At 40.7% G+C, this 71,301-nt stretch overlaps 3 protein-coding genes across 4 annotated transcripts in view; all 3 read right to left on the reverse strand.

Moving 5' to 3' along the window:
- Positions 1 to 360: 360 nt before the first annotated feature.
- On the reverse strand, positions 361 to 12,292 carry cep63 (centrosomal protein 63). Of its 2 annotated transcripts, XM_074667454.1 has the most exons (14): positions 11,978 to 12,292; positions 10,428 to 10,605; positions 8,927 to 9,022; positions 8,544 to 8,666; positions 8,319 to 8,432; positions 8,048 to 8,233; positions 7,183 to 7,328; positions 5,366 to 5,509; positions 5,147 to 5,246; positions 4,864 to 5,061; positions 2,296 to 2,382; positions 2,021 to 2,208; positions 1,642 to 1,939; positions 362 to 1,557 (listed from the first exon to the last, which is right to left on the reverse strand). In XM_074667454.1, exons 1-14 carry the CDS (start codon positions 12,031 to 12,033, stop codon positions 1,369 to 1,371), a joined length of 2,103 nt encoding a protein of 700 aa, XP_074523555.1. In that variant the 5' UTR covers positions 12,034 to 12,292; the 3' UTR covers positions 362 to 1,368. The 2 variants fall into 2 exon arrangements, with proteins under 2 accessions (XP_074523556.1, XP_074523555.1); XM_074667455.1 differs by lacking the exon at positions 2,296 to 2,382 and having other exon boundaries at positions 361 to 1,557.
- Positions 12,293 to 13,760: 1,468 nt separating this feature from the next.
- ube3a (ubiquitin protein ligase E3A) lies at positions 13,761 to 28,736 on the reverse strand. Its single transcript, XM_074668722.1, has 11 exons — positions 28,491 to 28,736; positions 26,625 to 26,671; positions 25,626 to 25,903; positions 21,962 to 23,154; positions 20,190 to 20,334; positions 19,434 to 19,639; positions 19,065 to 19,229; positions 17,280 to 17,435; positions 17,119 to 17,192; positions 16,871 to 17,014; positions 13,761 to 16,583 (listed from the first exon to the last, which is right to left on the reverse strand). Coding segments are annotated over exons 2-11 (2,484 nt in total). The 5' UTR covers positions 26,627 to 26,671; positions 28,491 to 28,736; the 3' UTR covers positions 13,761 to 16,462.
- A 17,537-nt stretch (positions 28,737 to 46,273) lies between these two features.
- atp10a (ATPase phospholipid transporting 10A) overlaps positions 46,274 to 71,301 on the reverse strand; it is a 74,899-nt gene continuing 49,871 nt past the window's right edge. The window contains exons 11-21 of the mRNA XM_074667758.1: positions 67,952 to 68,055; positions 67,409 to 67,535; positions 65,415 to 65,599; positions 64,655 to 65,015; positions 59,732 to 59,808; positions 56,732 to 56,857; positions 56,419 to 56,619; positions 54,155 to 54,235; positions 53,926 to 54,030; positions 47,471 to 47,658; positions 46,274 to 47,289 (exon numbers count right to left, since the gene is read on the reverse strand). Coding sequence (XP_074523859.1) covers positions 46,671 to 47,289; positions 47,471 to 47,658; positions 53,926 to 54,030; positions 54,155 to 54,235; positions 56,419 to 56,619; positions 56,732 to 56,857; positions 59,732 to 59,808; positions 64,655 to 65,015; positions 65,415 to 65,599; positions 67,409 to 67,535; positions 67,952 to 68,055 — 2,174 coding nt within the window. The 3' untranslated portion in view covers positions 46,274 to 46,670. The remainder of the gene's footprint in view (positions 47,290 to 47,470; positions 47,659 to 53,925; positions 54,031 to 54,154; positions 54,236 to 56,418; positions 56,620 to 56,731; positions 56,858 to 59,731; positions 59,809 to 64,654; positions 65,016 to 65,414; positions 65,600 to 67,408; positions 67,536 to 67,951; positions 68,056 to 71,301) is intronic.

Genomic DNA, 71,301 nt, shown 5'->3' on the forward strand with positions numbered 1-71,301 from the left:
TCTGCATTGTACCAAAGTAAGCCCTTTTCAGTATGATATTTGCTCCACTTTAACCAGGATTACAGGAGTAAGTGTTCCACTGAACTGTGTTTATTTGGAACTTTATATATGTTCCTGGTAGGGATGGGTACCGAGTTGGGCACTTTTATAGGTATCTACCGAATTCTATCAAAAGTTCCGGGTGTCGATTCATGTACAACCAAAAGGTACCATGTTTGGGTACCTGAATGCATCCTTGTGACTCTGAGGGAGTGGAAGAGTAGATGATTTTCCATGCTGGACATGAACACAGCATTGCAAGGTTAATATTGAAGAATAAAAAAGTTAAATTGGAAAAAAAAAAGATACTTTTTACTGCATAACCACAAAAAAGGACTGAAAAATTAGTACTGTTGAGTACCGATACCGATTGCCAGGTACTGGGCATCGATACCGTACCGTTTAAATGTGAAGGTACCCATCCCTTGTTCCTGGTTCTTTTAAACAGTGCACAACTCAAGTTCATGAAAGTTACTCCATGCATGCCCAAGAAGTGAACTGTAGTATCATGAAAATCTGATTCTCCTCTATTTATTGACAGGTGGTCTTTTGAGATGAATAGTTGTATCCCCCTGGAAAAATGTACATACTGTCTCACAAAACATGATGACACTTTCTTGAAAATGTGGCAGCCATATTTAAACCAAGTATGTAAAACAGTTGTTTGTACTGATTTTGCACACTGACCAACTTTTCTCCCCTTTGTTTTTCATCTTTTGAAAGGACACAGAGGTTTATCCTTTACACCATCCTTATGTTTTGTCTATATTATGTCCCTATACTGTGGTATTTTGATATTGTTTGTTTATAATGCAAAACTGAAAATAAAATTGGTAGTTTTTGAGTCCCTTCCAGGTTGGAAAAAGTTGTTTCAAGCTAAATTTCTTGAATGAACCTTTAGAAACATGATGCAGACATTGCAATGAGAGTTTATTCACTTCTGAAAGTTAACGCCTGTCTTTGAAACAAATTGGAGAATTAAAAAGTAGCTCCTCTGAAAACAAATTCTTCCTGATTGAACAGATTTCAAAGAAACTGTCAAAGCAGCTATTTAAAACTCACTCTGTGTGATACATGTGACCTATAAAACCTGCATTCAGTGTGTGAACAGAGTAGGTTTGGTTTGGTGTGACGTGACAGCACTTGTTGAAAGCTTACTGGAATTCTTGCACCATAACGTTGCGGTTTCATAAAACACTTTGGTTAAAGCAGAGCTCTGTGCTGCCATGATGCGCTTGAACTACGAGTCTTTGACGTTAAGCAACATAATGCAATCGCCTTTCGCCATCTGAGGCGCCTTTATTCCACCTTACTGGATCACCAACCCGTCTAAGCCGAAGTCTGTGCATCCTCCACCTCTGCGTCACCTGTCAGGTACTTTGAGATCGTCTTCCTGTTGTTTTCAGCCATCACCTGGATGTGGGTGTTTATCTGTTGCATCAGCCCCTCACAACGCAAGTTCTCCTCCTTCATGAAACGCGACACCATGTGGTCCGTGGGGGACACCGACATCGACTCCTGGGAGGGAGAAATACATACAGCCCTGGGTTATTTGCTAAATATGAAAGACAGAGACTCCCTAACTCTCGTGAAAATTCTTACCCTGGAAGTGGGGCTGATTTTTTCTCCAGACACTGCTGAGAGAGAGTCCTCAGAGCTGAAGATTTGTCTCTCAGCAGCAGACTCCTTTAAGCAGGGTGCTGAGTGTCTTCTGTAGGGTTCAGGGCTTCGTAAGGAGGAGGATGATGAAGAGGAGGATGCCGAAGATTGAGGCCTGCTGTCTTGATTCTGTCTGGAGGACTGGGACATGGTGTTCAGCTGCTTGCAGAGCCTCTTGATCTCCACCTCAGACTGTGTCGGGTTTTCCTCTTGGTGTTTCTGATGTCTGACATCTCCACAGCTTTGGATAAAATAAGAAGTTGAATCAGTTTCTTGACTTTAGTCAGAGAGATGCATGTCTGTATCTGTCCTGGGCAGGTACCTGTCCTGAGCTGGATGTGGTTGGTTGGTCGCAGCTTGGCTTTGCAGAGCTTGATGACTCTGGCTGGAGACCTCATGTCGGGCATGCTTTTCGACCAGTGCCTGCCTGAGCTGACGGTTCTCCTGCTCCAGGCTGCTCAGAGAGGACACGTAGCTCTCCCTCAGGGATGCAAGAGAGGAACCCCCCCTCTGAGCAGAGACAAATAGAAGACACAAGTTTTTGCTGCTGAAGACTTTAACGCAGCATGTTAAAGAAGACTGTCAAAGCAAACCAACCATTGGTGACTGGGACTCAAGTCTCTGCAGCTGTTCCTTCAGGCGCTGGTTCTCTGATTGAAGCGTCTCCAGCTGCACCTGGGTCATCTAAGTCAGAGAAAAGACAAGTGTGACGTATTTACTGAAACTCTGAACACATCAGTATGTTCTTGTTCTCAAGCCCTTAGAAGCTGAAGAGTTAGAGCTAAGACCGTACAGGTGTTCTCAGGAGCTTCATCTTGTCTGAGAAGAAAAACTGTGGTTCCTTACAGACGTGGGTCTTATTCAGTAAAAGCAATGTTCACCTTCAGCTTTCACCAATCAGTTTGATGTCTGAGGCAGATTCTTTCACAGGGAAGTTAGTCTTTCTAACACAGAACAGCTCCTATGATAGGAGTGACAGTTTTGCAGGTCTATGGTAAAAAATGTCTTTTGACTTTTTGAGGCCTTGAGCCAATATCCACAGTTCATTCTAAACCTCAGCAGTACCAAAGTAGTGACAGGAGTACAAGATGAGATCTTTGACAGAATCATACCATTTTCTGACCCATTGGTGGCGCTAGAGGAAAGTTCAAGGATTCATATTATTTATAGACCCTTCCCTTTGTGTAAACAGCAATGGCTTCACCTCCATTTTGGCAACAGAAGTACTGCAGAGTGCAATGGTTTGTCAAGCTACACAATAAGGGTACCCACCAAAATAACACAATTTTTACCTAAATAACACACTGACATATAAAGACATAAACTTGTGTCAATAAACACAAAACCTCCTGAACTAGACAAGCCCAGAGACCACAGAGTCTGAGACCTGGGTCATAATGAAGGATCCAGAAAACTACATCTAGACCAGGGGTGTGCAACCTACGGCTCCGGAGCCTCACGCAGCTCTTTGATTCCTTTGCTGTGGCTCCTTGTAGCTTTGAGAATATATTACTGAAATCATGTTTTTTTTTTACAGAGGGTATTGATGGATGAAGACATTGGTAGTGAATAAAATCATATTTTTTCAATTTTTTGCAAATTTTTGATATTCAAAACAGTTTTTTTTTTTGTTTGTTTTTTTAATGCATTTTCTTTATTTATTTTTTTAATTTTGGCAAATTTTTTTGCTTTTATTGGGAAATTTTTGCAACTTTTTGAAATTCCAAAAATTTAGCACATTTACTACATTTCAATTCCTTTGAAATAATTGTAAAAAATTTTTTGCACCGCTCACAATTTTCTGGCCGATCAGATCAGGGATCTTAAAAAAAACCTGATCTGCTGATACCGATTTTTATTTTTTATTTATAATTGACAGCATATACCTTCAATGTTCCAATATCATTTTATTGACAACCAACAATACCTGCGAAACAATAAAATCTTATGTTTTAATTTAAACAACTAATAAAGTGCCCTGAGTCTTAAGCCACAGAGCAAAAAGGAACAATGGCTGTCAGACCTTCCTGGAGGTTTATAAGATCAGTTTCATATGCAAGGACGGGCCGATCACTGATCCCCCAAAATTAGGGAAATCTGCACTAATCCATTGATCGTTTGGTGCTTGTCTAGAAAAAATAAAAAAACTGACACATCACAAGCACAATTTTATACATTCAAAAAACGTCTCATTTAGACGACTATTTACTAGAATTAACTATTTATATAATTTTATACACTTCATTGACTATTAGGCAGATAAAGTAGATTTTTGTGGCTCTGGAATGACTTTAATCCAGGTGAGCTCAGGCAGAATGGCTCCTATGACAGTAAAGGTTGCAGACCCCTGTAGACAGAGAACTGCTCAAAATATTGAAGTATAATAATGATTTTGTATCTTAGGGCTGACAATTACAACAGTTGATGGTATGAAATTATCCTATTTGGTTTCATCCTCTTGAAGCATAAAAATGGAAACACTGTTTCAAAGTAATCCATCCCATGAGTTTCTCCTTCAGTGATCTGACAAGAAGTCTGGACAAAAACTTCTACTTGACTTTTTCTGGTTGATTTTTTCATTGATTACTTTTCGATCCAGGGTTTTAATCACTTTTAAAACAAACTAAGATAAAAAATCTTTATCCATTTATGTCGAGGAAAAAAAACACAAATAACAGACGTTCACCATCTAATTTAAAAAACTGAATGATAATAATGCTGAAACACCCTGTTTGCATTCAGAATTAATCTTGAAACACTACAGAGTTAAACATCTGTGCTGAGCTGGATCATTGGACTGAAACACTTACTCTACTTTCTGTCTGATGCTGTAAGTCCTGGGGGTTTTACTCTGAACTTGGAAACTCTGCCTCTAGTTTCTGTGCTCCAAACATGTGGAAATATTTACAACACACTGAGGTGATGCTCTCGTTTATATTGGAAATTAGAGACCATCAACTCAAACATTCTCACTCCAATGTGCAATCCTTTCCATTGAGTTTCCTCCTTTTGGTGAGTTTTGTGTCCAGTCGTATTTTGAAAACACTGTAACTGAGGGAAACTTAAAGATCTCTAACAAAAAAGTTGCTGAGGATGATGATGATGATACATTTCCATCAGAGGAGCATCACCTGACATCAGCATCACTCTTGTCTCTGTTCTCACCCTGAGCTCAGTCGACCTCTGCTCGGCCCACTCCACCTCTCCATGGAGCTGCTGCCTGACGCTGGATGATGAGCTGTTGAGCGTGTTGATGGTGACGTCACGCTGGTGCAGCTCGGAGGTCAGCTTCGACACCTCCTTCCTCATCCCCTCCACCTCGCTGCTGTGCATCTGCTGCGCCCTGTGAAGCTCCTCTCTGAGCTGCAGAAGGAGAACGCAGGATGTTATCAGGAGTGACCTGCACCGGTGCAACATGTCTGCAAAAAGATCAGAGAAGTTTTCTGACCTTTTTCAGCTCAGAGACAGAAGAGTCGTACTCTGCTTTAATGCTCCTCAGTTCTTCAATCTGTGACTGGTCTGCTCTCTGTTGGCTCGTCCTCTCTAGTCTGAGCAAATCAAAATAATGTCACATCTTATTTCACAGTTTCAAGGCAAACAGAAGAAATGGTGCTGAAGCCAAAGAACCAGCATAATAAATAAAGGTTTTACAAAAAGAAGAGTTTACCTCTCCCTAAGACAGGCCAATTCAGCATTGAGATGAGCCTCACACGTCTGAGCGCTGTGAAGTTTAATTACAGTCTTCTCCAGATCTTTCCTGAGAGTTTCTAAACCAGTAGAGCCCTGAGCAGCCAAACAGTCCTCCAGAGAGCTGGAGAGAAGAGACAGATGCAGCTCAAACTCTATCATCTGCAGACCTGGTCAAAATCTTAAGACCAGTTGAGACATTACTAGAATATGCATTTTGCACATTTCAACCTTAATGAGGTTTTAAGTAGAGCTACCATATGCAAAAGCAAGAAGGGGGAGTGTGACAAAAAAACATTTGGAACTTGTAATTTAAAAAAAACAAAAAACTGAAATAGGGTGTTTATCACCGGATCAAAAGTTTAAGACCACAGGCTATTAAAGCTAAAATCTGCTCAAAATATTCATTTTCTGTCGGGCGTTCACACAGTTATGCCCTCCTAATGGCTAAAGCTAAGAAGCTGTTTCTTCTTGGACGTGGTCAGATCGTGGAGCTGCATGAGCAAGGCCTCTCGCAACGTGCCATTGCTGCTGAGGTTGAGACAGTAAGACGGTCATTCTACATTTCCTGAAAGATCCTGAGCATCAAGGAACTAAAAAGTCAAGTGGTAGACCCAAAAAAATTACACCTGCACTGAGCTGGAGGATCCGATTGGCTGTTTGTCAAGACACAGGGTGGTCCTCGACCCAAATTAAGACCCTTACTGGAGCCAACTGCAGCGCAATAACCATCAGACGACATCTGCAGGAAAAGGGTTTCAAAAACAAAAAGGGAATACAAAGACCTCGTCTTCTTCAACGCCACAAAACTGCCCGTTTGGACTTTGCCAGTGAGCATCATGGGACATTGAAAGGTGGAAAAAAGTTTTATTCTCTGATGAGAAAAATTAACCTTGATGGTCCAGATGGCTTCAACGCTACTGGCATGACGAGGAGATCCCACCTGAGATGTTTTCTACCCGGCACAGTGGAGGGGGTCCATCATGATCTGGGGCTTTTTCATTCAGTGAACACTGGAGCTTCAGGTGGTGCAGGGTGGTCAAACGGCAGCTGGTTACGTGCAGATGTTGCAGCAGGCATCCTTCATGACTGAGGGCCCTGGTCTGTGTGGTAACAGCTGGTTTTTCAACAGGACAATGCTGCAGGTCACAATGCTGGCTTGATGAAGGACTTCTTCAGGGAGAATAACATCACTCTTTGGACCATCCTGCATGTTCCTCTGATTTAAATCCAATAGAGAACATTTGAGGATGGATGGCAAGGGAAGTCTATAAAAATGGTTGTCAGTTCCAGACAGTTGATGCTCTTCGTGAAGCCATCTTCACCACTTGGAGAAATGTTCCCAAAAGCTTCCTGGAAACACTCGCATCAAGGATGCCTAAACCAATTTTTGGAGTGATTAACAAGAACGGGGGAGCTACTCATTACTGAGTCCTACTGGGAAAAAATTTTGTTCTGGTTTGGAGAGTTTTTTGTAATTTTTTGAGCGATGGTCTTAAACTTTTGATCAGCTGATAAAGAGGCTATTTTCAGTTTAGTTTACTTTTTCAAAGTGCTTTTTGTCACACTCCCCCTTCTTGCTTTTGCATATTGTGGCTCTACTGAAAACCTCATTAAGATCCAAATGTGCAAAAGGTAAATTCTAGCAATTTTTAAACTGGTCTTAAAATTTTGATAAGGTCTGTATACATCAGTGTCTTAGTATTAGTCATCATGCAGCACAAGAGCGCCCTCTTGTGTACCATTGATGTACTACATGATCTTGGAAACATTTATCACTGGTAAAAATCTACCAACCGGATGACATGATCTTTGGCTTGCAGCACTTTTTTGAGTCGAGCAGTTTCGTTACAAAGTCTTTGGCGCCCCAGGCTGGCTCTTTTCATAGAAGCGTCCTGGCAGCTGAGAGTGGCGTGGAGTTCCCCCCGTTCCTCAGAAAAAACCTGGGGACATCAAGGACATTTGCTGATACACTGCAGCACAAATCTAATGCTCCAAGTTCAATTTCTGCTGTTCCAAAGTATTATGGAATCAACAGCGGTTTTGAAAAAGGTGAATTTTGTGGTCTCATCAGGTAAGACCATTACAGGTGTTGTGTTTAAAAATGTTTCATGCGCAAAGTCTTTGCTCTGATCATTGCTTGTGTTTTCTACTTCATAGGTTGATCTTTAAAAGAATTTAGCTTAAAAAGTGTTTCGTGATTGTTACGTTGCATGATGCTTCTGAGATTTAAAAAGATGTAGCAGATCTGGAGAAACAGTTTTTTCCTTTTGTCTGTGTAAAAATATACTACAAAGACATTCACTGTGTTAATTGTCTGTTAGTGAGGTGAACACTAATCAGGAAAAACTTGGGAAAGCTCAAGAGTTGTGTGAAAAGGCATCCACCTCACTGTAATACTTGTTCTTTTTTGAGTTATTATTCTATTTTTCTTCAACAAATGTAGGGAGGCACATAGTTTAAAACTTAATAACACTCCTTTACTTCTTGTCTCCAACAACCAAGAGCAACAGAAGTGAGTTAAGGTCTGTGGTGCTGAGAGAAAGTCACTTTTTATGGTGACATCATACTTTTGTAAAAACTATTTTGGCCCAAACAACCACCATGCTGTTTGTCCGGTGTCAGGATGTATCTCACCAGGTTTTCAGGTATATGCTCTTACCATTCTCCTAACCTCCTGGTCCCTGTGGTACTCCCCCTGCTGTGTCTCCAGGGGTCTGAGGTGTTCCAGTTCAAGCTCTTGTAGGTGCAGACTGTCCTGAGCCTTCTCCAGCTGGGTGCGTAGGTGCTTCACCTGTGAGCAGCACTCCCTGTGGTCTGTCTGCATTTCCAGTAGTGCTGACTGGGACTAAAGCCAAAGACAGAAAACACATGAAAAAATGATTTAACCCCCTGATTTCAGATCATATGGAATTACATCAACCAGTTTTTACCTTGAGTTGTGTGAGCTCATCAGTCAGGCTCTTATTGTGGACCTCCAGAGCTCTGAGCTGTTTCTGGTGCTGGACACTCTGCTGCTCCCACTGAACAGAGCGCTGCTGATACTCCTACAGGACAGGTAAGGGTACCTTATGGAACCAGTAGTAGGCAGTAGATGGTAGTAGATATGCTTTATCAATAACAGATAAGGGTCAAACTGGACTTGTGTTTTTTTCTACCTTAATCTTTTCACTGAGTTGAGTCACCTCTGAACCAACACTGTCTTTAGATTTTGTTCCTGCGTTGGTCTCCTTGAGCTGCTTCTGTTGTAGCTTCTGATAACTTCTCTTCAACTTCTTCTGCTGCAGGAAAAATATAAAAATTTATATCAGAAAAGATTCTCAAGTATTATAAGAGGATAATTATGATTTGACACACAAAAAGATAATTTAAAACACGTCACAGTTATCCAACTTAGACAGTGACATCCTTAGATCGCGTGTTGGGTTGATAAAACATAAAAATGTGTTCACTTTAACTCACCCCTGATTTTCAAACAGTCGACATTAATCTGCGGGACAGTAAGAAATGGATAAAACAGCTAAAGTGACGTGTTTCTTACCTCTTCCTGGACTTTCTGCAGCTGCTGTTCGTATTTGTTAACCAGCTCTAGTCGTTTAGCCTGGACTTCTTCCAGCTGCTTGTGGAGTATTTGGATCTACGATCAGGAGTTGTGAAGACAACATATTCAGTAACAGTGCTGAGACAGAAGAAAATAATCATATTTAACAAATGATGGTGAATCACAGCCACTCCATGATCCAAATAGCGGCTTTGTGGAAAAGTTCAGATGCTGAGCTCAAGCAAATCCAGAGTTCACTACTCTTCAAGAGTGTGTGTGGAGCAAAGGTTTTATACCATACAGTGAAGAAGAAAGCGTAGTATAGTTTGATTTATGCACAGATTTATGTTTATTTTTCTTTTAATATTAACTCTGTGACTATAAAATTTGTGTTTCTGAACTTTTTTAATGTTCTAATCTTTACAAGCATGTTAGAATAAAGAGTCAAATAATCAAATCAAATCCAATCAGAGATTGTTTTGTTTACTCTCAGTGTTACTAAAGAGTAGAGGGTGAATATTGGCAAGAACTTCATGATATGATATACATCACGACAAAACAATATTACAAAATCACAAAATTGTGATATACTGCAATATCCTACACAGTTAACTATTTGATTGAAAACAACTATTCTGTTTTATTGCGGTTAAAATAAAAAAAGTCAGATGCAGTGTTTCACACAAACACTTAACTTAAAAACATAAAGTGGAAAAAGTTTGTCACTTAAACTACTGTGACATTAAACTAATTTTCCAAAAAAAGTTATGGGTTGAAAGACTTGGTCAGCTGATGAAACTGATAAATGTCACTTGGTGTAACCAGTGTTACTCATAAAAAATCTAATATTTACAGCATCAACCCACATTATCAAGTTTAGCAATTAAATATTTTGAATATACTTAAAAATTACAGCTATTATACAGTTTATGGGCAAAATACAGTGAAGTAGCTCTTTGGCGCCATCTACTGCAGTGGAGGTGCGCAAGACATATTGTTCTTCCAACTCATCTAAAATATGAATTTTCGTTTTAATAAAAGTATCCATATTAAGAGTTGAAATATTGACATTTTAATACAGTTCAAAGTGTCCGGATATATTGCTATATAAATATATTTTCACACCTCTACTGAAAAGTCTGATTAGTTGCTCTCCATTGAAACTCAAAATACAGCTGCCAAATGAGACTGCAGATTTACCAGCTCAGTATCAGTCTCAGCAGCTTTCAGCCCTTTTGAAGGCTGTAAAATAATATCCCTCACAGATTGCTGAAGGTGATAACCAATGACAGATGAAGTAAAAAGCAGATTATCTTTTTATTAAGGCACCTGTCAGAGGGTGGGATATGACAAGCAAAGAGAGCAAGTGTCCTGAAAGCTGATGGGTTGATAGGAAGCTCGTATTTTTGCAATGATCGCATCCCAACCCTTAATTCATCTCTGTAGAGACAATATCAACAAAACAGTGAAATATCGCTTTAGTAAGACTGAGCTTCTGCACCTCTAGGCTCTGCCGTTCAACTAGATCCCTGGAGGTAGACAGCTCCTCTTCCCCACTTCTCAGCTTCAGCTCCATGGCCTGCACCTCGGCCTCCCACTCCCCCCTCTGGTTACTGATCATGATGTCAATCTGTCTCATCAGCTCCTGAAGCTCGGGCTGACATGACGACAATACAGAGCTGGAACACAGACACAGATATCATTTCAATAGAGGACACAGATCCAAATATTACACATTAGCTCAATGTTAATCAATGCCTCTCATGGATATCCCTTTGAAAGAAGCAGGTGTGGATGAATGGATAAGATTTATACTAAAAATCTGGGAAAAATAAAAACTTTCTTTGGGCTACCAAAAATAATCTCAGCGCTTACTTACATTTGATTTATGAAGGATTTCATACACTACAATTTAGATAGGGGTTAACTAATCTACACTATCCACAAGGATGGCAGCCTTAAGTCATTCAGGCAGTTTAAAGAGAAATTAATGATCCTGAACACCAACTTGTTCTGATATTTACATCTAAGGAACTTTTCAACTCAAAAATGATTGAGAGGTAGTTATTAATCTATTCCCAGTTGAAGCATTCTTCATTAAAATACAATCGGAGAATAGGGGAAAAAAAGCTGGATTGTAACTTTTTATCAGATATTTATAAGAAATGATTTCTGTTGGTTAAAACGAGCTTATTCAGGCCCACAGAAACAGCTGACAAAATGAGCTCCCCCCTCTTAAAAAGGGTGCTGGAGAAATCATGGTGCACAGTTGGGCAACCAAACACACACACAAATTTTCACTTTCCCCAACCTGGGACACCGGTATCTTTGAGACTATTACAGAATCGCTTTGACAAAGACACCCCAAAGGATCTGAAGTGGCATTGTTGGGTGTAACACCAAAGGAAACTGATGGAAGAGGAAAAAAACTACATTTGACAAATATTTCTGACATCAGCGGTTATACATCACTATTATGAGGTTAAAACTGGAACCCCTGAATCACAAGGACTCTGGCCTAAGGAGGTCTCTGAAATCTATTAAACCAAAAAATAACTTGCTATCTGAGGCTGCAGAGAGAATATTTATAGAGATTTTTAGTTTATAGTGGTGGCCAAAACTATGAGAACACTTGGCATATATGTTGAAGTTGTTTTGTTGAATTAATCATTAAAATGCCTATGAAAAAAATAAGATACAATACATTTGGGGGAGTTGTAAACTTAACTTGACAAATCTGTTGTACACTCAAAAGAAAGCTTTCGTCTTGACTTGCAGAAGACATAGGATAACATTAGTGTTGAAGTTTACAGGTCATTGACAATATACCAGGGACATGTGCAGCTATAACTGCTGCAGTAGGTGAATAAACCAAATATTAAAGTTAGGAGCAGATTAAAACAGAAGGACTCACTTCATCTGTTATGTGCTCAAAGCAGACATCTATATGCGTAATGCTTCGGAGGCAAAAAAAAAAGGTTAATACTTTCAGATCTGTCAGGTGTTAAAATACCACTGTAGTCAACCTGCTTTGGTCTTAGAAAACCTTACCTTAAATCTGGATTTTGTAAAGATCCCAAAGAAGCCTGCGTCTGGGTGAAACTCATGATGTCAGTTTTTCCAAAGCCGGTTCAGACACTTCCAGTTTTTTTTATCAGCTAAACTGTCCAAGCCAGCAGCCTCCGTGAGAGCATGGACGTTACTGAACTGTCGGCGCCAGTTAGGTTGAAACTAAGCAACCAACGTCATATCCACCTAGCTAGGCTCGAAGCAAACGCAGAGAGAAAATATAGATCGTTTAATTTATCAAAATTAAGAGAAAAAGTTAACAGTCAAAGATATCCTGTGTCGCTGTGTCAGCTCACTTTTGTTTTCTCTGCTATCTTAACTTTTAACACAACTTCCCACTGTTGCGGTAGACTTCCTGTTGGAAGGCGGTAACCCCACCTCCTACCATGACGTGACTATCTGATTGGTCCCGTATTTAAGGCCTCAAATTTAATTGGCTCTCGAAGCTAAAAGTCCGCCTACTACATACTGCATGTGAATGTAAATTGTGGCCACCGTAGACATAATAAAGATTTTTATTATTATTATTATTACTTAATTATGTATATGATAGCCACAGCTTTGCTTTTGAATGTATCATGTGGTGTTTTCAGTGGTGGAGAAAGTACTCAACTCCAGTCTTGAGTCAAAGTACTGATACTCGTGGTCAGATCTTACTCCACTACAAGTAAAAAGTGCTCAGTCAAAATTTTACTCAAGTTAAAGCACTTAACTACTCACTTTAAAAATACTTAATTTTTCAAAAGTACTTGCATTTTGAAATATAAAAATATTCAAAAGTAAAAATTACATTTCTAATGTCAGTAGTACATATTGTTTTCTCAGTGCTTTTGCAGAGCCTTGCAGTACCTTGCAACTCTCTGAAACCACACTGACTCACTTATCTGCAAACTGTGATTCAGCCTTCAAGTAATCATTATCCTGTTGAACCATTTGGCTACATGTAAACATAAAACCTGCCCAAATAAAATCTCTACACCATGTACAATATCCACCCTGTGCCGCAGAATTAGAACCTAGGTTTGCACCAATCTTACTGAAAATTTAAGGGAAAGTGTCTGTTTTCCATGTTAAAAAAAATTGAGCTGAAAAACGTCATTGTTATAAATATTTTTTTCTTAAATTGTCTTTGCAGTGGGTGTTTGTTATGATGGATTTGTCTGTTTTGTAGTACGCTACTCTGGTTTCAGTTTTGTAAAATGGGATTTATTATGGATATATTATTTGTGGATTCAATTTGCAAAGAGGTTGGTACCACAATCTGACTTCCTGTGCTGTGGCATGTGGCTCTTACATACATGACCTCGTACAAGTGCAGACTAACAAAATCACATCTTGCGATGTATGAATATTATTGTTAATTATTATTATTACTCTTAGCATTTTGTCTGCAGCAAAGGGAAACCTCCATTCTCACCAACAGCACCACCTAGTGGACAGAAGAAGCTACTGACTATAGCTGTCCAGCAACACATCATATGACTATGTGTATTTGTTATATTTATAAATGTAAGCTTGAAAATATTTCTGACCAGGATTTTATTAAAGATCATGTTGGAGAAATGATTACAAATGTTGTACCATAGGAGGCATAGCATAGGCTACGTTATGGTGGGCTTCAGGTGGTGAAATTCAAGACAGTCTAAAACAAGTAGTCCAAAACAAAGCAAAACAAAACCTATAGTAAACATTACCTGTGATCAGTGTTAATACACTCATTGCTTAAATTAATCACTTTTGGTTTTTGTTAGTTTGTTTTTAAATAAAGAGTAAAAGTTATTTCTCAGTTATATCCACCATCTTTTCCAAACATGTTTGTGTTTGTGGATATTTTAGCAATCCAAAACGACAAGTTGTTATATTTTTTCCTTTATTTTCTTTGCATAATAGTTTCTTTACATCAGAGTTTCACATTATCTGCACATTCTTTATATACCTGAGATATGTGGCCAAACCAAACACGTCATGTGACTCTTTCCCTTATGCAGATATTGCACATTTGGCAACTTCACTTACAAATGTGCGATCAGAAATCACTCAACAGCAAACGAACCAAAGGATGAGAAAGGTTTCTTTCAGGATGTGAAAGTCTGAACCGACCAGTCAGTTAAGATCAGTACATCCTGAAAACCTGAAGGAAATTAAAACCACTCTATGTAGTCAGGTTCACTTCTTCATGTCACACAGTATTCAGTTCATATCACTTTAAATACTACAGTTAGTTAAAACAAGAGGCACAACACAGAAATACTTCAAATCAAGCCTCGTTCGTCATGAGTTCTCTTTGTTCTGACACTGACATTAAATAGTTTTAAATGTTGGCTTGTCAGTGTAGCTATTTGGACTAGCAGTAATATAAAATGCTTTATTTCCTAAAATGGCAATCATAACCAGAGCACCATGTGTCAGTTCACTCGGCTACGACTGAGTACTGCGGCACCAAGAAGAAAAAAACAAAACAGTGGAAAAGTCAATAAATGTGCTGAATGTGCTAAAAACTGCTAAATTCATGTGTGTAAGTGCACTTTCACAGTTTCACAAATCAAATATTGTTCTTCAAATGAAAAAAAAAAAACACCAAACGACTCAGAAGGGAACCTGGTATTTTTAAACTGGGACCTATTTTACCTGTTTGTTTTTCTGAGTGTAAACTCCAAACAGTTTCTCTGATTCAGGCTAAGGTTTTTAGTCTAAGTGACAAAAAAACTTTTTTGGAAGAGATAAATCACCGCCAAATTTCTCTTATTGGAAGTTTTCCCTTTGTAGCTACCTGCTGACTCGCTCTATAGGTTTCTTTGTGCTGTTATTACCCAGCAGCGTTACCAGCCACAACAATGGTGACTGATTCTTAAAAGCAAAGAGACGCAAGGGACAACCTGACCACACGTCATATAAAATCCATGAGAAGAAACCCAAATCCCTTCTCTGCCTGCTGACACTGAGGAAAGGGGCTAGTGTCCATCTCAGGTTTGCCTCAAAGTGGAGACATAATGACAGTTAGCTGTCTCAGAGTGAGAGCAGTCTGAGGAGCTACAGGACTCCAAAGAAAAAGGGAGCAACATCCTGTCCTGCAATCCAGACACCAACAGCAGAGCTGATGGGAGCATCTCTAAGCTGCTGATCTCTAAAAAGTCACAAAGCTGAGACATCTGACTGTTATATTTCTGCTCAAGCTAAGTGAGCAGTAATATTACATTTTCTTTTAGACAACATTTGTGGTAGTTGGGGAATAAGTGGAAAAATGTAAAATGAACAGATGGTTATGTCTGTGTCCTTTGAGTCATTCATTAATTTTCCAAACCACTTACCCTGTTCAGGGTCACCGTTGGCTGGAGCCTATCCCAGCTGTCATTGGGCGAGAGGCAGTGTACACCCTGGACTGGTTGCCAGCCAATCACAGGGCACAGAGACAGACAGACTCACATCTACGGACAATTTAAAGTGACCAATCAACCTGATGAGCATGTTTTTGGACTGTGGGAGGAAGCCGGAGGACCCAGAAAGAACCCACACATGCACGGGGAGAACATGCAAACTCCACACAAAAAGGCCCCCCCGACCAAGCTGGGAATCGAACTGGTAACCTTCTCTCTTTGAGGCTGCAGCGCTAACGGTTGTGCCACCATGCAGCCTCTTTTGATTCTTTATATCCTCAAATGTCTATAACTTTAGCTCTCGATTAAAAATACCAGGTTTTCCCTTTCCGCACAGTACTGAACCCCCTGGAAAATTTGTTTCATATCTAAAACCAGTGATTCAAGCTGTGTGGGCTTTTTCAAAGTACGGCAACTACTCATTTCAAACACAGGACTTCTTACCAGCTCCCAGCCCTCTTCCTGTCCTCTACATATTAAACTTTTGCTCAACAAATTAAAAATAGCACTTGAAGTACATTATCCTTGTTGCACTGTGTGATGCTTCTAACCGTTTGCAGTTGTCACATGATTCCCACTTGTCTATTTTTCCCTGGAGAGTAATGCCAAAATAAAAAAACAAACGCACAAATTTCTACAGTGTTGGACAAAACAGAGAAAATATGAGAAAAAGGAAGACGACAGCGGTGTTGGCCTCACTCTACAAAATAAAACAGTCTAGGAGTGTGGTGATGCAGAGGTTCTTTGATTGTGTGATGCTCTGAAGTAGATTTCTAATAAACTTGTTTTGTTCTGAGAAATATCTTCAGGCATCTTTTGTTATTTGTGGAAATTTAGATACAGATAGCATGAATCACATGCTTACAGGTGAATGAGGGGAGCACCAGCACTCGTTTTTTCTACTTCAAGCACTTTTTAAAACTGCCTCTGAAAGGGCTTAAGGCCTTGGAGTGAGAGGCTGACAGCAGGGCATGAGGTTGGTTAGGCACGGGGTTATTGCAGCATTTGTTTTTTTGTCGTTTCCCTTCACTGTTTGTGTGTAATCTCCCTTTGTTTGAACTAAAGTCAGAAAACTTTTCTGTCTGTGGAACTGTCACAGCATCCCAAATCCTTTGGCATAAGTGATGGCCTTGAGGAGTCTTTCTCTCAGTTTTTCCTTGGAGGAGTATTCTGGGAGCAGCAGAGCGTTAAAGCAGGTGTGAGATGTTGGCAGCCTGAAAGAAAGCAGAGGAAGTGAAAGAACTGCAGGGCCTGGCATCAGAAACAGGACAAATGTGAACAGACACAGGCTTATCATGTGTGTGTGTGAGCAGGAACAGGAGGCTCTGAAACTGTTTGTTTGGCTGGAATAAGGACAAAATAAGAGCGAAACATCACAGTGTTGGTAACTGGATTATGTTCAGATACCTTTGGATCATCAAGAGGAGAAATAATGATGTGTTTTAAAAGAGGCCAAGGCCAAAATGTGAGTAAAGCCTCTTCAAAGCTGACTGTTATCTACCTGTCAGTGTCAGAGCCGTTCTTGGCGATGATCATTTTTAATTTCCCAAGTCCACCGACGGGTGCTCTGTCTGTGCCGGTGGTAAACTGAAGAAACAACCTCTTCTGCTCCTCTCCAAACGAGTGAATCGTCTCCCAGAAATCTCTGTTAGCAGGGAAAAAGGATTTCTTTACACAGCAGTGATCTGTCTGCAGAAATCTTTTACCTCAGATTTCGACCAAAAGACACTAAACATGAATCTGACTCACTTGATTATTTGACTGTCTTTGCTGTAACCCCCGTCGTACTCTGTCGTCTTCTCAAGAGCTTCAAAATCAAGTTTCTGTGAAATCCAGAGAGATCAGTCAGTGAATCATAAAACTCACACCTCGATAAAAGAGAAAGTTAAAGTGAAGCCCAGTTTCCTCACCCTGCTTCCACAGATCAGCAGCTCCACTTCTTCAGGTCTGAACAGATACTTCAGCGGGGACTCGTTGGTGACCATGAGGAAACCTTTCTTGAAGGCTTTGAATTGTCGCTCCACACTCTTGTTCAGGATGTACTCAGCATACAGGTCGACAAACTCCTGTGATTCACATGCAAAACAAGCAAAACAACATGATTAATGAACAAAAAGACCTGGCTTCAAGGAAAGTGATAATCTGGTAAATTATGAAAATCTTTGTCTGTTACTTGAGTCCAGCTAAATCTAGCAAGTCAGTCCTTCTTTTATGGCTAAACTTGAGCTGCTTTAGCCATTTTGACTTTAGCCTTGTAGAATGGCTACAGATTGAAGTGACATTTGAAGGAAAACCCTCCCTTCTGGCAAAATTTCTCTTTCTGAGCCCTTGCACAGAGAGTAATTTGCCCAAAATCAGCTTTGAATTAACACACAAATTATTTTCAGTTCATGTACAAGCAAGAGCCTGCCACAAACCACTTTTATGAACAGTTAGTGGATCAGAGTTTTCGCTGTAAAACAAGTCGTTGAAAAACAGCAGGTCCCTGTATTCTGCAATGTTTAGGATTTGATTCTGAACACTTGATTTAGGTGAAAGGGGAATGTAAAGTCTACTGTCAGGGTAAATTACATCATTTCTACTTGTTCTGTTTACACCCAGTACTAGGGCTGCCTCGATTTGTTGACGTAACCGACTATTTCGACTATAAAAATTTGTTGAAGTGTCGTATTGTTGTTTTATTGGTGTTGTCATATGTTGAAATGAAATACCAGGCAGTTAATGCTCATCTGTAACTGCAGCTCACTGCATGGGGCTCCATGTTATTGGATACTTTTATGGGGAAAGATAACTAAGTTCACACACGAGGAATATTGATGACGCCCCAACACTATGTGCGCTGACGGTGGCTCAGCATCTCTGGTTAGGACAGCCTGACAGCTCCCGGAGTTTAGCGCCTGATAACGTGATTTAGAGAGTCTTCTTTACTCTCGGTTTTTAACAGTTTTTCAGGATTTGAGCCACAAACTAGAGTCAAAACTTCCCAAACTTTTTAAAAAAGAGAACATTTATCCGATGGAGCTCACTCTAGCTCACACTAATACTCAGCAGGGAGGAGGAGAAGAGGTGGAGTGGAGCAAAAAAGCACATGTAGAAAAACTTAACTAAACATGTAAGCAACTAAACATTAGAAAACAAACTCAAAGTCACTATTAAGCGGTCTTGTCAACACTATGAACAACAACTTCATTTCCCTGTTACCTGCTCACATGACACAGGGCTGACCAGTCAGAGGCGAGAACCTAACTCTGGGTAAATGCAGTGAAAACTTGGATTGCACATTCAACAGATGTTGATCACAGATATGACTGCTGTACGTAAAATATTTAAACCCCCTTATTTACAAATACTTGCACTGGGAACATACTTTAACTAAAGTGTCTGATTTTATTCTTTTTTTACACTGACTTCACTGTTAAAGATTTTAAATAGAATGAGAACATATATATATATAGTTTTTTGTTGTTGTTGTCAATATTCCGTTATTTACCAACTCGTATTTTAAACAACCACCAATAACACAATGAAGGTCGTATTTCTTGAATTTGTTTTTGAGTGATTTTATGATCTGCCTGATTTTATTTTGCTGCTCATGTGAAACAGTTTGTTCCCTTGTTTTTGAAAGAAAGCCTCTAGATAAAAGATATAATTTTTATTTTTTTACTCAGTGTTGAAATGATTTTCAGACACAGTACCTGTCTGTTTTCTTTAGTTACAGGGATCTGGTCTCCTTGCTCCTTTAAGTCATATAAGACAGGGTTCCCGAACAGGTCTGTGTGTGAGATCTGGAAGGTCAGCATCATGTCTTCTTTTACATCCCCGCAGTATTCAAGTAGATTCTTCAAACTTTGGTAAAGGCTCTGAGAGAAGAAGGAGAAGAAACATTTTCTGCTTCAGAAACAACTCAAAGAAACCTCACAAACTCATGTTTCATACATCAGAGAAATCTGTGTATTTTTGGAGTTAAACACATCACACACATCCTCCACGTGCATTAAATATGAGAGTAAAGTACAGATACACTCTCTGTGAGCGTGTAATAATCTTAGAAGAAGTTACTGTACTGGATGTGAGTCTGAGAGATCTGAGGCGGTCCCCTTCTTGCCCATGAGTTTCCTGTAGACCACCATGGGGAAATGAACGTCCAGGATGCAGTTGTTGTAAATGGCCAATCCCAGAACGAGTCCGACCAGAGTGTACTGAGCCTCGTTTTCCAGAGAGGATGAATTAAACCAAAACAGCTTTGTGTCGTCATCATAGGTGAACATTCCTGTTCACAAAGTGAAAAAAAAAAGGCAGAAAGAAACAAAACTGAATTAAAATAAAACATTTACAACACAGTACAGTGCAGTAAATCAAGTAAGTAAGACTGCACTGCAAAAAGTGAAATCTGAACAAGTGTTTTCATCTTAATCATACAAGAAATTCAGGCCTCATTTTTCTGGACTTGTAAGGTGAATGTGGCTCATGTTTAATCCAATCATGCAAATCTAAAAAATAAAACAAATTTAACACTTGCTTCGATTTAATTTCTTTCAGTGTTTCACAGGGAAACAGAAGTCCTAAGATAAAAATGTGCCTCTACAGATGACAGACATTTGTTTTTATCTTTATGACTTTGACTGTCACCATGTAACTTGTTGAAAAGAAAGAAGTGATGATATTGTCAGCCGTTTTTCTTTTATCTTTATAGCTTTGTGATCAAACTTCTTATTTAACTCTTTGCTAGAACAATCACATCCCTGACATGTCATGTTGTTTTGTCAATGTCGTATAAAATCAGGTTAAATGGGAAAAAAATGAAGATGTTATTGTCTCACCTATGTCTGGATTGAAGATTTCCTCCAGCACCAGCTGAAAGAACTCCTTTGACACGCCTCCCTCATCCACACCTTGCTCTCCTTCAAACTCAACAAACAGCTGCTTCTTCAGGTCAGACGGGTTCTCCATGGAGATCATCTCCAGCTGCAACACAAGACAGGGTTCCAGTTTTCTCAAACACACAGCAAGAAAAAGCCTTTACAGGTACAGCCAGAAAGAAACAGAGAATTAAACAAGACTGATTAACTTGTTTCCAGCCCAGCAGCTTGCTGTCTCTGAAAAACACATGCGCACACCATATTGTACATAAAGATGGGATGATGAAATTTTTTCTGCCCCTACTGACTGTCTGCAGTACAGGTCATGAAGCCTCCTTCAAATCTAAATATCAGTGAAGTGAAGATTAAGATGCACATCAACTAAACATTTGTTTTTTTGTTGTTGTTGTTGTTTTTTTGTTATTTATTTTATTCATATTTATATAAATATTATTTTTTCTGTCAGTTCTTTTAATTCTGATTGAAGTCTATAAATTATATTTTTCTGTGACGTTCCGTTTAATTGGTGGGTGTAAAATACATGGTTTAACGCCATGATTGACAGCTCTGTTTAAATATTTGCATAATGTTTGAGTCTGGAAATCTTCAATCACACTAACACGGGTTACTATGCTCTGACAAACTGCCATTTCAGTGCAGGATGACAAAAAAAAATTACATATACCTGTCGCGTCAATTCTGGGCCTCCCTGAACAGTGGTGATAGTGGGAAGGTGGTGTCAAAAAAACTAAGCCTTTGCTGAATGCTAAAAGTTGCAGTTCATTGACAGTCTGCTCAAGGCTGGCTGCAGAAAGACTAGAAACAACATACACACCAAGCCAAAATTTTTTTTTTACAGCATTAAAAAACTATTTACAGCCAAATTTTGGCAAATAATACAAAATAAACATATCGAATTCAGTGTGCAAGGTGTCTGTGCCTGATAATTATTTTCGGGTTACGGATCCGAAAAACACATCAGGAAAAAACTGACTAAGTGTGCAAAGAACTTGACTTAAATCCAAACCCTTCTTTGAACCAGGCTGTAAACAAGTTTATATTTGCTGTAAAAATAGTTTTTGGTCTTGGTTTGCGCGCGCGTGTGTGTGTGTGTGTGGCTTGTAGTGTTTCTGCAGCCAGTCTCAAGTGGGAACCCTGAAGATCTAAAGTTTTTAACACTTCTGCATCTTCTTCATACTTAAAGACCAGAAATAGCTGCTTGGTGTGTTCATATGTACAGTTCCCACTGTGTGTTTACAGTTGTGCCTCTCATGATCCCACAGATCCCACAACTCCCACAACTCCCACAACTCCCACAACTGTGTGATGTGAAATCACACACACAGGGACACCAGTATTGCACCACTGCCAAGGGTTGATGTGTAAGTAGAAAGGTATATTGATGGGTAACTTTGTTGCAGCGTTGCAGAATAAAAATGTGAAAGAAGATACAGGAACTTATATAACCCTGAGTGTCTGCTTCTGATGAATTGACTGGAGGGCTTTTATGTTTTTCTGTGAGTTTAAGGAGAGTTTTGGTACCAGTTTTGATACCTGACCACAGGAGCTGATCGCTACAGCACAGACAACGAACCAAAAAATACTTGGCTTCACTTTTGTACAATGTGGGGTGGGGTGACCTCAAAAAGGCCCATATTCTGTGACTGAAATGATCGCTAACCAGTTTGACATCCTGTGCTCACACAGCAGACACACATCAACCTGTGACTCACCCTGACCAGGGCATCATCGATGATGTGATCTCTGCGGACTTTGAGTTTCAGATACGGGTTGGGCTGCTGACCCTGGACCATGCTGTAGAGGGCGGTGAGGCGTCTCTCGCTGTACATCCTGATCCTATTGTCGTAGTAAAGTCCTTGGCTCTTTGTGATGACGCTGAGGATGAAGGGGCAGGTCTGGAAGGAAAACTTGGTTTCTGCGTTGACCTTAAAGAAGGTGAAGTCCTTGTCCATCTCCACCACCTCGTTCAGAGACTCGTTGACGAAATCCTCAAACGGGATGAGGGGGTTTATGCTATCTAAAGGTCTGATGCTCAGTTCTTTCTCCAGAGGATCCACCCGGGGACCCTTCTTATAGAGCCGCTCCTCACCCAGCAGCTCATGCAAGGTAAGTTCATCGGACTCCTCCTCGTCCTCGTCCTCCTCGTTGTGATCCACGTCCACATCTCCACCCTGGAGACTCGAGTAGAAGACGACTTTTAAACACTGCGTGGCAGCGACCACCGTCTCGTCATCGTTCACCAGGTTGTCACTGTCGTATTCGTTGCTGACCACTGTGAACGTGATGAGCTGCTGGAAGGTCTCCATCATACGGCGGATGTGCGGGAGTTCGTACGTGGACCAGAGCTTTGACAACCTCGCAAGAGCTCTCACTGGTAGTTTGCTCATTGCTTTGCAGAACTGTGGCAACGCAACTTCCAGGTACTCTGGGCTGTGGAGGTTACTATTCTCCATCACGATGATGAAGATATTCAGGTAATCTGGGTTCGTTTCGTACACATCAAGGTATTCCAGGTCCAGTTCCATGTTTGGAGTGAGGTAAATGATTGCATTCACGAGAGCTGCCTCCACCTGGTCGATGGTGAGGAGTTTGTCGTAGACTCTCCGAATGGCTTCAATGTCCACGGTAACTTCAACAGGGTCGTCCAAATCTCGAGGACTCGCCTCTGGTGGAGCGGCAGCACCCAGAGTCTCAGAGGTTTGTTCACTTTGGCTCTCATTGTCTAAATCTGTTTTCTCCAATGAGTTCTCAGCAGCGTTGGCTTCATCCTTCCTGAAACTCTTCATCAGCGACTCTGCACTGGAGAAAACTCTGCCGATGACTCGTACCAGAGCAGAGAAGTCTCCGTTTTCCTCGCAGGAGCTCAGGAGCATACATATCGTGTTCTCTGTGAGGTGGTGAACTTCTAAACCAAAACAAGAGAAGAAGAACACTCAGAAGAACTACTGACCAGGAGTCTGATGCAACTCAACATACTCAGAGAAGGGCTTTCTTTCATTAGTGGGATTCACAGGATTTTAAGGGCTGATTTCTTTTCTTTGTCTGGAAATCAAAGAGAAAATTTCAAGAAAGATCAGGAGATCTATTAGGTTGGAACCTTCACATGAAAGATCATCTTTCCTTATTTTGACTGAAATGCTCTACAAAAGAGGTCACAGGGGAAATTTTTTGCACTTTTTTACTACGTACTCTGATCAGGTACCACAATATGACCGCCTGCAGGATAATGTCAAGGTGTGCTCTGTAGTTAGTAGATTCAATGAGGCCCAGTAAGTTTTAGGTGAAGCCACCATGAGAAGTATTTGGTTGTCAAGCACATCACACAGATGCTTGACTGGATTGAGGTTTGGGATGATTACAGACAAATTCAACCCTTTAAACTCATCGTGGTGCTCAAACCACCTTCCTCAATCACTCAGTGGTCTTGCTCTATAACCACACATACACTCACCGGCCACTTTATTAGGCACACCTGTCCAACTGTTCGTTAATGTAAATTTCTAATCAGCCAATCACATCGCAGCAACTCAATGCATTTAGTAATATACACATGGTCAAGAGGATCTGCTGCAGTTCAAACCGAGCATCAGAATGGGGAAGAAAGGTGATTTAAGAGACTTTGAACGTGGCATGGTTGTTGGTCTGAGTATTTCAGAAACTGCTGATCTACTGGGATTTTAACCCACAACCATCTCTAGGGTTTACAGAGAATGGTCCCAAAAAGAGAAAATATCCAGTGAGCAGCAGCTCTGTGGGACAAAATGCCTTGTTGATGCCAGAGGTCAGAGGAGAATGGACAGACTGGTTGGAGCTGATAGAAAGGCAACAGTAACTCAAATAACCACTGGTTACAACAGAGGTCTGCAGAAGAGCATCTCTGAACACACAACACGTCCAACCTTTAGGCAGATGGGCTACAGCAGCAGAAGACCACACCGGGTGACCCTCCTGTCAGCTAAGAACAGGAAACTGAGGCTACAATTCACACAGTAACACCAAAACTGGACAATAGAAGATTGGAAAAACGTTGCCTGGTCTGATGAGTCTGGATTTCTGCTCCACATTCAGATGGTAGGGTCAGAATTAGGCGTCAACAACATGAAAGCATGGATCCATCCTGCCTTGTATCAACGGTTCAGGCTGCTGCTGCTGGTGTAATGGTGTGGGGGATATTTTCTTGGCTCACTTTGGTCCCCTTAGTACCAACTGAGCATGGTTTAAAGTCCACAGCCTACCTGAGCATTGTTGCTGACCATGTCCATCCCTTTCTGAGCACAGTGTACCCATCTTCTGATGGCTACTTCCAGCAGGATAACGCTCCATGTCATAAAGCTGGAATCATCTCAGACTGGTTTCTTCAACATGACAATGAGTTCCCTGTACTCAAATGTCCTCCACAGTCCCAGATCTCAGTCCAATAGAGCACCTTTGGGATGTGGTGGAACGGGAGATTCTCATCATGGATGTTCAGCCGACAAATCTGCAGCAACTGTGTGATGCTATCATGTCAATATGGACCAAACTCTCTGAGGAATGTTTCCAGTACCTTGTTGAATCTATGCCACCAAGGATTAAGGCAGTTCCGAAGGCAAAAGGGGGTCCAACCCGGTACTAGCAAGGTGTATCTAGTAAAGTGGCTGGTAAGTGTACATTGTAGGAGTTTTAGCATTTAAACCTGGGCTCATTGCTGGAAGACTCACTTCCCAAAATACCAAGAGCCTCAACTTTATCTACAGTTTAAGCTCCAGGAGCTCTTCTGTTGGATTGGACCCCACAGGCCAGCCTCAAGCAGCTCAGGGAGCCTAAACTGTTAATGACTCTGTGGGGTGTTCCCTGGTTTTCCTTCCTATGACCACTTTTGGAAGGTACTGAGCCCCACAGACCAGGAACACCCACATGACCTGCAGTTTTAAAGATTCTCTGATCCAACTCTTAAAGTCTTAATACCAACACTGGTACTGATACCTGTGCTTTGGTGTATCTGATTCGATACCAGTATTGATTTAAAACTCTCTACTCCCAAATATGAGGGTGAGGCTGAGCCTGTTTTGGCAACTCCAGGCTTTTCTAACTTTGTAAACCAAAATGAAACAAACTGTTTTATTATTTAATGGTATTATCGATGTATAAATGCCTGGTGCGTAAATCTCCTGCACATTAACTTTGAGGTCATAATGTTCTCTTGCTGTCAAACATATCCCTCCTAGCTCACACCAGGGTTGTGTGATTTGAAGAACAGTGTTTCTTGTTATTAGGGTTGGTGCTGGAGATGATGACTCACAGAAAAAGTTCAATTACATACATTATCAACAATGTTCTGTTTTTCAAATGGGCATAGTGTACCAATTATCAGAGCCTGAGACAGAGTCAGGGTACCTGAGAAGTCCTCTTTGGAGTCACAGGGGTCCGGATCACTCATCCTACAGCTGCTGTCGTCTTTGCTGGCAACGGCGTCTTTCTTGGAGGGGTGAGGATTGCAGAGTTTGGCATTAATCTTAAACAGCTCGAGCGCTTTGGCAGCTGCTGAATTGTTATCCAAAGGTTGAAAATCACGACATGATGCGCAAAACTCATTCGTGCAGGCGCCATTTCCACAGCCTTCGGTTAACTGCCGAAAGTAGCGCTCGATTAGATGCTTTGCAGCCGCTCTGTTCCTGTGTAGGATATTTAAACAGGGGGTCAGACTGATGGTTAAGAGTCAACAACATTCAAAAGGAAAGCCAGACACAGTCTTGCAGTGCACGCATCAATACCGACAACACCTCACTACAAAATACAGCTAAATAATCCACAAGAACGTCACAGTCTTTCAGGTCTCTGAAAGCTAGAGCTGTTTCCACCAAAGAGATTTTCCAAAACACTTTGGACACGTGAAGGTTCTTGGACCAGGGTCTAACTGGAGTTCTGGGTAATTAATGAAAGACCAGAGACGGTCTCTGCTCAAGAGGAAACACTTAGTGAAGTACAGGGGCAAAGAAAATTTTTAGGATTGTTCGAACACTCACAACATTTAGAAAACATGCAGAGCAGGAAGTGGTCTGAGCTGTGCCTACATTTCTAAAGAATTAACCCATGAGTAATAAGTGAGAAACTAGAGGATGCATGGAATAAAAAAGCACTGATCTTTACCATAAAATGCAGGTATCTGTTAAAATAAGACAGACATGCAGCTCTGACCCTTCTATGTGCTGGAGGAACCTTTTAGCACCTCAAAACCAGCCTGTGGTACTACCAGGTCCTGGTACTTATGGTGGAAACACAGTTTGAATGACGCAACAGAGGTGACATCCACATGGAAAAACATCTACGGGTGCAACTCTCCAACATAGATATTAGTTTTTAATAGTTGAGTGCTGGGTCTGTTAAGTGACTCACATTCGGCTGGATTCAGATTTCCCCCTTTAGGTCCAGGTCACAGTCCCCTAAAAAAAATGTTTGACACTTAATTTTTTTAACTTCTGGAAACCAAAAGAAACACAGACATGGACACAAATTTAGAGAACAAACTGACAAATTGACAAATGATTTCACCAAATGTTGAAAGGACTGTTGTAGGTAAAGGTTCCTACAATTTTGTATGAATTTTACTTTCTCAGCATTTTACATTATTCTGAAATGAAGAATGAATTGATAAAGTAAAATATAATGAAAATACTCAGCCAGTGGTTAATCATTTTTAGGGTGGATGTGTAGACATTGGCACCCCCTGTGGACAAAGTGGTACCTCTTATCACTTTGCTGAGTTTGTACTGTAAATAAGGGAGCAGTTTTACTAGACAGAAATCTGCCTTGTCTGTCTTTTTTCGGTCAAATGTACCACCTTCTGTGGATCAAATATGAAAAAAAGGTAGTCTCTGCAGGATGCTGCTCATTACTTTGTCCAACACTGATGTGATGCCAGCTGTCTCAGGTCAGTTTAGGTCATTTTTTTCTATTTGAAAAAAAAAAAGATGGACTGGCCCCCTCAAGTTCAAACCTTAACCTCGTCCTACTCTTTTGAGCAGGTTGGAAAATTAAGACATCCTGCTTAGTGGAGGTTTACTTTCCACAGTTCAAAAATGAAGCCAGCACACTAAATGTCCTTTAACTTGACAGATCTATTGTACGTTCAAATTAAAGTCTGTGGCTCGAGTTGCAGGAGGGTCGGGATAACATTAGTGTTAAAAATGCCGCTGAGAAAGGTGTACAAACCAAATATCAAAGTTACAAGTGAATAAAAACAGGAGGACTCACTTCATCTGATATTTGTTGTGCTCAGTCATCTGCATGTGTTTTGTTTAGGATTTGGAGACGAAAACTAGGTCAATACTTTCAGATCTGTCAGGTGTTCTAATATTTTTGACCACCACTGTAGATTCTGCTTTTACCAGTAAGGTTTGGATGTAACCCACTTTTTATTTCTTTTAGAATTTTGCAGCAGAAGTCTGTTTTTTTTTTTAACAGTGTTGCAAATGTTTTACTAACAACTGAAACTTATGCTTTTCAAAAATCATACTATGGATTATTTTTGTTATTAAACAGCAGAATTAAACAGCTTCCAGATGCTCCACAACAATACTCATGGTTGTTTCACATTATAACCAGGAGCCTTAAATTCAATTGGAATAATACATTTTTAAGAATCGATAATAGTCGCATGAACTATCCATTTTTATATTATTATTATCATTAAAGGATTATTTGAAAAAAAAAAATAGAAAATTAGAAAACAAATTTTCTGAAACCGATTTTTTTTTTTGATGATGACGGTTTTTTATCTTAACAGTTCACTGTTCTGGACTCCATTATATTGAAAATTTCAATAATAAAGAGTCTCCTAATTGCAAGTTTTCCTCCTTTTCTCCCTGAGGCTTCAGTGAATCTGAACAGGTGCTGTGCTCTCAGCAGTGACTGAAAGGAGCTGTTTTATGGCTTTGTTTAGGGATTGGCAGAAATTGACAACAATATGAAAATGTATAGCAGAGAGCTACTTTCATAACACCTGTAAGAGAAGATGTAATCCACATGTAAAGATTAGTGTTTGTACCATGGTTAGTTCACAGGTATAAGTCAACAAACACGTTTCACCATCAGCGTGATTTCGCAGAAACTTGGCAGCAGTCTGTTAATCTGACTCTCTGCTTTGATTTCTCTGCTGCTTCGCTTCTTTCCGCTGACTCTCTAATAAATAAACCCGCTAAAGAGGTTATAAACACAGCAGTGAATGTCAGAGTCATGTGCCGGGCTGCTTTATTTACTGACCTGTGATTTTTACAGTCCTGTCTGTCAGTCAGTCAGTGACAGTGCAAAAAATCTCTCCAGTCAGAGACACAGGCTGTGTGTTTTAATCCACATTCAGTCCTCTTCAGTCCGCTCGGAGTCTCTCTGAGTGATCTACAGACTCTCTGTTTTCATCCCGCTGAAGTGGGACAGCGTTACCAAGTCTAAATACTTTACACTTTAATAAGTCAGAGACAAATATCATCCTCTACCATCTTGTAAACAAGAGCGCCAAATAACCCAGCATGCACCGCGCGAGGCTGTCAGCCATCACGCCCCCTCCCACCCGCACGAGACAGAAATATAATCATAAACAAGCCGACTCAGGTCATACAGTTATATGTTATTGTTTAGATTATATCTAAAGTAATATTACTTTTATAAGTTTTCTGTTAATTTTTAAACTGTATCGTCAAACCGTGTTTCGAAGTTTTTCGCCGTTTTTTCATCAGTTTGTCTTGCGTTTTTCTTAATTGTCATAAAATAGAGAGAGAGAGAGAGAGAGAGAGAGAGAGAGAGAGAGAGAGAGAGAAAGAAAGTCCAAAAAAATGTCCAAGAAAAAAATTGGAGGTGCATCACCTTGAAAAACTATAATATACAATGGTGGTACGCATTAAAAAAATAATAATAATATGAGTTATTGTTTTACATTTTAACACATTTTATTTTCCTGGCCCTTTTGGGTGTTTCTGGAAGAGAAACTCGAAAACAAACAAATGTCCAAAGAATGCTATGAAAATATGAAGTAATTACACAAATTGATTATCTTTTTCTGAGACCCTATCTGATACTGGTTATACCTGTCACTGCACTTTCACCTTCACTGTCCTCATCTTCCTCTTCATCCTCATCCTGAACCTCATTCTCACATTCAGACACTCTCACTTTCTTCTTGTTAGTTTGCCTGTGGTTCATTGCTTTCATCACTCCTCAGTTCTACTTCATCCTTTGTCACATTAACCTGAAGTGCAATTTCTACCTTCTTCTTCCTTGAAGAACCATACAGTGGTTTGTTCTGTAAATGAAGGCGAAATGTGTGCTAAAAGCCTGTGTTCTGTGAAGAAGTCTAATAAAGTTCACTGTGATAGTCAACTAGAGCCTACAGAGCTATATGATGGGCTTTGATGCTTAATCATATGGTGTTGCATCAAGGCAACCATTGCAATTTTGCATATTTACTTTATTAACAAATAAAGTACATTAAACAATAAGAAATTAAGAGCTACCTACCTGTTAGTGTAGTTATTTGTTTTCCAGATTCAGAAAGTTCAGGTGAAAAAGTTTTCTGATAATTTTGAGAGAGAAATAGCTGAGCTGGTCCATGCAAGAAAGTCTGCATTAGGGCTTCAGCATGACCTCCAGAGAGTCATGTGATTAATATAAACCCTGCTATTGGTCACTGAAGGTCTTGCCTCTTTTTTTTGTAAAGAATTGCATGACACCCGGGATGTATTGTGTGAGTGTAAAAGGCCAAAAATGGGTGTGGCAACATGAAACCTTAGAGGGTTAAGGACACTGACTTCACCTATAGCATGTATGGTTATACATAGAAAATAAAATCAATTACTCCTCTTTGTTTGTACTCTGTTTATTGCATTGATAAGTCTCTGAACAGAAATTTCACATCTAGACTTTTTCATTGATTTATTAACAGAACCTAAACATGGACCCAGTGATGCCTGAAGTGAGAGAGCAACGCCCTTGAAAAGTGAAAGTCCTGATTGCTCTCTGTGTCGACAGAGGCCAACGCAGACTCAGAGCAATCTCTGAATCATATTCATAATCCATAAATCAAAGCTGGCGTATATAGCAGGTAGTCAAACCCCTGCAGTCCCATTCTGCTTCAGGGCGTTGTAAATTATGCATTATCAAATCTATGGACTGGGCTCTCACAGTGCTGAGGAGATGTTTGTTATTCAGTCAGCGTCACAACCTTGTGTGGAGTTATACTCTCAGTGTGACGTTTGGTTTCTGCTCCCATCACACCTTTCTGGATGCTGAAGGGCTTCACCTTAAATAAAAGAGATCATCAGAGGAGGAAAAAGATGAGTAAACACAGCAGAGAGAAGAAAGACTTCATCTGTCTTTACAATACAAGAGTGTACACCTTAGCCAATAGGATTTTTTCCCCCAGGGTCTGCAAATGTATTTCTCTTTTTTATCTATTTTCATTCATTTATTTTATGTTTAATTTTTTTAAATAAAATGAATAACAAATAAAGCTATGAAGCTGATACTATACACAGGTTTGATTAACATCCTTCTGCCTCCATTTAAAAGTTTATACATTGGGTGTGTTGTTGCTGCAGTACTGCACATGTCCACTAGGAGTCACTGTACACATACAGTGAGAGCTGTAGAAATGAAGCTCATCCTCACTTTTCTGAAAAGAACAATTTAGATAAATTATTCACATTACATTCAATGCTACAATAACAATGATAATAATAATAATAATAATAATAATAATAATAATAATAATAATAATAATAATAATAATAATAATTTTGAAATAAATATCTAAAAAAAAGGGGTGTTGGAAGCACTGGGCTGAACCTGGGAGCATCTGTTGTCGAACGGAGTTCAAACATTGATTGTTGTTGTTAGACACAAGACAGCAAAGGGAAGAAGGAAGCTGGGGAAAAACACGTGTATAAAAAAATTAAAGCACGTACCTAGATTAGCGCCTTTCATAACAAAAGAAACACATTCAGATTTAAAAAAAAACACAGAATGCTCAAAAGTAGGATAAAGAAGGCTGAAGATGTCTTTGCATGCTCAGCAAAATGTGAAGTAACACTAAAAGTCTCAGCTTGCAGCAGGTGAACAAAACATCAACAAACAGGCTGTAAAACCTCATTAACACCTGCCTCAGGAGAATCATATAGACATCTGGTGAAGGTACAGAGGAGATAATAAGGACCTGAACAAAGACAAGTCTTGATCCAGCTGACTTCCAAACAAGTAGGAAAGAGAAAAGAAAGTCACACCTGCAGAAACCTGACACTGACATCACCTCCTGGGTTACAACTAGGCCTCGAGTGTGGGGCCCAGAGTCAAAACCAGCCTAAGGCACCTCTCATGTATGTCACTCCCCACTCTCACCCTCTTTCCCCTGTCCAGTCCTCTCTGAGTGAAGTTTGGCAGAAAACCTGAAAACAACTTCCAAACAAAACACAAAGAGCTGCTAACTGACCAAGTGATAAAAATAAATAAAATGCTCAAAAAATGTTTCTGCTGCTACAAGCTGAAGCTGAGTCACTCTGCAGAGTGTAATTATAGTACTGTGCATCACTAATATGATTAACGGCCCCCTCTGAACCCCTTTATACAGTACGGTCATCCTCAGGGCCCGTTTGTTGTACAGAATCAGATTAGAGCTCTCCTGTGGATTAAAATCTTTGGAAGATGTTATTTAAAAGCATAAAATGACCTCTGAACAGGATTAAATCAGGTAATCCATCCTTGTTTTTTTATCAGCTCAACCCTTCAGCAAGTGTTCAAAACTTCTGAAATGGATTGGGAATACCAAGGTAAACCCTTAAAAGGATTTTTTTTATCCCATATCTTAAATATAGTTGTAAAGTAACAGTACTTAATGTTCATACCAAACGTTTGCAGATTTCCAAACCTCTGTTTATTCATATATTGTAGAAATCCCTGAATCTGTCTGTAAACTGTAAACTGTTGAGATCTTAACGAGAACTGCAGACTTGCTGAAATAATGAGGTCATCACAAAGGGATCTCTTACCCCTAAATTCCACGGCAAGCGCCGCGCACTTGAAACGTACTGCGGAGCACTTTAGCTTCCATTGTAATCTATCAGGCAAATTCCACTGCCCGCGCCAGGGCCCGCGCCCTGGCGCAAGAAATACGCTTCAGGTCTATTTTCGGCGCGGCCGCTTCCAAACCTCGTAAATTCACTGTCCATAAGAAAGCACTAGACAGGAAGTCACTGTGTAAAGTACCCGGAAGATTCCAAATAAAACACAATGCACGGACTCTCAAACGTAACTTTCCCCCATTTGTTATAACATATGCCACATCTGAAGGCACGTGCATTAGGTAAACAGTCGGTCGAAGGGTCCTAGATGCAACACAAAGGCATGGATGAAGAGAAGCCGATCTTGGAAGTGGATAAGTTCAACATTCTGTATGATCCCAAACATCCTTTTTATAAGGATACAGGCAGAGAGGACAAGGTGTGGACTGACATATCAAAAGTTATGGGAGTGGATGGTGATCATGTGATATCGCTATTCATACGAGAGCCTGTGATTCTTCGAGGACCAGCCCTCCCCCTCCAGATTGAGCAGAGCAGCGCTGCGCAGCGCGCTGCTTCCAGTGAGGTTTGACAATCGGAGCAAGACCACGGCGCTCCGCTGCTCCGGCGCTTGCGGTGGAATTTAGGGGTTAGTTGGTTTGTTACATGTTGTAAGGGTGGGCCTCAAATGCAGAGTCCTGCCCAAAGCTCTGCCTACAGAGGGCTGGCCAATCAGAGCATGGGGGTTTATGGAGCAGGGAGCCTTAAAGAGACAGCAGCTAAATAATAGGTTTCAGACACAGGTTTTTAAAAAAAGGTTTTCTTAAAAACCAGTAATACACACAAAAAAAGGCTTTTTTGTGTGCTTGCTCATGTTTTTACCTGTCAATCAAGTAAAGCTGAAAGCAGAAGACAGAATCAAGCTTAAAAGAAGCCCCTCTATAAAAAACACAACCGTCCTTAAAAACCAGGTTTATGGGATCCAAGCAGAAGGCTGGTTTAGGATAGATTATAGAAGTGTACAGCGGCTAAAATCCTCACTGGTCTGGTCCAAAGACAAACTCTTGGTCTTGACTGAGTGTGGAAGATGGCATATCCACATATAACCAGTTGTTTCAATAGAATAGAATAGAATAGAATAGAATAGAATAGAATAGAATAGAATAGAATAGAATAGAATAGAAAATACTTTATTTAGCCCCAAGGGGAAATTCAGGAGACACAGTCAAGAAAAACAAAAGTAAGAAAGTGTATAGAAAGTGCAAAAAGGTCCATATAAAAATAGATGATGACAGCTTGTCCATCATTCTCCAGTTCAGCCAGCCTCCACCTCCACAGGGTCCAGGACTGAGCTTCTTCAGCAGTCTGTTCAGTCTCTGTCTCCTGGATCCTGTCTGCTCACAGCAGGTGAAGCTCTTCCAATGTGGCGTTGGTGTCTGATGTTAGCTCTGTTAGCCATGTCTGTGAATAGCACGATGCTACTCTGCCTTCTGGTATTCCCTCTGTTGCTGGGTTAGCACAGCTAGCTCGTCCATCTTATTGGAGATAGATCCCACGTTCCCAATAACGATGAATGGAAGGACAGGTCCATGTCGTCACTTCTTAGCTCACACCTGAGAACCAGCATGTCGTCCTCACCTCCTTCTCCTCACCTTGTGGGAAACATCTGGCCTTGCACCAGTTAGCATTGACATGCTACAGGCTGCTAACGGCTGATTTCACATGTAAACAATGCAGCCATGGTTACATGTAGGATCTCCAGACAAACACAGGAGAAAAGCCGTAAAAATATCACTGAAGCCACAAAAAGTTTGGTGTCCATGACCAACAATGAGCCATACAAAGTAATGATCCACTCCAAATACAAAGATTACTAAAAAAAGATGAAAAAATTACAAGGAACAGCAAAGAAGACAGAGCTGTTGCAACGGGCAGCCACAACCAACAGGGCGGCGCCTAGCTACGAAAAAAAAAAAAAAACTATCTTACCCCCCAAAAAATATGTCAAACAAAAGGAAATTTTTACACAGATGTTGTTTCTCTCCCCAAAAAGTAAAAGAAAGAAAAAACTAAAACAGTCAGGATCTTCCAGTTTGTTGATTTTGATGCCCTCTATGGACAAAGTATACAGTGTGTTGTCCCGATTAGAGCACAGGTTGAGTCTGTTTTTCAACATTTTTTTATGCCAGACCTGCAGAAAGATGGTTAAGAAAGCAGTGACTTTTTTCCAGAGTGTCTGAATCTTCCAGCTTTACCCTGCAGCACACAGAAACCAGTTTTATCATTTTAAGTCGATCTCTCTGCTCAGATTGTGTTTGTTGAATGTTTTGAATAAATGTTTTAAGCAGCCTTGAATTCCTGTGAGGCTCCAACACTACACATAAGCTGATAGTGAGGGATATATGTGTCTCCTCTGTGTGAGATAATCCTGTTTATATCATTCCTCTCCTGTCATTCACTGTGGATTAAGAGTGTCAAAAATGAACCTCATCACGGCTGTGGATCAAATTCATTAACCTGGACTGCTGTGCAGCGGTTCAGGAGCGTGTGTGCAGGCTGCTGCAGGGTTCAGCAGAGGACGCTGAAGGTTGCGTGCAGGACGGCCCACAGGATTATTTGATCACGGCTATAAAGTGATTCCTGGAAGTGAGCCGCTCTCAGAGATGAGAGGTCAGCGAGGTGATCAAGACAGAGACAATGTCTTCTCTAAGGAGGATTCATGATCCAGAGACACAAAGAAGATTACAACTCTGATCAGCTTTTTCACCTCTGGATCATAATCCCAGATCAGCTCAGGGGATTTTCAACACTCCAGCAGAAAACCACAACGGACAGAAAAACTGTTGACAAGAATCTTTACGAGGCAAAGCCTGGGAAATTAACTTCTGTCTCTTTTTATGTCTCTCTATTTTCACAGCTCGGTTTGACACAAGTAACTGCTGGGTTTTTCATATCATGTTGACTTTGTTTGTTGGCTTGGTGTCTGTAGCATGACTCAAGAACTCCCAAACTGTAATGGGTTGTGTAACAACTTGTTCAAAAGGTTAAATCTGAATAGGGCTGATCAGGACTTTATAATATGCCTATTTTTTCATTGAGGATCAGGAAACCAGGCGCTGTTTTCTCCCCGGGCTGAAACAACTTTATTTAAAATCAGACTCTTCAAAATCCCTAAAACCATATAAACAATGATTCAAATAGTAAAACATGTTATTTACTCTGCCTGCAGAGGGCACTAAGCTCCAAATTAACAAAATGAATCTGATATCTGATTTTAATATTTTATGTTTGCACTGAGCTCTGAAATTCAAAAGTTTGATAATTTTTGTTTGAGGTGCACAACCCAGAACGCTGGGCTGCACCAGTGTCCCTACATGCAAATTATTATCTTGTGTGCACCTGTAAATGAAACCAGACTTATTATCCTGTAAACAAGTCATTATTTATTGCACACAAGTTTTTGTCTTATAGACACCAAAAATAACATTCTGAGGAAGAAATTTATTCAGAATTGTACTTTTTTTCTTCTTGTGCACAAGTTAGGCATTATTGTCAGTAGGGCTGGGATCGCTATTCTCGCGAGTCGATTCTATCATGAGTTTTGGGGTGCTGATTTGATTTAAACTGCTTCATTAGTTACGTTTTCTGCAATTTTAAGTTTGCTCTTTTTTTTACACCAGACCATGGAAAAAGTTCAATGACAATGATGATGTCTACAAACTATTCAAGGAGCCATATTTTCCCATGAAATGCACATCGCATGAGTCAGGGAGAAGCATTTCACCCTCTACTGGAGAAAAGTGGAAACTTTTTTTCCAATCCAGTTAATAAAGGCTGAAAAGAAGAATCTAAATTTGGAGGGAAAAATGACAAAGAATACCAATTTTGATATTGTCAAACAAAAAAAAAAAAAAAATTTATTGTATAACATTTTTTTTTTCTCCAACCTCTAATTTTCAGGGACACAAATAATTGTCATCCAGGAGCATGTTCAGTGCATAAACCATGGTTTTTAGAATAGAATAGAATAGAATAGAATAGAATAGAATAGAATAGAATAGAATAGAATAGAATATGCCATTGATCACTGTAGGACCAAACTGAATTAGGGGACTATTCAGAGAGACAAAATAAAAAATAAATCAAAGTTCCAAGTTTATAACAGGCCCTGGCTGCTCTGCAGCTGTGTGATGTGCAGCTGTATCTTCCTGTACTTAGATGAGCCCAGGCCCCAACATCCAGCTAAAAAGTTATTTTAAATCGCCGCAGACACTGCAGTACCGCTTTTAGAAACAGTTCGAATAACATTTTGAAGGTCTAGTCATGATACATTAGTTCAGAGTAGCATATCTTTCTATGTTCAACAGGCTACAAGGGCTGAATTTAGGAACATTTTAAAAAATTTGAGGTGGGGCTTAGTCAGCAGTCAGGCCACGCCCACTGACCAAACATTTTAAAAACATTTTATGTTTGCCCTGTTGTGCTTTTAGTGACTCTATATCTTTGGTATTTTAAGCCCTTCCAACAGGAACCGTTAGTTCCATGGCGTTCAAAAATCACCATAACGACAGAGTTTGGTGTTTACCCTTTACAGTAAGGTTGTGGGAAAGGTCTTCGGATGTACCAAAACCCTTTTTTTTTAACTTATTTTAAACTTTTTATTTTATGCATATTTTTTTTCTTTTTTTGAACTGACTCATGTACATACCAACATACACATCCATACATGAAAAATGCCAGAACAGGAGGTCATGGGTTACCCAGTACAAGGAAGTACCTCCAAAAAAGATCATACACAAAATGCATACCCAGTTAAGCAGTCACAGATAACATATTTTTTTTTACCTGGCTAAATAAATATCCCATTTCTCTCCTTGTCTTTTTCTCCCAGTTCTTTTTATAGTCTTACAGAAAAAGTCATATGCCCTAATAGATGTAACTTTTTAACAAAATTAATAAAAGTACCAACAGTTAGGATATTCTTGTGTAGCCAAAATTTGGTTATGGCCTTTTTACTTGATGCCAGCAAAATCTTGAGGAGATAGGTGTCATTTTTTTCCGGTCTATCCAGTATATATCTGAAGAAAGGAGTTATGAATGTTGTGCTTATCGTGACGCAAAGGTTTTTTTTTTTTTTTTTTTTTTTTTTTTTTAATTGTTCCCGCCTCCTTCCAAAAAAGTTTGATGAGGGGACAAGTCCAGCAAATACGGGCGTGGTCAACCGTCTTACCAAAACTTTTTTGAGAGGAACTGGGCATACATGGTAAGATGTGACAGGGGTTTTGTGGGAGTATTTACTTCCTGTCACCAGTAGTTGGCACATTAGATTTATAATTGTTTAGTTTTTAATGCGGTTAGCATGTTACCAGCTACAGAGGGTTGGTGCGCATGTGCCAGAGTAAGGCTGCATGCGCGCCCCTCCGTGGCTGTCTTTGAGTTTTTGTTTGTCATTATTATGTGCTCATATGCTGAGGTGTTTTTTTCTCGATCTAAAACTACGCCCCCTTTTGGGGAAAAGTCTGGAATTGACTTCTTTTTTTTTCCCCCTCTCTTCTCCCAATGTTGTTTTTTTTTTTTTAATATCTATTACAAAGGGGTGCTGGATAGCTGGTGGCTCCTAGGTTCATCCCATTTCTGTTTTTCCCCATGTTTGTTTGCTTTTATGTCTTGGAAGGGATGTAACTGAAATGAAATTTCCCTTCAGGGATCAAAAAAGTATTCTGATTCTGAAACACTGAACTCTGGTCCTCAGTCCTGGCCACTCCCAGTGAGCTATGAAAAAATTATTTGACGTTTCATATTTAGTGTGTCTTATATACACCCAGTGCAGATGGACATGATCTGATTAAAAAAAAAAAAAAAAAAACTCTTGGACAAGTTTATTTAAATATGCTCTCTATAAATCATGTATATTGGGAATTCCACTTAAATTTCCAAACTTCCTGAAAGGATTTCACCCTGAAGACACAAGACCTTTTTGTAGGTCTTGGCGTGTGTCAGGGGGTCCACGCTGACTATTAACAACAAAACCTTGCACAATACAATAGTTTATGTGTGTGTTAAGGACATAAAACAGGGTCCAGGGTCTCGGTCTTAATAATCCTTAGGGCTCATAGAGAGTCATCGCCGGTTGGTAATAATCTTAAGTTTCTTTTTCCTCCACGCTTCCTCCTCCAGGTGGATTAACAGCTATAACCTGGACGTGTGTGTCTACATATCTTTGTGTTATCTGTTCAGTGTTTCTGGTGGTGCTGGATGGATTTATGTGTTGGTGGGAAGTGAGAGTGAAAAGAGCAGTAATGTTCCGGGTAAAACACTCCTACGTGATAGTAGAGCAGAATGGAGCCTCACAATGCCTCCACCGACTGCGAGACAGATGGCCCTGGCTGCAGAAAGCCTTCATTTGTTAATTGGAATGAAAAGTGATGCGTTGCATATTTCTGCTGGTGGAAATGAACAAGTCCTCTCAGCAAAACTGGAGAGGTGAGGCTGCGAGGTTTCAACATAAACCTTCCTTATAATCCTGCTCTGTGACAGACAAGGCAGCTCAGGAAATTGAAAACATCCTGATTTGAGCTTGTTAAAACAAGAGGTCATGAAGCGGGGCCCGGCGTCTTTAACGACCTGAATTAATGTGGCTCCTGTGTGATAAATGCAAATCAGAATCCATTAGCAGCAGCAGAATCCCCGTCCCGTCTCTCAGTGGAGCTCTGGTTATCTAAAAAGGTCGTTAAAGAGCGTGTATGGGCTCCTACATTTACAGTGTGAAGTGTTTTTAATTAAAATATAAATCCTGAGCATGAATTCTCAAACGTGACACGTGTGACAAAGACTTCTTCTCTTTCTTGTGCTGCTTATCTAACAGAGCTGAGAGCATAAAAACCTTTACGAAACCTTTGTGCACAGAATGAAGCTTTGCACAAAGTTCCTCACTTACACACAGTATGCAGAAAAAACAGCTGATCAATCGGCCTGGTGTACACCGGGGCTTTGAAAGAGACGAAGAGAGCAGCAGCGTGAGGAGAGAGGAGTCATCATTATCTCTGTGTTCAGATGAAGAACCTGCAGCGGTGGTCAGTAATCAGGCCGTCCTGCTGCAGCAGCTCACTAAAGCCAGCATCAGCACAGCTCACCGTGTGCCTCTGTGTGTGTGTGTGTGTGTGTGTGAGTGTGTGTGTGTCCTCTTTTACCCTCTCTGGGCCTTCAAGGAAAACAATAATGTCTCCTCACAGATGTTCTGCACTGCAGGCAAAGACAAACAGCTGCAGCGCCGGCCAAAGATCACCTCCTCATTTCAAACATTTGTACAGATGTATGAGGAGAGGAGACAACATGACCCCACGTGTCGGCTCATCGACTGAGAGCTCCATTTATGCAGATATTATTCTTACTGGGACACAAAATACCCACCTCCTTTCATCCACCATCCTTTCTTTAAACCATCTGCAGAACACTGAAGTGGAAGCTGGTGTTACCGACCACATAGTTCATTTTAAGAGAGGCAGGTTCAAACACTACTTCCCTATGTGGAAAACTTTAAAGAGGGGTATTAGGCTCTGTGTTGTTTACATGATTTACAGCTACAAGAAAAAACTTTTTTTAATTCTCTCACTGGTGTTTTAGGTCATGTCAACATGTAGTCTGATATCTGGGAAATATATATGTTAAACATCACTAGAAACAATGCTTTCCAAAACCACCAGCCAAAGTGAAGATTTTATAAAACCCCATTTTCATGGTTTTGTAAATACGCATGTGTAACTGAGTTTTTGGTTCTCAGACATCTGAATGATGAGGGTTCATTCTGATTGGCTGGCAAGGGTTTCACATCTAAAAAAACACTGCCAAGTATAGGTTTGGCATGCTTCAAGCTGCACTTATCAGTGGATTTTTTCTGATGCCTGTAGGTTTAAGTATTTTAAAAAACAAATGAGGGAAGTCGTTTGTCTTTGAAAATAGCCGGCTACACGTGTACAAGGCCTGAGAAAACCTTTTTTATGCCTTTGTCTGAAATAGTTTGTTTTAGCTACTGTCTCTTTAAGGCTCCATGCTCCACAAACCCTCTTTGCTCTGATTAGCCAGCCTTCTGGAGGCCTGTTGGGAGCCGACCTCGGTGTTTGAGGCCCAACCCTCCAACATGTCATGAACCAATGACCAATGTGGAGATTCTTGTTTGATGACCTCATTATTTCAGACAGTCTTGTAAAGATCTCATGAGGATCTTGTGATATAGTACATACAGTAGAATGTACTGTTTTGATCAGTTAGCAGCAGGGTCTTCATTGTTTCTCAGACCAAGGACAGTATGAAACATGCTGCCGGGTGATTGGCAGAGCAGCGATAGAGGCGGGTTGTCCTCTGCCTTGAGGAGCTAGAAGTGAATGCTCAGTGAACCTGTGTGAAGTTTGAGAGCTGCTGTGGCTGAATGTGTTCATTTCTGACTGAAAGATAACATTTGGCCTCTGTGTATCCACTGATGTGTGTTTGAAGACAATGACACAAGTAAAAAATGAAATATTTGGGAATAATTACTTGGGGACAAAAAAACAAAGCAAAAAAATGCCTAATAGAGCAAAAAATCATCATGAACCGAGGGGTGGATTAATGCACAGGCTCACCTAGGCTGCAGCCTCATGCGCAGGGGCTTGATTAGTATCCTATGGGATCTCTGCCTGATACTCTCTCAGCTCTCTCTGCTCTTCAAAACAACAAGAAACATTAAATTATTTTAATTTTATAAATTGTTTTTTACTCAAAGAAAAAACATATCCATATTTTTATATGGACCAATAATCATTAATTTGCTGTTGTTTATGCATAATAAATATGAATTTTATCTTAATCAGAGTTTAAAAAACAAGTTATTGAATGTTTTTATGCTGACTGAGTTTACTGGCAATTAACTGCAAACAAAAATTAAACATTTATACCATTATCAAGAGGTCTGTTGCTTACACAATGAGGAAAGTCACCTGTTGGGCTTGTTTTGGGCCTGTTTCCTTAGAGCTGGTCACTTTTTTCTATTGCAAGATTTGGCAGCATTGCCTGGAGCTTGTGCCTGTGGTGGGATAGCATGAACTATAGGAGGAAGGCCCATAAAAAGATTAGCCTAGGGGCATATGACCACCTTGATCCTCCTCCCAGGGCCGTGGACCCCTTGTTGAAGACCTTTAGTTTACAGACAGATTTGGAGATTTCTACATGATTTTGTTGCCTAAGGCTGCACATTTAGTCTGAACATCCACCTCTGTCTCTTCATATCCATGTTTAAAATATAGAAAAGCAGAACACCCCCCTCTTTAAGAGCTTTACTTCATCACCAGGAAGCTACATTGCTTTAGCTCTATTGTCTATATAACACAAAGGTGTTTGGGTCTGCAGGCTTCAAACCAGTTCACAGAGGAAAATTGAGACTTACTGAACTGAAGTCAGTTTTATTTTCTTCCAGCACGTTGACCTTCTCCTCACTCTCCCCACAAGAAAGCTTCTTGTGTAATTTCCTCTTTTAAAAGTTTGATGTTTTATTTGGAAATCTCATCTTTCAGAGAACTTCTAAACTGTCACAGTGTGAGATCTAGATAAATATTTAGCATCCCAGTTTGTAAAGAATATTTGAAGTATTTAAACGTTACAATCACTGACGGCTTAGAGTAAACCCTCCTGAGCTCAGCTGGACAGAAACGTCGATTGGGGTAAGCTCAGCGTCAAGAGTTGTACTGCAAAAATATAAGACAGACTGTGCTTTGAGCTGCACGGAGGGGTACGATTTTTCATCTTATTTAGATGTTTCCCTAAAACTGTGCTCTGAGGCAAAGGGTTGATAAAAGCAGGTCCTGGGCAAAGACGATGTCCAAATCTGAGGGCTGAGAGGTTTTATTGAACAAAGAGTACAATTCTCTGAACAGATAAACAGGTAGTAAAGATAAATGCTCAATTGTTATCACTTTTATTTTGTTCACAAGGGTCCACCATGAAAATACTTTAAACTTTTCCTTAAGAAAAAAAAAAAGTTGGGAAAAAACCTGAAATAATGTAGGCGCTTGTTAATGCTGTGGGTTGGAGCTTTTCAGTGTTTCCAGCTTACTCTGACCCATCCTCTGATTTCCTGGTGTCAAATTTACACCTTGAATGATCCTGATCAGTGTTTAACTGGAACATAATTTCCTCCCATGAATGTAAAACGTCAAATATAAACCTTAAAGCAGTCCTACTTTGTACTCAAAGTACAACTGAAACACCAGGAGACAGAGCTCAGATATGTCTTACTCTGTGTGGGAGGAGAGTCGACGTTCCTGTGAGGAATTTATAAAAGTGGGAATGTTGGAAATCAGCAGTGAATACGCTTGAAGCTTCATTCTGGCACATTAAGTGCGACGCCAAAAGCACAGAACAGACAGAACCAATAAAACAAAGAGGACAGACTGCAGAGTCAGAGACTGATAAACATGCCAGAGAAAGGCCTCGTGTGCAAAAACAGACAGGAGGAAAAGAGAAGTCATCACATGTAGCCTCATAAATATCGACAACAGAAACGGAAAAATGCTCCTCAAGATGCACCGTCATCTTTCAACGACGACGGCTTCAGCATCGTTTTAAAACTCTTATATTTGTAAATCTTATCCAGTGTTAAGGCACAGACTATTGCTCAGAAAATATAAATGTTCTTTGGTAGATGATACAAAAAATGTACTGAAATGAAACAATCACACAACAATCATACAACATTAAAGGTGCTGCTGCTTTAAATGCTAAACTAACTGTAGCTCCTTTCCAATCCGTCAGACTCAGACTTGTTAGTTTCTGCAGGATGATGAACGTCATTATTCCTTTTAACATATGAAAAGAAAAAAGTCCCATCCTTTATTATCTGAATGTAAAACCAGCACCAACAACACTCAAAGGCTATTCTAAAATAATGCTCCCAAAGTGCAAATTTAAATCTCAAAGCCTCATCTTTTGACATTTAGGGATGACCTTCTTTCAACATCCAGCGTTTGGTTTACAGCTGATGACAAGCTGAACTCAAAAGATGCACAAAAAAGAAAACAAAAAAAATAAACAAACTCAATGTGAATGCATAAAATGTGGTCCTAGCTTCTTGTTATTTGAGTAATAGTTAGACATTATTGAAATATGCTTGCTTGCTCCTTGATGTGACATAAATATCCAGCTAAAGCCAGGAGGCTGCTTGCTTTATTTACTTGGAAAATATATGAAAACATAAAAACCCTACAAACCACTGTTTGACGAGTTAAATCTGAGTTAGAGCTTCATAAAACTGAGTGAAACTACTTTTAAAATTCCAAAGGGACCAAATCTGAGCTGAGTGCAGAGACACCCTGAAGCTTCTGCAAGTTGTTCACCAATCTTAAGGGTTAATGACAGAAATAAACATTAAAACATGTTAGTTAGTGCTCTTCTGTTGAGCTACTAGGCTTTTTAGGTCAAAGCTAGCTGCTAGCAAAGCTCTCCACTCTGTTTCCCCGTTTTTTATCAAAATTTTCAGTTTATTTAACAGAATTTATACAATATATATGAAGCTAAAGCCAGAAAGCAGTTAGCCCATCTTAGCACAAAGACTGGAAACTACTAATTAACCTTTGAACGATGCTAACTTAGCATTAGCTTGTCTAAGTTCAATAATTCACATGGTTTGACAAACAAAAAGGGTTCAGTTTCCTCTCTTTTTCAAATAAGGTGACATTAAATCAGGAGCTTTCAATTTTAGAGAAGAAGCCTGGGTCAATCAACAGCTACCTCAAATTAGCATAGAGACAAAAGGTTAGCATTTAGACTTGCAAAAGGTGCAACAGCTAGCTCAGCTTCCTCTCTCCTTCAAATGTTAAAACTGAAGTATAACGTGTTTGGGGAAAAAAAACTATGTTTTTATTTACTATCTATATAAAGATAAAATAAAACAGTTTTTTAAGGATTAAATAATAAAGATATTAACGACAAAGCTACTGAATAAGCTAAAACAGGGCTATGTTTTCCTGTATTTATTCACGGTTGGACTAAGTATATTTGGATACTTCCTGATTTAAATAACTAAATATAAGTTTGTTTATTTTAAATGAAATAAAAGCAAGACAGCCGCTAGCTTGAGTTAGCATAAAGACTCCAAAAAGGAGGAAACAGCTGACCAGGTCCTCCACAGATAGGAAGTTACTATCAGCTTGTGTGAAGTTTAATTACTGACATGTTCTTGTTTTAGTACACCAATACTGGATGCAAGAACCATGGTTAAGAGCCAACTGTTAAAAAAGGTAGCTACATACTTCAAATAGGAAGGTTAGCTTAGCATAGCATAAAGACTGAAAACAAGAGAGGCAGGGGGCAGCAAAAAACAAGTAGAGAGTGTGAGGCCATGGGCAGGACGCTCTTTTACGAGAAGATAACTGTTTCCTTTTGTTTCAGATGGTATGTGAATTCGAATTCAGTAACTGCTCCCAGCCTCAAGTTCAGCAGCCTATTGTTAGCTTAGCTTAGCATCGAGACTGGAATCAGTGGGTAAAACCTGGCTCTCTTAAGTGTTATAACAACTGCACTGAATCACTTTTTAATAATTCTTGTTTAATCTTTGCCAAACTGTTAAATTCAGTTAAAGCCTTTTGTGGCTCTTAGTGTTAAAGTGAAGTATTCGAGTACTCAAGAAATATTTCCAACATTCAGACATAACCTGAGAGCTGGGTTGGGGGTTTATGCTGCGCTATGCTAATGACCCTCTGACCAAACTTCATACTAAGCAGACACCTGGCAATGGCGCTCAATTACCTCTTGGTTGGAAAGTGGAAGAGCATAAAACTTTTCTTTAAACGTGGAAAAAAAAAATCACTGTAAACCAATGAGTCAGTGAAAGCAAACACAAACACGATGTCACACACCTGCAGGTCGATCCATTCAGCATTTAAACCTCAAACATCAAAGTTACCTTGTTAATTCTTGGAATGCATAACTGGAGTATTTAGAGGAACGAACTTAAGGAAACAAACAGCTTAGAAACATGTTTTTTAACTTTGAAGAAAAATACGGCTTTGCACTTAAACGTGCACCAACACAATGCCACGATTTTCAGATTTACATAAAGATAAAACTCTTTGAGAATCTGCACTGAAACATGTTTGATAAAACATAAAAAAATCTCCTCTCTGGAATGTCAACTCTGATTCAAGGCCACAGCGACTTCTGGTTCAGGTCTTTGGAGTTCACGGCAGAGCTGGAGGAACAAACAGAGGACCATCTCAGAGTCAGGAAACCAGTAAACCAGCAGGGGGATTTCTTAAGACTGAACCCACAAAAAGTGTGTGTGCTGCGTTTTGTCAGCTCCATTGTTTTATTCCCACTGTACGGTGTGTGTGTCCTGCTACACAGGAAGAAGGTTTAAAATGACAGAGGGTGGGAGGGTGCTTTTTAAAGGGTAGGCCATTCAGAAAGTTTTTCTCAATCTGACCTTACAGTTTGAACACAGAAGTTAAAGTCAGACTGCTATATTTTTAGAAAACATTTTTTGGAAGTTAAATTTCTGTCTTTACTCTCTTGATTTTGATTTAAAGTTCAGAATTATTAAATGTCTGAATTATTTTTTTACTGGCCTAACCTCATTATTTTAAAATGTGGCTTTACATAAATAATTTCTGTGGTTGATTTATGATCAGTTAGCTCTTACTTCATAACTTTTGTGCCTCCAGGATAGATAAATACTGTATATTGTTATTTTTTCTATTCTTGCAGGTTTAAATGGATTTAATCTTTATAAATATGTTTCTCTCTGTTGATCTGTTACCTGGACATTGGATCATGGAAATCAAACTGTTTTGTTCATTTTTAAACATGATAACCATCATCAATAAATATTTCCTATCAATACAACCATTTATATGATCAGAAGTCAGCACGGGGTGTTTTATTTTGAAATTTAGCTTCTGATAGTTCTATTTTAACACCTGACTTCCTGTCCAGGTTGAGGCATGCTGGGAAAGGGCTCTGCTAAAAAAATATTGTGCATGAATCTTCAGCAGAATGGTGCAGAGAGATGACTGAGCTGGGATGCTCTCTGTGGGAACAGGAGCATTAACTGTATCGGTGCTGACAGAACGCAGCGCACACGCTCCCTGCAGGACTCAGAGGTTACTCTGCTCCTCCATCTGTTCGAGCCCGATCAAGAACTGAGATGCATCTTCACAAGATAAAAAAAAAATCCCCGGAGAAAAAAACGAAACAGGAGATATTCCAGTTCTTGCATCTCCCAAATCTGAAAAATATCTTTAGCTCTCAAGCATCCAAAATATAAAGTACCTTTTTCTCTATTTATAAAAGAATCTCCTTGAAAAAATCCATAAAATAAGATTTTAAAAAACTATCGTGCAAATTGGAGTAAAATACTTAAGACTGTCAGACATCACAGCGTGACGTGCAGCGAGTGTTCTGTCTCCTGCTCGGTCCTCTGTGCTGCAGGCTTGAGTTTCTCCTCTGACTCCCTGGTGTATCGGACACAGTGGGAGCCTCCGTCAGGGGGCAGGTTCAGGTGGATGCCGTCAGTCTGTGCGAACAGAGGCGTAGAGGTGATCCAGCCGGACAGACTCAGATCTGATGCCTCTAAACTTTTATCTAAGCTCTCAGAGTCTTTGGTTTGAGGAGGCTGTGGCTCCTCTGAGAGCTGAGGAGCTTCTTTGGTGTAAGGTAGAGTGTCTATTTCTGTAGGAACTAATGTGTAGAGGTCTGAGAGGCCCCTCTCACTGTCTGTGGGCCCCCTCCTCCGGCCCTGCTGCTCTGTTTGTGAAACAGGCCCCTGTGATGTCTTGGAGCCGGGGAAGCTCCTTTGGTCTTTGAGACTGCAGCCTGTGCTGGGAGGCGTGCTGAGGGACAGGAAGGGAGGCTCGGGGCTGAGCGGCGACCCCACCTTGACCCTGCTGAGGCTGAGGATGTTCCTGCGGGTTTCTGCGGGGAGTTTATCCAACTGTCTTCCAACTTGAACCGGGCTGGGGAACAGCGTGCCTTGACACGCCCTGTAGAAGTATCTGGAAAGTAAAACAGAGCCAGACATCAGGACACTCTTCAAAAACTCTTCCAAAGATGAACGCCAAACTCCCGGGATAAACATTTGAAGACATCTGCTGCAGATAGGACACACGGCACGGGTCGTAAATATCAGAGAAACAAGCTCATCTATCAAAACCTCTGAAACAAAGTGCTGGATACCTGGGCAGCAGCGCGGCTACTGGTGTGATGACGCAGAGCAGGTAGAAGAGGGGGTCCTGCAGCAGCCTCTGCATGGTCCAGTACGGGTTAGAGGGAGAGTAGCAGGTGGGACAGGAGGCGTTGTAGCACAGAGCCACCGTGAAGAATAAAGCTATGCTGAAGCAGATAGACAGCCAGTTCATCCAGGTCTGCAGGAGAAGAAACACAGAGGAGTGTGTGTGAACGTCTTTAAATTCAGAGCTGCAAAGTTTCAAGTCTACAAAACAAATCCAGAAAAGTGTCAGTCAAACATCTGCACTCAGTTTAGATTTAAGCTGAGGCGTTTTAAAGTTTACAGCGTGCTCTCTGTGCCTAAAAATACCTCCTCACTTTATTTAGTCCAAAGATTTTAAGGGGCCTAATATATCGCAGAGGTCACCTTCTCTTTTAACGAAACAGAATATTTCAGGCTCACCCATTCACCTCACAGCAGGAGATTTTCTGTCATGACTGCTGAGGTGAGCGATGTTAGGAAGAGAAACTCTGTCATCACCCTACAAACTAACTCACTGTGAATTTAACTGATTTATACCCCCCATCAGCCCACACTGACTCCCTGCTGACATCTGACTATAAGACCCACAGACTGAGGTATAGACAGAGGGTAAAAAAAACGCTGGCCTGAAACTGAGGCTACAATTCACACAGCAACACCAAAACTGGACAATAGAAGATTGGAAAAACGTTGTCTGGTCTGATGAGTCTGGATTTCTGCTCCACATTCAGATGGTAGGGTCAGAATTTGGTGTCAACAACATGAAAGCATGGATCCATCCTGCCTTGTATCAACGGTTCAGGCTGCTGCTGGTGGTGTAATGGTGTGGGGGATATTTTCTTGGCTCACTTTGGGCCCCTTAGTACCAACTGAGCATGGTTTAAAGTCCACAGCCTACCTGAGTATTGTTGCTGACCATGTCCATCCCTTTCTGAGCACAGTGTACCCATCTTCTGATGGCTACTTCCAGCAGGATAACGCTCCATGTCATAAAGCTGGAATCATCTCAGACTGGTTTCTTCAACACGAAAATGAGTTCCCTATACTCAAATGTCCTCCACAGTCCCCAGATCTCAATCCAATAGAGCACCTTTGGGATGTGGAGGAACAGAGATTCTCATCATGGATGTTCAGCCGACAAATCTGAAGCAACTGTGTGATGCTTTCATGTCACTACGACATTTCTGATCACCAGTGAGCTTTGACCTCCAATAACTGTTTGTCTCTGGTTCAGTTTTTCCTTCCTTGGACCACTGCAGACTGGAAACATGCCACAAGAGCTGCAGCAGAGATGCTCTGACCCTGTCGTTCAGACATCACATTCTGCAAAGTGCCATAAAGGGCTCACAGCCTTAGGTTTTTCTATTTTTGCTGCTCAATCAGAAACAAACTATGATGTGGTGTCAGAGGTTATAATGTTACAGACTGCTGTAAACTGCTGTCTAAAAATCAGAAACATCTCAAACCCATACCAACTGCTTATCATATCTTTTATATCGTCTCTGTCCCGTAAAAAACACATGTTCCCGCTTTTGAGGATTTTGACTTGTTACAGAGTATAGAGTGTCACTACTCTCCTCTGGCCACTGTCAGTGTCGAGGACCCTAATGACCAATAATAAGACGTTTGGTTACGTTGTTGAAATATAAAACCAAGCTCTTTGATCAGTTTGTGAAGGAAACACAGCGTCGTTTTTTTGCAACAAAGTATTTAGTAGCCCTGGAGTCTCAAACTCGAGGCTGAGACTATTACACAGACCTGTCACTTAATATCAGTTTATAATAAAATCTGCCCGCTGTATTCATGGCTCAGCCTGGCGTTCATTTGGTGAAGAAGATGTCTTTTTTAAGGCCAAAAGGAAGGTCGATGTCAGGTTGGACAATGATTATTTCCGTGGAGTGTAAGGGGAACCACACCTCTCTCATTTTCAAAGAGAAAGTTAAACATAGAGTAGTATACAAAGCTGAGCGGACACAATGAGCTGCTCAGCTAAAGAAAGAGTTGTCAACACTATAACATCCTAGAGATCAAGAAAGGAGGCAAATCAAAGACCAGGTCCAGACTTAGTGATGTCCATCTTCAAGCCAAACTGCAAACTACCACCTCCCACAGAGCAAACATGGCCCAGCTGTCTGAGAAGAAGAGCTCTCAGGTGTCTGGCAGAGAGTATTCAGCAAGAAAAGAGAATTATAAGTGTAAAATATTTCATGATAAGAAGTACAGTTGTTCAAACAGTTGAATGTTTTTTTCACCTTGTTGTGGAGCACCTGAGAAGGCCCCCATGGGACAAGTTGGTCATTTGAGTCAGAGACCCGATGTAGCTGTCCATCATCACACAGAAGAGCTGTGATTTCCTCCAGATAAACAGGCTGATGCGGGTACATCAGTATCGGACTGCTGGCTTTTAGATGATCATGATTTCAGAGTGAAATCCCAAGAAAAAGCTTTGGTTAGGGTGCTGTGCTGGGTGGGACTGTGAAAGTCCGCTATGAATCGTTAACCAATGCAATAGGACGTAAAGCAAGAGACTCAAGGTTTGTAATAACCGTCACTCCAGAGCATCCCTCACTACTTACAGTTATACATCTAGGTCCATCTGAAGTACTAAGTGGTTCACAAGTAGCTCTATAAATACAATGGTTTCATTTCAGGTTTTGTAAATGTCAAATTAGAGTATTTTATGTTTATTTTGAAAGATAATATATGATAAAAAAAAACGTTTTTATACCCCTAAAAACAAGGAATTTTGGAGAGAATTAGGGATGGAATGGTTTATGAAAAAAATCTGAATTATTCAGTTTCGCTAACTCGGTGTGCTCCGTTCGGGTCCTGTTTTCCTTTTTTCTTCTTTTTACAGCGCAACACGAGGCCAAAGATACAGCTGAGCAGTTGTGGGGAGGCATGTGTGTTGTTTACATGACGAGCAGAGAAGACAGAGTTAAAGGGTGTACCTGTGGTGTTGTGTCGTTCTGCCGTCTGGGCATACTTAAGATTCAGTCTGAGCTCTTAAGACAGTGGTCAGAAAGTGGAGGATAAAACCACGACTGAGTGTTGCCAACTTAGAGACTGTGTCGCTACATTTAATGACTTTCCAGACCCCTCTGGTGAGTTTTTTTTAGGGATGACAATTCTTGCGTCTTTTCTGGAGTTTGGAGTCAGACGCTGAAGCGTGTTTTGATCGCCTGAATGAGCATCCTGTGCTATCATGAGCCCCTCCCCTTTCCAAAACACAGAGACAGTCCTGCTCACTCACAGCAGATTAAGGCCCCGTTTACATGATGCCAAAAACGGTCGATTCCGCAAACATTTCGTTGTGTTTTGGCCTTCCGTTTAGACGAGACCACGTTGCGTTTTTAGTGAAAACGCAAACTTTTGAAAACGCTCCCCAGAGTGGAAAGATCTGAAAGATCCTCCATCCAGCTTGGTGTAAACACAGAGTGGAGCGTTTCAGGGTGAAACGCTGATGTCACTGCATGCGCACTCGCAGTTTCAGGTGAAGGCTGCGCGCTCAGCTACACATCCAGTTGAGCCATTCCGGTCCAGTAGGTGGCGGTAATGTGCGTTATGGTTGGATTGCCGACCGTCTCACACAACAAAAGGGCAGAAAAAGAAAGAACAGAAGAAGTGACTTGTCCTCTTTGAGTCGTATGAACGCGCATCGTTTTCACACGGTCCTCATGTAAATGCGGGTGGCTTTTGGAAACGCAAAGGAAGAATCTTTGCGGGAGTCTCAGTGTAAACGGGGCCTAAGGTCTTGTCCACACGAAGCCGGGTATTTTCAAAAACGAGTATCCCCTCACGTTCGTTATTAAAAATACCTTCGTCGGCACGCAGCCACAGGTGAGTAAGGCTTGAGTCATGCCAAACCCATACTGGGCAGTGTTTTCAGACATAAAACTCGTGCCAGCCAATCAGAATGAGCCCCCACTGTTCAGCTGTGACGTTTGAGAACCGAAAACTCTATTTACCGGCGCCCAAATTATTGTTTTTAGTGACGTAAGACTGGGGTTTTGTGTAGATGACAGGTGTAAACGTATAAAAGTATATGTGGTTTCCCAAATACCTGGCTACGTGTGGACACGGCCTAAATCATGCAAGTGTGTGTCTCATTATGGTCACCTCTGCCGGTCTTCTGCCCAGATAAAGGAGGAGGGTTGATATTTAGACATTAAAAAAAACAAGAATCAACGGAAAAAAAGTTCATTTGTAGGTGTAAACATATTTATGATGTTGTGTTTCACCTGCTTTCTCTCTCCCATGTTACTTCTCTCTCCGACAGAGTCCATGACAATTATATGCAGATAGATTAGACTTTTCCGTTGCTAGGCGCTACCCAAGTAGCTGCCTGTTGCAGCAGCTCTTTCGTCTTTGTCCGTTTCTTGTAATTTTTTCGTCTCTTTTTCGTAATCTTTGTATTTGGAGTGGATCATCACTTTGTATGGTTCATTGTCGGTCACAGACACCAAACTTTTTGTGGCTTCGGCGATATTTTTTACTACTTTTCTCCTGTGTTTGTCTGGAGATCCTACATGTAACCATGGCTGCATTGTTTACATGCGAAATTAGCTGTTAGCAGCCTGTAGCATGTCAATGCTAACTAGTGTAGGGCTTGATGATTTCCCTCGAGCTGAGGAGGAGGAGGTGAGGACGACGTGCTGGTTCTCGGATGTGAGCTGGGAGGTGACGACGTGGACCTGTCCTTCCATCCATCGTTGTTGGGAACGTGGGATCTAGCCCCGGGGGATGGACGAGCTAGCTGTGCTAACCCAGCGGCATCGTGCTGTTCACGGACGTGGCTGACGGAGCTGACATCGGACGCCGGCCCCACATTGGAGGAGCTTCGCCTGCTGTGAGCAGACAGGATCCAGGAGACAGAGACTGAACAGACTGCTGGGGAGGCTCAGTCCTGGACCCTGTGGAGGTGCAGACTGGCTGGGCTGGAGAGTGGTGGACGAGTGGTGGATGGGATGTCGTCATCTAATTTCTTATGGATCCTTTTGCACTTTCTATACTCTTTCTTACTTTTGTTTTCTTAAATGCTGCGGTGACTCCTGAATTTCCCCCTCGGGGATAAATAAAGTATTTTCTATTCTATTCTATTCTATTCTATTATTTTGCAAATTAGCCAGCAGTGTCATTTAGTGGTTTTTAGTGACTTCTGAGACAGCCAATAGAGACTTTCCTTACTGAGGAGTTGAAACTAGCAATGTTTCACTCAGCTTTAATGATGTTTAAAATGGGAAACAGCCTCATTCTTTCAGGTTTTTCATGACTTAACATGAGGTCATTGATAAAAGATAATCTTGAATAGAGGATTATTGGGGTGTATGGTAAAAATAAAGGTGTTAAAAACAACAATGTACACCAAACCGAATGGAAAATTGTGACTATAAAACCATGATAAGAACCAAACCGTGGATTTGTTAACTGTTCCCTAGAGAGAACTATTTTCTGACGTTCGGCGACGACATGCAGAGATCATGTTGAAGTTGAACTTCCTCTAAGTCTGGGATCAGCTCAAACTGACACAACCCAAACAGGGCGAGTGGTGTGGCAGTCAGCACAGAAAAATGTCTGAAATGTAACTTTATGTGCTTTAACTGAGCTGAGGCAGTCAGTGTAACGTCACCAACAGCTTTTCTTTAACTGACAGACATCTGACACACACACACACACACACACACACACACACACACACACACACACACACACACACACACACACACACACACACACACACACACACACACACACACACACACACACACACACACACAGCGAATGAATGGAGAGGAAGAGACAGAGCGCTACCTGCTGTCACCTCCAATACCTTTAATTGACTTCTTCAGCCGTTTACCCATCATGCATGAATTATTCTCCCGAGCAGGTGAAGAATGAAGCCTAAACAGATTCTGCTCGTGTTATGAATACCTCTCGGCAACAATAGACCATCACGTCCAGGAAGGTATCCAGTGAAAAGGACGCTTTTTCACAACTTGTCGGGATAAATTTACAGCCTTGGCATAATGGAAGAGACTCTGATTCAATGCAGGGTCATAAATCCAAAACCACTGCCGGGCAGTTTACGAGAAACACACGTGGATACCTGAGAGTGAGAGCTGGGAGGTGTGTGTGTGTGTGTGTGAGGGTGAAAAATGAACAGGTATTTTGAGGTGGTGGTGAGCTGGGATGTGTTTTTTGAGGAGCTGGACGGAGGCAGAGACGCTGTCAGGCTGATATACGGTCTGTGGTGCTGCAGAGCTTCAATCCAATCAGCTGGAGTTAAACATCCATGTGCCTGACAGCCGTCAAACCAGCGCTCCCACAAAGTCACGCTGGTATGAGAGACAGACAGCAGCACAGGGAGGCGTTTGGAGGACAGCACTGAGTCATCAGTGTGTCTTAAAGTAAAGCTGCTCACCCATGTTTTGGTCTCAATGCCTAAGTGCACAAGAATGGTGAATAAGGCGAGGGTGGTGATGGGAGTTCCCCATGTAAACAAATCCACATCGGAGTCAGCGTAGGCCTGAGGAGGAGAAGAAGAAGAAGACAGGGAGGAGACAGTGTCAGTGTGGAAACGATGAGTAAGATCAGTGCAATAAGCAACAACCGAGTCAGGACAAGTTCACGTAAATAAAAACCAGACTCACAAAGTACGGGATGAAGAAGCAGATCAGACTTTGGTAGAAGGCATCAATCATGTTCATCCAGAACATATATGGCTTATATTCCTGCAGGAGGAAACACAGCTTAAAGGTGGAGCTCAGACCATTAATTCATAACACAGAGCACGTGAGAGTCAGTGTGAGGAGTGTCACGTTTTCTCTACCTCAAAAAAAGAAGCAACAAATCATAAAGTTACAGCATAAAAAGATCTGTTAAAATTAAGATCAAGTCAAACATATGAGCTGATACATTAGCAGCAGAAATATTGGTGGGTTATTTCATGTATCAGTGCAGATGTTAAGGTTTTTTCCTGAGGAACTAAATAATCTGTTTTTGTTTCTTTGGTTTTTGGAACTGGTGTTGACAGATCCAAAACTTAAACCTGCAGCTGTTGAGCAAGGTTGTTGAATTTTCAGATACTTTAATCAGCACCAGGTTGAATGAAAACACACAGTAAGTTATTTCTACATTTGATAGTATTGGAAAATTAGCTAAGCTTCTAAAAAAAAACAGATCTATAGAGGGATTTTCTGGTTATCAACAATGGCGGATGCAGAAGCACTGCAGAGTATAATGGTTTGTCAAGTTAACCACCAAAAAATTCATTATTTAACTTAATATCATCACTTTGACAGATGGTAAACAGCTCCCAGGTTTGTGAAATAGCAGTGAGTGGACAGAAGAGATCAGCAAGTGGACAGATATAAGGTGGACAGACGTTTTTAGCGGAGAAATCCAGTGTGTACCTAGAGAGCAATTTAAACACACAACTGTCACTCGATGCTCATGACTGCATTATCTGTGGACACTTACCAGACTGTGACAAACCAGGATGTAAACATGTGTCAATAAATTAGAAACCCTCCCAAACCAAAAAGAGCACACAGACTGCTGAGTCTGAGACCTGATTCATAATAAAAAAACAGAAAACTACGTCCAGAAAACTGCACCAAATCAGAATATTGATGGTTGTGTATTTCAGGGTCAATAGACTTGTTCATCATTTCATAATATTATGTCATTTTACTTTGGTCATAAAATCTGTTTCTGTTAATCATAATTTATAGGTTTACTCATTATTTACTGTCCATATTGAGTCCATGTTTGGTCTTAGCCTCGGCTCTAAACCAACTTTTTCATTAAATAAACAAAGTCTGTATTTTGAGTATCAGCAGTTATTATTGCCTGTTTGTGGTCAAACCTGGTTAACTGAGGTTGGATAAAGAATACACATTTAATTACACACAGTGTAAAGTGTGACCCTGTTAAGTGGCGACTCTCTGTCGTTAATCACTGATACTGTCTGCTGAGAGTCACCAGTTAGCATGGTCGCTACCAACTCCAAAACACCGGTGTTATCGTGACAACCCTAATGTCAATATGCTGAGAAACTTCTGAAGACAATGTTTACATGCTGACATTCAGCAGTTTATGTAAACAAGGTTCACAGATATTTTATAGACTTTTAAAATTTGCTTTAAAGGTGGTACACTACAAAAGTTTTGAGACATAATTTTTTTCAAAAATCTGTTTTTTTAAGTTGTTTTCAGGGCATTTTGTTTTTTAGGAAGAACAACTGAGGAGAGTCAATTGTTGGAGGCAGACAGTGTGGGGGGACATGCAGCAAAGGGTCGAGGTGGGAAGTCGAACAAACTGCTCTGCAGCTGACCGTAGCCTCGCTACAGGCTTAAACCACCAACTTGAACCAGTGCTCTACAGACCTCTGAAATGTGCTCACAACTTCTTCAACAAAACATGTTTTCTAAATCTAATTTAAACATTATTTTCTATTCTATTCTATTCTATTGAAGAATGCCAGACCCATGCATGGCACTGTGTTTTTGGACATGAAACCTGTGCATCAATCATAATGAGCCCCGATCATTCAGCTGTGAAATTTGAGAAGCAAAAACTTTGTTTCCCAGAGTTAACATGAAACCATGAAACCATTGTTTTCCAAAATCTTTACTTTGGCCAGAGTTTCCAGAAAACATTATTTATAGTGGCCTAAAACTGTGGTTTTATGTGGATGACAGGCCTTAACGTATTAAAATATATATGCAATCTCCCTGATACCCTGCTTTATATGAACACGGCCTGAAACAGATGATACTGGGATTAGATTTTGATACGACTGAAACCCGGTTGGTGAACAACTTTGATGACTCTATTTAAACATTAAGAATGACACTGAAACCTTAGAGAAGCAAGACAAAGGAAAAAAGTTAAAAACAGGAGTGTAACAGACCTCTGAGTTCTGTCCGTTCACGTAGAGCTGAGGTAGTTGTTGCAGAGTCTCTGCCGACACGTCTTTGTCCAGGGTGCCGGTGATGAGTTGTGGGAAAGCAGAAAACATCAGGTTGAAGAAGATAAGATACCACTGGTCAATCATGGCTGAACCTGAGAATCCACAGTAGAACTGATACCAGAAGATGAGTGCTACAAACATCTGTGGGAGCAGAAGATAAGAAGATGAGTTCACATGAGGAGACGGGACGCGAGGAGCCCTGATTCTTCACGGCTCTGTGAGACGAGCGTAAACAGAGGTTAGAGTGGCTTACGGCGTTCTTGTAGAAGAAGTAGAGGATCATGTTAGCCAGCCGGGAGTAGCACCAGTGTCCGTGGACCAGCAGGAGCTTCTGGAGATAGCTGAAGCGAGGCAGAGCAAAATCGCTCGCCATCACCGCCTGAAAAACACCAGAAAGAGCCAACATTCAACGCCCTGTACTTTCTCCTCACCTCATGCACAAAACTTGTGCAGACTTCAGGACGAACCTGCAGGAAACAGCTGCACTCACGGCCTCTTTTTAATGAATCTTTAGCGGGTATAATCTTTCCAAAGCAATAACCCTTAAATGAGTTTGTGCACCTCTGGGGATTCATCGTCACAGCAGCAGGACGCTGTCAGTCTCATCCATCACCACTGAAAACCAAACCCTCCCTGAAGTCCTGCAGGGTGTGTAACCAACACCTTAAACTGCGCTGCTTCACCTTTATGACACGTCTCACCTGTCAATGTTATTTGTCAACATGAGGAATAACAGCAGATGCCTTGTTGTGCAGCAATTTACTTTCTGCTGCGCTCTAATAACGGTTTGCTAACGACTACACAGGGAGAGCGCGCAGATAGGAGAAGGGTGTGTTAATCATAATGAGGTGTGTGTGTGTGTGTGTGTGTGTGTGTGTGAGCTGGAATGTGAGTCTCAGCACAGTGCAGAGTCCTGAGGAGTGACCGATGTCTCATTAAGAGCAGATTTGATTAACAATGATTAATGCAGCAGCCCCGTTAAGGACAGGATAGTGAGACTGTAACAGATGTGCAGCGCAGCAGCGCGCACACCAAACCTCCTCTGGAAGTTAATTGGGAATTTCCATCTTTGCTGTGCAGGATCACCTTTGTGGAGCAGGGTTCAAGTGAAAGGAGCAGGGCGGTGTCAGCAAAGGGCTTTTTCTTTATCATCACACATGCTCACAGCCTCTGCTTTAGCATTGGTGTTGACCTTAAAGCTGGTGTGGATGAAGCAGAGACTCATAAAGTGTTCTGCTTCACTGCAGGACACGGAGCAGGCCTCCTGAGTCAGCACCACACAGGCAATACAATCTACAGGAAGTGTGTGTGGATGAGGGTTAAACATGCACTCCAGAGTAATGAAACCAATCAACTACACTAAAGAATGACCTTACCCCCCATCCCTCGTCTCTTCAACATACTCTCAACCTCTCAGGATCCTTCTTGTTGTAGTCTCACTCATTCCCCAGCTGTGTGGAATACTTGACTCTGATTAGTCAAAAAGCTGCAGCAGAAGGTCCGTGTATGATCACTGTGTGACAAACTGGAAACATGTCCAAGGTGTACCCCGCCCCTCACTCGTGACTCTGAGTGAGATCAGCAGCAGAGATGGATGGATAAATCCAGAGTTATGTAACTCAGAATCCTGTACCACAGTCACAAAGGGTTTCCCTGGAGGGTATCCTGACACTTTCTGTCAAGGTCACAAAGAAAACCAAAGCATATTCAGTAACGTCTCACTGAACCTTTTTTGCACTGTGCATGGGCTTCTGGTATAGAGCTAAAGCTCTGTACATTCTGCAGAAACTCAGAAAATCTTACAGCTGACGTCTCAACATGAATAGTTTTATCATGATGTGAAAATATGAGAGTTCAAAAAAACACATCAGAGGACACAAGAAGAGATTAAAGTTATGAAATGGAGCAGAAAATGAAATTATTAGTCTCAATATGAAAACCAATCCTGATAATATTCAGATCTTGATCCTGCCATAAAAACATCATGACATATTTTCTCCATATCGCCCCCTAATGGAGAACATTTTCCTTGGTCAGAAGCAGAGTTTGCTGATGTTTACGCAGCACGTATCGGCTAAAATACACCAAACGCATCTCTGCTCCATCACAGCAACAGATCAGACAGGTTTCTATTCAACTCAATCTGTTGACTAGGCTGCGAGGTTGGTGCGGTAGGTCATAGGTTGTACCCAGTCATCCTATTTTTGCTGGACTTGGCGCTGTGACGTATAAATTCAGGGTAGGGAAGATCCATGGATTGTATAAAACATGGACGTAGTCTCCGCAACGTCACCCATCTGTCCCTGAAACCTTAAAATGAAGCCAATCCGCGGACGCAGCCACATTTGATTTGACGCCAGCTGTGAGTTTCTTTTCTAGCTGCTACAGGGTGCCCGTCAGTCACGTGACCTGAGCAGCATTTCTGATTGGACAATCAAACGATCCTAAAAACTTCTAAACCACAGAGTTAGAAAAAGATTCACTCAGCGTACAGTGTGTGCTGATAGTGAAAACAGCCTTTTAGACCCAAGCCGTTTTTAAAAAAAAGGCTGTAAATATGCTCTTTAATGTGGTAAAAGTCAGTTTTTATGGCTGGGTATGTACGTGACTTCTAGTCTTTCTGCTGCCTATGAACAGCGGCTTTTAGCACTTCTGCATAGGCTTCATTTTTACTACCCAGATGTTGCCCCTTGGGAAGACTGAGTGAGACAGGAAGTTATGCGTGCAAATGACCTAAAAACACCCAGGGACTTTCAAAATAAAACAAACTGTGTCAAAACCAGATTGTGTTTAGCTTGGCTACAACAACAAACAGACAGCCCAACATGAATGAAGAGTGGGAAGAACAGGAACTCCTCGGTCTGTGACTCCAGCTGTCTGTATGTCATGCAACTTGTTGGACTGAATACGCAGCCAGTGTGAGTTGACAAACACAGTCAAGATGCAACAGTGCAGAGTCAGACTGTAGACGTATCTGGTGTATTTGAGGCATAACACAGCAAAAAACTGTCCAGTGATCATCTGGAATCAAGAGACACTTGAGGTTTGATCTCATCAGTCTGTGATGATGGACAAGGGTGTTTGAGCACACTTAGTGACTGATTTTTACAGAAATCACCAAAAGAAATAGTTAACAGATAGAGCATTTATATGTTACTTTCACCTCTCAGACACATTCAGTTACTGTAAATTAACCCTGATCCATTTTCCATTCCTCTTATCCCTCTTAAGTCTTTCCTGGTTTTCTCCTTACCTGCATGCCCTCCTGTCCTGAAATGCCCACACCAACGTCTGCTACCTGGATCATGCTGACGTCATTGGCCCCATCACCTGAGGTTAACAAAGAGAATGAGACAGAGAGGGACAGCAGCTCAGATGAGATGAGAATATGAGTCTTACCACCATCATTAGCATGAGATCGTCCAGAATAATGGAAGCAGAAAACCTTTATTGAGCGTGATGATGGTGACACTGAGCGTTATTGTTTGGTGTGTCAACCTGTCACTAACTTCAACCATAATATGAGCTATTTAAGTCAGTTTCTCTTTGTGTCACAGCTCTGGATGAGGAGAAGAAGGCCCGCTGCGGTGGATGACGAGTTATTTGTCTTCGGGAGTCGTGCAGTTTTCTTGATTTTGCCACAGCTGGTGGAGTGGGAGATGAAGTGTTGGTGGGCAGTGGAGTTTTTTTTTTTTTTAATGGTTTTGTCACGATTTTAGACACGACTGAAAACCAGAAATAGGTGGAGAAGAGCGCCCAAACTGAGGTGACTAGTGTGTGTTAGCTCACAGAAACTGAGTCAGTATGGAGAAAAACATCCAAACACAGCAGTGTTTTAATCATAGCGTGTTTAAATCACAGAGGTAGGCTCTGGTTTTTAAAGTGAAATTTCAAAGTCCAAGGACAGCAGATGGGGTACCGGAAATGAGAGGTGGAGCTGGTTATTCCAAGTTACAAACTGCTTTAAACTCTCCTCAACAAAAATTTAAGATTTCAGGATGGTTTTAAATGTTGAAAAAAAACAAAAAATTATATAATTGTCAAATGCAAAGTCTGAATAAATGACCTCCTCTCCTATCAGAATACAAAATTTAGTTTTTATCTCAGTACAGTGCCAGTGAGCAGCTGATGGAAAGACTAAAACCAAAGACTGGGTTTTATTTCCAAATTTAAATTTATTTCCATATCAAATCCTGCCCTTCTTCCAGTCCAGACAGAGTCTGGTCTGACAGCTTTCTACATGTAACCATGGCAGCATTGTTTATGTGAACTCAGCTGTTAGCAGCCTGTAGCATGTCAGTGCTAACTGGTGCAAGGCCTGATGTTTCCCACAAGGTGAGGAGAAGGAGGTGAGGACGACGTGCTGGTTCTCAGGTGTGAGCTAAGAAATGACAACATGGACCTGTCCTTCCATCCATCGTTAGTGGGAATGTAAGATCTATCTCCAATAAGATGTATAAGCTAGCTGTGCTAACCCAGCAACAGAGGGAATACCAGAAGGCAGAGTAGCATCATGCTATTCACAGACATGGCTAACAGAGTTAACACCAGACATCAACGCCATGTTTGAAGAGCTTCACCTGCTGTGAGCAGACAGGATCCAGGAGACAGAGACTGAACAGACTGCTGAAGAAGCTCAGTCCTGGACCCTGTGGAGGTGGAGGCTGGCTGAACTGGAGAATGATGGACAAGCTGTCATCATCTATTTTCTTATGGACCTTTTTGGCACTTTCTATACACTTTCTTACTTTTGTTTTCTTGATTGCTGCTGTGACTCCTCCCGTATGCCCCCTCTGGGATAAATTAAGTGTTTTCCATTCTATTCTATTCTATTAGATCTGCTGCTTTCATACTGTCTTATCTTCATCAAACAGATGAGTTCAGAAACTTACACTCTTCATTCCCAGGATCTTTTCTTACTGTTTGTTCACAGGGTCAGTCTTGAGTTGGTAAAAAGATGTTTGAATTTGCTCCTTTTTACTTTAGATGAATTTAAAAAAGAGCATACAATAAATAATCTAGTCTCACAAAGTGAGTTTAAGGTGGTATTAATCAGTTTGCAGGTGATCTGCCTCTGATAATATGAGACAATGTGAAAGTGCTAAAATTCTGCCCTGCGTCGAGTCTGAGGCTGGCTCCAGAAGTAGTGATGCATGGTACAGGATTTTAGCCGATATCCAATCTGACAATATTGAACAACTCTTTAGTCAATTACCAATACAGATTTTTTTGTGTTGGAATTATTAGGGGTTGGAGAAAAAAACTGATTCCCTTAAGTGTTGTGATTTTTTGTATTAAATCCTAATTTTTGTTCAAAATCCTTTTTATTTCTAATTTAATTTCTTGATTTTGGTCTTTGTTTACAAGTAGAGTTGGGAAAAAAGTTACTTTTCTCCAACAGAGGAAAAAATGTTTTTCTTCGTCTACCTAGTAAGTAAGATCCCCTGAATAAATCCTAAAACTGACTCACATGTGATGTGCATTTTTTGGGAAAACATAGCTATATCTATGGTTTTGTCTGATGTATTTGGTTGACTAGGCCAATCTGTTTCAGCTTTGCTCTGTCATGTAACTAAATTTTTTCAAGATTCCTTTTATTATGTTTCTCTGTGTGCTGCTCTTTGTATGTTTGAAACTTTGTGGTCCGTGCTGCCCTCTATTATGACAGACACTCCTGAAAAACAGATTTTCAATGTAATTCGTATTTTACTGCTTGAATAAAAGTTAAATAATAACAATAATGATCAAGTATTTATGGTTGTGTAACTGACTCAGGTCTGTAGTTTTGTTTTCCTGCTTGCTGTACACCTTTCTGTTTTAGGATATGAACAAATAATTCACTGAAATTTGATGTGAAATTTATTATTTACATATAGACAGCAGAGAGATGGAGGCTGCAGTCTTGTTAATGTTGTCGTACTGATAAGATTAGAGAGCTGATAGATATTAGAGCTCCACCATCATCATCATCTGCTCCCCCCACAGAGGTGTAAAATCAAAGTGAGAGGAGCTGCAGTGTTTCTTGCTCCCACATTACTGCAAACATCGCAATGACAGGAAAGTGCTCCGTTTGCAAAACAGGATCCTCCTGAGAGCAGCAGGAACAAATACACAAAAAACAGAGAGAAGACAGTCGTAAGTCACTCTGACATCCATGTGTCACCTCTGCTTTAACACAGCTTAATTAAAGCAGAGTTCATAACGACTGAGGTCACATTAAAGTAACTTTGTTTTCACTGAGTGCTCACAGCGAGGGGCAGGAGGTGTGTGTGTGTGATGAGTGTGCATTAAATCCTCTGAAGTCAACTGAACATTGATACCAAAGAAAGAAGAACTTCAGAGCCTCACTGCGTCGGTGGAGGATAAAGTATTCCTGTCTGTTTTAGTCCTGCAAAACAGAGTGGTGCATTTTACAAACAAAAAATCAGCATTCAAACCTGGATGAAACTGGGTTATTAATACTTTTATTCTTGTAAGTGTGAAAGTCATGATGAACTGTAGTTTTTAGAGTTTCTTTCATCACTTCTGGGCCTCTATACATGTGTGTCAGTATCTGTGTCTGCCTCAACCCCCTCCTCTGCCTGTATATGGATGTTTTGGTTGTATCGGGACATTTCTGGGCAGTAGGGATGGGTAACTTTCACATCTGAAACAATACAGTACTGATGGCCGGTACCTGGCAATCGGTACCTGGCAATCGGTACTCATTGGTACCAAATTTCGGAACCTTTTTGTGTGTGTGTTAAAGGTAGAGTCTGCAGGAATTTTCTTTGCCCGTTAGTTAACACAAGCCACGATTACATGAGGAGTTTTTCGTCTTTCCGAATGGAATCTTTCTGAATGACTTTTCTGAAAACAATAGTATACATGGAAAGGAATATTCCAATCTCTGGTCTATATACGCCGCTATAATCAAACAGAATAGTCATTGTATACACCTCATTTTAGAATGAGGTGTATACAAAGGTTAAATTCTTTATGTTTTAGCAAATAAACCGAATGCAAGCAGAATATTTGGGTCCATGTATACGTGGCTACATATTCAAATTGGGCTCCACCTCCTTGGCTCAGTGCCAGCGGCAGCCCACACCAACTGTCTTCGACCATAACTACATGAGCACATTCACAAGCCCAGCAAACACCTGTAGCATCGCGTTTCTATGTGGAAGAGACTGGAGACCTGTGCACCTAACTTAGCATGTTAGCACAAGCTAATCACGGGTATTTGACACATACTTGGTCAGCAGAAAGCTAACTTGTGCCACTCATCCTCCCAAGCAGCTACTCCCTCACAGTCACAAAGATGCACTTAGGAATCAAAACCTGGTGCTCTTTTTTTTTTTTAATTACATGAATCAGTACCTGGCGATACAGATGGAATTTGTTCTGTACCTATGAAAGTACTCAATTCGGTAGCCATCCCTGCTGGGTAGAGAATAAGCGTGGTTACATCAGCCAATCACAGCGCCCCCAGTGTGCAAGTGACTTTAGGAGTTGATGATCATGAGTAGAAGGAGCTATCCCAAATGGCTACAATCATGGACATAGCACCAAGAAATAAAAAACAACCAAAGTGAAACAAGAGGCCAAGCAGATAAAGCTTTTTACTAAACGAGGGTTAAGCTTGGCTTATTTTTTAGTCACTTTCTGAGCACTTGGAGAGGAGCACAGGCCGAAGAGCGATAGGAGCTGGCTTTCTGTTGAGCAGGTATGTGTTAAATACCTGTGATTAGCTTGGCATGTTAGCTTGTGTGATGCTACAGGTGATTGCTAGGCTAGGGAGTGTGTTCAAATCGCTACAATCAGAAGTAGTGGATGTTTGCTGCAGCTGGCACTGATCCAAGGAGGAGGAGCCCTGTTTGAATGTTGTGTTTACTAACAAGTAAAGAAAATTCCTGCAGACCCTACCTTTAAATCAACTTAACATTATAAGCTCAAAGTGTATTTTTAATTTTTTATTTGTGAAATGACATCAGTAAAGTTATGTTTCTGCCTGTTGTTCATCCTGTTTTGCACAAATAAAGAGCAACATTTTGTTGTTGGCTCCAGTCCTGCACCAAACATAATGATTTGAAGTGTTTTCGTTTTCAGAACAGGTTTTCAGGCTCTTTCTCTCATCATGTCAGCTGCTCAGATCAAAGGTAAAGGTGTGTTTCGTGAATGAAAGGGTGTTTACCTATAGCTAGGGTCATGACCTTCAGCTTGTTCCGCACCAGTTTGACCACCATGCTCTTCTGCAGCGGCGTGGAGCGGCAGCAGAGAACAGCACGGCAGCTCCGAGCCACGGCCAGAAACTTATCTTCCAAACTCTTATCCAGAGCGTAGGCCAGGGTGCGCCCGTCAATCACCAGGCCCAGCCTGTGCACCGTGAAGGGAGCGGAGTGGGAGGATGAGGAGGAGGACGGAGACGAAGACGAGTAGATGTCAAAGGGTACAAAGTTGTTGTGGAAAGCCTTGGTGGATTGGTCCGGAGAGCTGCAGAGGAATTTGGCCTGGATGTAGTGTAAACTCTCCTCCAGCAGCAGCGCACACGCCTCCTGGTTCAGAGACAGGCACAGAGTGGATTCAGGTTCAGAGCAGGTCAGAAAGTGCAGTTTGGCATCCAGCTGAGAGAACCTGTGTCACATCTGGAAAACAGATGCTTGAACAGCTCAGATTTACGCTGCTGGTCCCGAGATAATGCCAAATTCTTTTAATGAAGGCGGCGAGGAAAAGGATGTTATCAGGGTCTGTGGAGGATTATTGCTGCTACTCCAAGAATCCAAACATCAACACCATGCTGCTGTGAGCTCAGTGAAAGATCAACACTATCTCACTACTTTTTAAAGGTAGGAGACCGTAAAAAGATTATGAAAGTATGCTCCTTCACTGATAAGAGACTACAAAACTTAACATCAGGATGCTAACACGATCAAAATGACGTGTCTGCTGCTCACCTGAGAATCAGCGTTCAGCGTCAGGATCTCCTCCTCAGGGTCCAGCAGCTTGCAGGCGTACGCGATGTTAACGGCAGTTTCCTGTTTGTCTCCAGTCAGCACCCATATCTGGAGGCCGGCCTGTCGCAGAGAAGCGATGGTCTCAGGAACGCCGTCCTGCAGACGGTCCTCAATGCCTGTCGCACCTGTAAGTCAAAAAATAGTAATCGAGAACAGTACATACAGATAATATGAGTCCTTCTTTCAGCTTCACACATCACATGATTGAAAAAAAGTGCTGAGTAAAGCACAAATATCATTATCTGCTCTGTTAAACTGACTTACATCTCTAACCCAGCTGTGTAACCCTGCATTTATAGAAGTCTTACTTTAAGTACAATTGCCTTACGACACCAGGTGGCTCATTTGGAAAACTTAAAAAAGAGAGCGTATTGTGCTTTTTTTAAAAGTTTTTTTCTTTTAAACCATCCCTTTGGTGCATCTGTGGTAGCTTTACAGGTTTAGCAGTTTTTCTTTCACTGATGTTTTAGAAAACCCAGTTTTCAGCCACTTGAAACACTCCAGTTTTAACTGCTGTCTCTTTAAGGACTGCCGCTCTGCAACACCTATTGTCCGTAATATTTGGATTGAATTCAGTGTATTTCAAATGATTGGGCGCATGGTTGAATAAGTAACCTCTGGTTACCAAGCATGGTCAACTGCAAACAAATACTTTCAGTTATTGCTGTTAATATCTCTGGACTTCCTCTATCAAAAGTTTGTCTGTTACTTCAAAACTAACCTGATAAATGAATAGGGGCGAATAAGCCTCAAGAGTGTTTGTCGTTTACAGAGGTTTGACTAGGACAGGGGTCTGCAACTTGCGGCTCTTTGACCCCTTTGCAGTGGCTCCTTGTAGCTTTAAAAAATATTATTGAAAGAAAGAATTTTCATGTTTTTACAGAGGGTATTGATGATTAAAGACATTGATACTTAATAAAATCATGCGTTAACGTTTTGTTGAACTAAATCTTCATCCCATCTGTCAATAGAGCCTGCCACTGCTCTACTTTACCTCCTACAACATCAACAGCCCACCAACTTTCCATGCACCTGTGGCTAACCTAAAGTTTTACAGCCCTGGAAAGATAACTAAATCTACAAAAAGACAAACCTGGAAGAAATTACAGATTTTAATTCTGTGTAGATGGATTTATCTACCTGTCAACGTGTAGGCTTAATGTGCAGGCTTGATATGTGGCAAGACATTTGCAAACAACAAATATTAAAATATATACATATATTAAATGAGAAAGAATATCAAAAAAATTATAATATTCAAATATACTTTCAAAAACTTTGAAATCATTTTTTTTCTAAATTTTGAAATTCTTTCTTTCTTTTTTTTTTTTTTTGCAAATTTTTGCGATTTTAAATAATTTGGACTTTTCCCAAATTTTTAAAACTATTGGAATTTTTTGAAAATTCAAAAATGTTTCAAGTTTTTTTAAGATTCAAAAAATATATATTTTGAAAATTTAAAAATAATTTTTGCAAATTTTTAAGCTTCTAAAAATATTGATATTATGCAAATGTATTGAACTAATTTTTCAAGTTTTTGCAATTTTTTTTTTTTTTTTGAAAATTTTGCCACCTCTTTTTATTTATTTTTCTGCAATTTTTGCAAATGTTTGATATGTCAATCTTTTTTTGAAAATTTTTGCTGAATCAATGAAAATTCGAAAACTATGACATTACATGGTCAATTTCATCAATCCAAAAAAATCTTGTTCAAATTATTTTCTACTAGATTTTAACCATGTTAAAATCTCATACACTCTGTTGTCTTTATTGTAAAGATAAAGTAGATTTTGTGGCCCTGGAATGGCTTCAATCCAGGTGAGCTGAGGCAAAACGGCTCCTATGAAAGTTAAGGTTGCACAGCCCCGGACTAGGAGGTCTCTTTCTCTTTAAAACTAACAAACTGAGTCATTAAATCAGAATCAGAAATTTACCCAGAAGCTGGAGGTTTGTCTCCAGACGCAGAGCAGACTCAAACAGAAGCTCCTCTCTGCCCTGGATGGCTGTCTCTGCCTCCAGGTGGCGCTGCAGCCAGCACGCATACTGCTCCTTGCTTAGAATCTGGCACACAAACACGCACACGCGCACACACACACACACACACACACCATCATGTGTTAAGAAAAGGAGGAAATTGAGCGGTGAAGCAGCCTCTCGTCTCTGCCTGCGTGTCAGAGGAGGATCCAGGAGAATGTGAGACCTTGAGAAGGTGTTTTATCACTTTGCTTTGCACAGGCGCGGGTATAATGAGCCTCTGCTGGTGAGAGCATAAATTAACAGCCTGGGAAAGTGGCACAGATTGCAGCTGAGTCACGGAGAATGTCACTTTAGAAGGGACGGTCCATGTGATCATCTGTGCCGGGCGACAAACACAACCTGCCAAAAAGACACTGAGACACACACACACACGCTCACGCACACTCACACACACAGAGCTATGATTGGCACTTCAGAGGAGCCGTATGGATCTGTGTTACCTTCTTGGCGATGCACAGAGTGCGAAGGCCGTCTGCAGCGTACAGGTTCAGGTAGTTCTGGGTCCGGCTGATGATCTTTTTCTGCCGCTTCCCTTTGGAGTTTCCTTAAAAACAGACAGAAGAGTGAGCATTAAACGCTGTTTGGGAAGGAATTTGCATAAATACTTTGGCATTTTGTTTCCAGATTGTTGAAGGCTTCTTCCAAGAGGCCCATGAAAGCCATCTGTCCTCACACCTAAATTAACCATGAACGCCGTGCCCACCAAGTCCTCATGCTACTGATCAAACTGGAAAACACGCAGCTCACTGCATCAGAACAGACACTTGATCTGTTTGATTTGTGTGTTTAAATGACGTTCACATGTTAATGAGGTCACACATGTTGGAGATCATGCCAAAGCCTCATCGTGGAGCAGCGTCTTCCTGGCAGGGGGTACAGAGCTCCAACAGACCGGCTTCATTAGGCTCCTGACACACAGACGCACGAGCCAGCTCTCTGATCAGCAGCCCTGTAATCTCACTAATAACACAACAGCTTGGCAGATATGGCTTCAAATGCACCACCACACAAAAATTAATTCACCTGAGAGAGCAAACCCGGGCAAGAAGAGTCCATTTGAAGAAATCAAACTTAAAACTAGACCATGAATAAAAAAATGAATCCAACATGTGGCAGTAACAGTGAAATAAGTTAAATTAGCTCAACTTTACTCAGATAACTTTTCATCTTTTCAGACACAGCATGTCCTGCATAACCTCCTTCTGTTTCTCTTTCCTGTCTGTGTCTAATGATCTTTAGCAATTTTTATCAGCAGCCTGTCTGTGTAGGCAGAGCTCTAAATCATATGATGTTTCACAACAATCCAAAGTAAGATCAGTGGTCAGTTTTCTGCAGTGTTATGTGCTGTGTAAACATCAGCAAACTCTGCTTCTGACCAAGGAACATGTTCTCCAACAGGGGGGCAATATGGGGGAAATGTGTCAGGATGTTTTTATGGCAGGATCATCATCGGGATTTTATCTGAAGTGCTTTTTACCATGTTTTTTGAGCAATTCTGACCAGATAACAAAAAAATTAGTCCCAAAATTTTCTTATTCTGCATTGTGAACAACTTTTCTGCACCATTTCATAATTCTAATCTAGTTTAGTGTGACATTTGCGTTGACTTTCAAAAATTACGTTGATGATTTTTTATAGTCAAACAGTCGATTATGTCGACTAATCGTTGCAGCCCTAGTTTGCAACATGGTTTCATTTACAGCAGCCGTAAAGCATGATGGTGCTGAAAACACATGAAAACTGGATCGGTTCTCATCACAGAACAAAATGTGATGCTATCCCATCCTCTAAAAATAGCCATATCAGGTGCAGATACCGATCAGTGTATCGGATCAGGACATCCCTACTGTGCACAGTCCAAATGTAGTTTAAAGAGATGTTCCTTGATATATTTTGGATTTGTTTGTGACCTGAACAGAAATGTAAATGTAAACATAATTTAAAACATGATTCATGTCAGGGACATAATTCATACATTGTAAAATGAAAGCTGAGGGCCGATTGAAAAAGAACCTTGAGCCTGATTGGCCCCAGGCCCTGACTTTGGACATACTTGGTTTATATGATAAACAGATAAAAAGCATAAGACAATCGTAGCATACTCAACCAGCAAAGTGTAAAACAGTGTTGATGCTTCCACGATCTTAACGTTTTATCATCGGACAAGACTAGAGAACAAAATGATTTTCCTTCTTTGAAAAAGTTTGACAACACGTATAACACCTCTTTGTTTTAATATTGATTTGTATTAAATATTGTATTAATTATTTATGTTTACTTTTTTCTTTAAAAGTTATTTTATAATGATTAAGATATGCACTATAGAGGAGTTATCAGTCTATGTCATCATAAAGACGCGCATGCATCTTGACCGCAGAAGCAGCATTTAGCTCCTTTCATTCAGACGAGTTAGCGTTAAACACGAGTTAAACAGTTAGCAAGTTCAAACATTAAATTCAACCTGTTAGAAGCATCAAAATACGGTTGTTCAGTGGTCAATTGTCAAAAACAATACTACACAACAGAGGCAACTTCTGTCAAGTTTTGACTGTTACAGCACAACCAGTGCTTTGGAGTTAATAGCGACCATGCTAACTGGTGCCTTTTACAGTATCACCGATTAACGACGAAGAGTCACCAGTTAACAGGGTCACACTTTACATTGATTCACCAGTGACGTCTGCGTATGTGTAATTAAATGTGTATTCTTTATCCAACCTCAGTTAACCAGGTTTGACTGCAAACAAGCAATAATAACTGCTAATACTCAAAACACAGATTTGACTTTGTTTATTTAATGAGAAAGTTGGTTTGGAGTTGAGGTTCTGACCAAACATGTTCATATTCTTATTTGGTGCAGTTCTCTGGACGTAGTTTTCTGGTTCTTTTATCATGAACCAGGTCTCAGACTCAGCAGTCTGTGTGCTTTTTTGGTTGGGAGTGTTTCTGATTTAGTGACACATGTTTACATCCTGGTCTGTCACAGTCTGGTAAGTGTCCACGGATAATACAGTCATGAGCATCGGGTGACAGTTGTGTGTTTAAATTGCTCTCTGGGTACACGCCGTCCACCTAATATCTGTCCACTTGCTGATCTCTTCTGTCCACTCACTGCTATTTCACAAACCTTGGAGCCGTTTACCATCAGTATAAGTGATAATATTTAGTTCAAAAATCTGTGTTTTGGTGGTTAACTCCTCCACGTTAGTTGACAAACTATTACACTCCTCAGTGCTTCTGCACCCAAGTTGTGCCTACATCCAGCATTGTTGATAAACAAATAATCCCTCTATAGGTCGACTTGTTGATTAAATATCGCCAATCTCACTAGGTGGCACTAGAACTGCTTGTTTTTTTGAAGAAATAAATATTTTTTTATTATTGTGCAGCTTCAAAATAGTCAGGAAGATGGAGTTAAAATTCTGTTTGAGCAGCTAAGAAAAAAAAGTCAATTTTACGTGTAACTTAAATTCTTTTTCTTCTTATTTGTCTCTTTAAGCAAAGTTTTACATCAAAGTTTTATCTCCCTTATTTTACAGTACTTTTAAATCTCACTCATGATGTTTTTCCTGTTTGTGGCAGAAACTCTGTTTTTCCTTTTGGTGAAAGAGAAATAATGAATTTCCAAGAACAGCAGAAACTTTTTGTTCTGACAGAAATCATTGGACCTCACTGAGTCACACAGGTGGAGCTTTACACAATGTTTATTTTCCCTGCCTCTGAAAAAAGGAAAATCCACCTAACAAATAAAAAGGGGCTGGTGTCGTGTGTGTTAAATGTTCCCAGCGGA

This window comes from Halichoeres trimaculatus, unplaced genomic scaffold (assembly GCF_033239565.1).
Source record: "Halichoeres trimaculatus isolate MK-OKI-2021-1 unplaced genomic scaffold, fHalTri1.1 fHalTri1_scaffold_4, whole genome shotgun sequence".
Taxonomy (NCBI): domain Eukaryota; kingdom Metazoa; phylum Chordata; class Actinopteri; order Labriformes; family Labridae; genus Halichoeres; species Halichoeres trimaculatus.

Excerpts from the sequence above, each read along its gene's own strand:
- cep63 (XM_074667454.1), bottom strand. The coding sequence starts at position 12,033 with ATGAGTTTCACCCAGACGCAGGCTTCTTTGGGATCTTTACAAAATCCA. Across the intron at positions 10,606-11,977 it reads TTACAAAATCCAGATTTAAG|CTCTGTATTGTCGTCATGTC; the intron begins GTAAGGTTTTCT and ends TCTGTGTTCCAG. Across the intron at positions 5,062-5,146 it reads CTGTCTCTGAGCTGAAAAAG|CTCAGAGAGGAGCTTCACAG; the intron begins GTCAGAAAACTT and ends CTCCTTCTGCAG.
- ube3a (XM_074668722.1), bottom strand. Across the intron at positions 20,335-21,961 it reads TCGATGATGCCCTGGTCAGG|CTGGAGATGATCTCCATGGA; the intron begins GTGAGTCACAGG and ends CTTGTGTTGCAG. Across the intron at positions 17,436-19,064 it reads TAACTAAAGAAAACAGACAG|GAGTTTGTCGACCTGTATGC; the intron begins GTACTGTGTCTG and ends TGTGAATCACAG.